This window comes from Peromyscus maniculatus, chromosome 3, assembly GCF_049852395.1.
Source record: "Peromyscus maniculatus bairdii isolate BWxNUB_F1_BW_parent chromosome 3, HU_Pman_BW_mat_3.1, whole genome shotgun sequence".
In the NCBI taxonomy this organism is placed as follows: Eukaryota; Metazoa; Chordata; class Mammalia; order Rodentia; family Cricetidae; genus Peromyscus; species Peromyscus maniculatus.
In genome coordinates this window covers 145,956,011-146,016,958 of record NC_134854.1, presented here as the reverse complement: position 1 = coordinate 146,016,958, position 60,948 = coordinate 145,956,011, and the positions used below count along the sequence as shown (strand labels likewise).

General features: G+C 41.7%; 2 protein-coding genes across 5 annotated transcripts; both read right to left on the bottom strand.

Moving 5' to 3' along the window:
* Positions 1-8,468: 8,468 nt before the first annotated feature.
* On the bottom strand, positions 8,469-26,519 carry LOC143266779 (C-type lectin domain family 4 member A-like). 2 transcript variants are annotated; one of them, XM_076567951.1, is made up of 7 exons: positions 25,467-26,519; positions 18,897-19,135; positions 17,170-17,286; positions 13,638-13,739; positions 11,214-11,365; positions 10,194-10,312; positions 8,469-9,008 (listed from the first exon to the last, which is right to left on the bottom strand). In XM_076567951.1, exons 2-7 carry the CDS (start codon positions 18,940-18,942, stop codon positions 8,861-8,863), a joined length of 684 nt encoding a protein of 227 aa, XP_076424066.1. In that variant the 5' UTR covers positions 18,943-19,135; positions 25,467-26,519; the 3' UTR covers positions 8,469-8,860. The 2 variants fall into 2 exon arrangements, with proteins under 2 accessions (XP_076424066.1, XP_076424067.1); XM_076567952.1 differs by lacking the exon at positions 25,467-26,519 and adding an exon at positions 19,136-19,843 and having other exon boundaries at positions 18,897-19,040.
* Positions 26,520-48,178: 21,659 nt separating this feature from the next.
* Positions 48,179-59,343, bottom strand: LOC102915542 (C-type lectin domain family 4 member A-like). 3 transcript variants are annotated; one of them, XM_076567944.1, is made up of 7 exons: positions 59,236-59,343; positions 58,534-58,772; positions 57,344-57,460; positions 53,941-54,042; positions 51,069-51,238; positions 50,059-50,171; positions 48,179-48,868 (listed from the first exon to the last, which is right to left on the bottom strand). In XM_076567944.1, exons 2-7 carry the CDS (start codon positions 58,613-58,615, stop codon positions 48,721-48,723), a joined length of 732 nt encoding a protein of 243 aa, XP_076424059.1. In that variant the 5' UTR covers positions 58,616-58,772; positions 59,236-59,343; the 3' UTR covers positions 48,179-48,720. The 3 variants fall into 3 exon arrangements, with proteins under 3 accessions (XP_076424059.1, XP_076424058.1, XP_076424060.1); XM_076567943.1 differs by lacking the exon at positions 59,236-59,343 and having other exon boundaries at positions 58,534-58,881; XM_076567945.1 differs by lacking the exon at positions 59,236-59,343 and having other exon boundaries at positions 48,180-48,868; positions 51,069-51,214; positions 58,534-58,880.
* Between the last annotated feature and the right edge of the window lie 1,605 nt (positions 59,344-60,948).

Below are 60,948 nucleotides of genomic sequence, written 5' to 3'. Positions count from 1 at the left end.
TCAGCTGCTGTTCCATTGCACAACAGAAGCCATCGGCCCTCTACCTGTTAAGCTGCCTTTGAAGAAAAGGGCACTGTACCTTTTCTGGATTGCGAAAGCCACTTCAGGGATGGGGCCATATTGTCCTGGCCTCAGAAGATGCCTTTTGATAAAGACATAACCACACTTGTTTTGGCAAGAATCAGTAGCCCTTTGTTTTGTGTCCTGTCTGTCCATTTTGTCCTGTTGATTTGAGGATACTTTGTTGTCCAGTGGCTAACTTTTGCCACAATGAAAGTTGACTCCGTATACAGTTTCTTCAATGCCCATATTTTCTGTGAAGTAGATTGGTACTGCCAGGAGCCGACATGTCTCAAAAAAGAAAAATTTTCTAAGTTATTAAAACATTTTAAATGGCATATTCTGTAGATCTCTGAAGGGTTTGAAAATGACCTGTCTAAAACATCTCTGCTCAATTTTTTAAAACATATCTAATATGACTACAAGTTCTATGGTAATGTCTAACTACTAACTTTCATTTCTTTATATCCTAATAGTTGATAATAATAACATTCAAGGATCAGAAATTTGCATTACATTGTTAAATGAATGGTATAAATACAATTAGAAATATACATATAGCATTTTCTAACAATATCAGTTTCAAATTTGTATACAATATAAAACAATTCAATCCAATGTAAAGTATTAGTAATTGTCTTTTTCTTTTCTTTCTTTCCTTCTTTTTTCTTTTTTTTAACAAGAACCTTAAATCTAATCTCCTTTGCTTAGCCTTTTTCTTAACCCTTGACAATAACTTGTAACCAACCCCCCTAAATACTGAAAATTATCCCAGACCCAAAACCCATTAAAAAGACCAAAAACCACCCGCCCCACACAACCTCTTTGGGAATGTGGGCATCGTATTCTTAAAATTGCTTCCTGCTGGGTATGGGCGAAGTTATCTTTATCCTGAAAGAAAAATTTTAGGTTAATTATCAAATTCTAGGAAAGGTAAATATATCCTTCATTATACAGCCTGTGTATAATGCCAAAGGAAAAAGGCCAATTACTTATAAATGCATACCCATCAGAATAACATCTGACTTCTCAATGGAGACTTTGAAAGCCATAAGAACCAGGACAGATGTAATACAGACACTAAGAGACCATGGATGTCAGCCTAGATTAATATACCTAGCAAAATTTTCAATCACCATAGATGGATTGAACAAGACATTCCAAGACAAAACCAGATTTAAACAATATCTATCCATAAATCCAGCCCTGCAGAAAGCAATAGAAGGAAAATTCAAACCTAAGGAAGTCAGATACACCCATGAAAACACAGGCAATAAATAACCCCAGAGCAGTAAAGCCCAAAACAGAAATGCACACACACTAACACCAAAAGATAACAGGAATTAACAGTCATTGGTCATTAATATCCCTTAATATCACTGGACTTAATCCACCTATAAAAAGACACAGGCTGACAGAATGAATATGAAAGCAGGACCCATCTTTCTGCTGCACACAAGAAACACCTCAACTTCAAAGACAGACACTACCTCAGAGTGAAAGACAGGGAAAAGTCTTTCCAATCAAATAGCAAACAATTAAGGCATGACAACATCCATTTTGACTAAACAGCCAAGTTCTGACACCATATTCTAGAGGACCATCTGCCCCTCACCATTGTGTGGGCTCACACTTCCCACTCAGCTGCCTCCAGCAGGTGGGAAGGCAAAGCTCAAGTCCCTTTGAAGCTGCTCCTCTGAGCTCTCTGCTTCCCACTGTCTTCATAACTCACTCATGGGCACTCTCCACTCACTGGGCCACTGAACACATCCTGACACAGCTCTGGTTAGCAGCTGTGGGAGGAGGCTGTCTCTCTCCTCATGCCTCTCTTCCCTTGATCCCTGCACTGCTCAGCACCAGCCTTGAGCCTTTCGGGTTCAAGCATTGTTGGGAACAGTTGGGAGAATTAATGGATCACAATATACCAGAGGGGAACTTAAACTAGTTGCTAATAATAGGATCATTTGAGTTCCTCCTGCAAATGTCTTCCAGCTCACACCCACATGCTCAGCCTCCAACTTTTCCAAACACTTCCCTTCTTGAAATCTCCTCTGGCTACTCCCATGTTCAGACACCTAACAAGCAAACAGCATCTGGTTGCTGCCTTGAGGACCAGCCTCCAGCAGCACAGGGCTTGAGGGGGAGCCTTCAGATCCAGGAGACCTGGACTTTTTATTTGCTAGAGATAAAACACACACACACACACACACACACACACACACACACACACACACACACACACACACACACACAGGATCTATCATCTCTCTCAGTTCTTCATTCCTTTTCTTACCTCTATCCATAAATGTCCCTTCTGTCTCTCTTGATGTCTTCATTCTGACTAACTTGATTTTTTCCCTTACAGCTTATATACCCCAGCAAAATCTTTCAGGCAATATAAAAATTACAATGTGGTTACATTCTATTATTCAAGTGAATGATTACAATAAATAAGGTAAAAACATGCTTTTCATCTCCCTTACATGATTAAACCAAGTCATCCCAAGAACCCACATGCATTCACCTCTAAGTAACTCGTTATAGATTAACAGAGTGTAAGCAATCAGGGTATTTTCTCAGCCAGTTCGTTTACTGGCAGGCTGCATTTTGCAGTTACAAAGAAAGGACCAATCATTTTATTATTTGTCTCAAAAGGTAATCTTAAAATAAATCTTAGAAGAATCACAAATCTAAATTTTTATATTTGAAAAACAGTCAATCATCTCAATTTTAAATCCTCAAGGTGCATTCAGCAACAGGTTTTTTGTTTTTTGTTTTATATCGGGAAACTGAGGGCAGAAATGGGCATAAGAAATTAATCACCATCTTTGATCACCAATCAATCCAATAAATGTAACCAATTATTACATCAGCTAGTAATAATTGGGCTAATTTGTTTTTGTTCCCAGAATTTAATGAGTCCGTCACTCAGCTATGCGCCTTTCTAAACTTTAGTTTCCTAGGGTTTTCTACCACAAAGCTATTCATAAAAACATCACAATCTAACCTTAAATTATTTTTTAAGGCTTTGTTTCAGCTATGATGCACTCTGAAACCTGTGAACACATCTCCCAACATTAATATTGGAAGAATTTAAGCTAGCTGGGCTTTTGGAACTCAATAGCTTTAATTAATTATTAACCTAAGCCACAGTCTATAAGGTTCCTCAATAGAAACTCATGTGTTCTAGCTGTGAGATATTTCCTTGTTCTGTTTTTTATACTCTGCAGCTTCTGCTTTATAAGAGGCACAGGCAACATTATATCCTTCCTTTACCTATGTTAATTTTCCCACTAAACTAACTTCTATCATAATCACTTACTATATTTAATAAAACTGCTCAATCATCAAAATCTTATTTAAACTAACACTATTATTATATAAAATAATTGCTTAGGAGGAAATGATCTCCATAATCATCCACAGGTAAAACTTAACTCTTTGAGGACAACTGTCCAGTAAAACGGCATATTACCAAGAGATGATCACACTGCATTAAGGGCAGTGGGGACTCCCCAGGCCCATTCTCACCATGCCAGATACCAGAGGAAGACGGCAGCAGCAAAGGTGGAAATGCACAGCAGTAGCAAGAGACGTTCTGGGGCTGAGGTTCTCAGGGCTATGCCTATCCCAGATTCACCCATCAGGGTTTTTTTTTCCTCGTGGGTCGGCTTCCCGAAACTTAAATGGCACCTGCTGCTCCTTTGACATGGCCACTGGCACATGTGCATACAGAACACACACACACACACACACACACACACACACACACACACACACGCACGCACACACACACACACACACACACACACACACTTAATTTGTGTTTTTCTTGTTTCTAGATTTTCTCTTACTCTTCTATCCAAACATCCTGAAAACCGAGAATTCACACTATTATCCCATTTTAATGTAATGCCATCATGGCTCTCAATTCTTACCCAAATTTCAGCATTTCTACCTACTTCTGTGAGTAGAAAATCTGTGATCATTATCTCTATGGAATGCTCTCAAGTGACAATCTCTTGGATGCTGCCCATCACCCTCCCACGTCTAAGCTGCCTGTCTCTCCAGGATGGGCTCCAGCCCTCAGGTCAAGCCTGTGTCCCCTGCACTGATGCCTTCCTCCCTTTAGCAGGACCAGACACCTTGCTGAAGTCCTCACACCATGGCTGAGGAAGGCCTCCTTCACAGGTCTTCTGTGCTGACTCCTGGTGCTAATCCCTGAGGACTCTCCCCTTACCCCTGAGGCTTTACACTCCACTAGGTCACCTCCATGTGCAGAAGCCCTCATCCCCCTGGAAGGTACTGAGTGGCCACACAGAGCTATCCCACCAGGTAGACCGCATCCTTACCTTGCCAGTCTCTGAAACCCATACCAGCTCTGTCTTCTGCACAGACACTCTCCTCAGCCTATTTGACCACTACACCCAATGCCAGGACATCCACAACCAGGCAAGGATGCTCTCCTTACTCTACTAGACACTAAGGTCCCACACTGATGTCTACAATAGAGACACTCTTTACCCATGCCTGGTCTACCCTTTGCAAGGAAGATCCTTTCAACCCTCTGTCTCTGAATCCAGTCCAGTATGGAGCAAAGACTATGAACAGGTGCCCTCCTCACTATGCCTGGTGCCCTCCTCCCCATGCATCGGTACCGTATTCACCATACACAGGTGCCCTACTCACGATACATGGGTGCAGTACTCACCATGAGAGGGCACATGTGCACTCCCCAAGCTGCACAGGCACCCTTCTCACTATGCCTGGGTGCCCTCCTCATCCTACACTGGGGTCCTCCTCACCGTTTATGGAAGTCTTCCCCGTCCTGTATGGGTGCCCTCCATACCATGCGTGAGTGCCCTCCACTACATGCACGGTTGCCCTGCTCACCATGCATAGGTGCCCTCCTCACTCTACACAGGTGCACTCCTCACTATAAACAGGTGCCCTCCTCACTCTACACAGGTGCACTCCTCACTATACACAGGTGCACTCCTCACTATACACAGGTGCCCTCCTCACTCTGCACAGGTGCACTCCTCACTATACACAGGTGCCCTCCTCACTCTACACAGGTGCACTCCTCACTATACACAGGTGCACTCCTCACTCTACACAAGTGCACTCCTCACTATACACAGGTGCCCTCCTCACTCTACACAGGTGCACTCCTCACTATACACAGGTGCCCTCCTCACTATACACAGGTGCACTCCTCACTATACACAGGTGCACTCCTCACTCTGCACAGGTGCACTCCTCACTATACACAGGTGCACTCCTCACTCTACACAGGTGCCCTCCTCATCCGTCCAAATTCCCAGTTCCTCAATCAGGATCCTTTCCTCACCTATTTGCAGGTCTGACCCCCCCACAGGAAGTGACCTAATGAGTTCATCCTCTCCTCGCCATGCTGGAGCACAGACTCCCTACAAGTGACCATTCCACAGCATAGCTGCCCTCCTCACCTCTCAGACTCTGACGTCTCACACCAGACTGCTCCATGGAGACTCTCCTGAATCCATACACTTTCTCACCAGCATGCTGACATTCCCCTCACTGCTTGGGCTCCAGTTCTGCTGTCATACCAGCCCTCAGAATGGTCACCCAGACCCTGGATAAGACCATTGCTGCCCCATAACTGACCCTTCCACAGACACCTGCCTTGCCCTCCCTACACCATTCTTTATTCAGTAAGTTACTAAGTAACTGAGGTGCTGCAAGGAAATAAACTGGATACGACAAAATATAAAGTCCTGTGTAATTATTAAACTATTGACTAATTCCATAGTGATAAAAATGCATACATACCACTTCACTCCACTCACAGATGCTCAGGGTTGCACCTTCTCACCAAAATATATTTCTAAAGTTATCATATCCCACATACACTAAAATAAGTCATACACACTATTTAAGTGACTTCCAACAACAAATATTTGGCATTTGTGCATGTCCTAAGATTCTGTCTACGGGTCACTGTAATTCTGTTAAGCTTCTTTCCACATTTATTATTTGGGTGCCAGGATCATAGAGTATAGCACCTTCTTGTAAACTGAATGTGTAGTAGACTCCCATATTCAGAGAATCAGATTCATTCTCATTTTATGGGCAAATCAAAGTCAGCTGGACACACCAGGCAATTGTGGATGAAAGCATGCTCTATAAAAAGGAGGTTGGATTGTTGAAACAGCCCTTCTATAGAGGAGTATGAAAGCACTGGGACCAGCATAGCATCTGCACCTAACCCTTTCCTGTTTGCTCAGGAGATGTTTTGTTTTGGATTTCAAAATGGACCATTAGTCCCATCAGTAAAAAGAGGTACTATTGCAACACAAGCAGGAAATATTAAAAATTGCTGGAGAGATGTCTCAGTGGTTAAGAACACTGGCTGCTCATCCAAAGTTCCTGAGTTCAATTCCCAGGAACCACAAAGTGGCTAACAGCCATCTCTTGTGGGATCTGATGGCCTGTTGTGGCAGGAAGTCATACATGTAGATAAAGCACTTCACATACATAAATAAAATTGTCAAACTTGTGCTTTACTTATCTCTGATATTGAAATAAATTAGTGTCATATGGGTTTGGTGTTGGGTGTCTGTCATGTACATCATGGGGTCTGTCAGGAAGCAGTGTGGGAGTGCCTGGGATGGTGATGGTGCACATTCTCCTGTTCACCTACATCTGCAGTCATATCATTTTACACTTGACCTTTCAAAGAAAGACTTTCTCTGAACTTCTAATCCAGTCATGGGAGGTGACCTCTTTAGTTCTTTGGAATTCCTGGAGCTATTGAGAAATCTATTTTATCATGGTAGGCCATGAATCCTTATGCTGCTCAGTTCTTTCATAGCTCATGCTAACAAGACGATTCATGGTGGGAGCTCACTATTTCAGAAACACTGATCATGAGATTAAAGTGTGAAGCCTTTGAGCCATGAGATGTTCACCCTGGCAGGAAAGTGATGCTGAAGACTGAGTTCACTCTCTTATCAACCAAACACTCACACCTATATAATGAACCCTGACAAATCTCTGAACATCAGAGCTCAGATGAGTGCCCCCTGGTTGGCTTGTTCTGTATACTGCCACTAATTAACATTCTGGGAAGGAGATGCATCCATGGGGTCCATGGAAGTTCCCCTTTATGGGTCCCTCCCTGACCTCACCTGATATGTCCCTCACTTTAGTTCTGCTTTGCACCTGTGTAGAGTGAGGACTGCACCTGTGAAGAGTGAGGAGTGCACGTGTATCTTTCTACATAAAAAACTATAATTCTATAGGGCAGAATCATTAGTTCAGTGTGTCATCCAAGCAGCTCATAAATTTAGAGTTATGGGATCCTGGGACTCTGCAGACAATTGACTTGAAGTAATGACATCCTTGGGACCTCCTGAACTTGAAGCTCAAGTCTGAAATGAGGACAGTCATGTGGAGGCATGGCCTGAATTTGTAGAATAATTTAATTAGTAAATCAAATATTTTTGGCTATGGATAACCAGTACAGCCATAAGAAACATTTTGGGGATGGCTGAGGAAATACAAGCAATATCACGTACCATATCAGAAAAGAGTTGTTAAATTTTCTAAGAGTTATAGTGGTATTGTTTTCTTGTGCACTGAATATTTCAGATGATATATAGTAAAATATTGCCTGAAATGTTATGTATCAAACTAACTCTCAGGGCCCTATCAAGTAGCATGTACATATATATGCACACACAAACTATAGATATAGATATAGATATATAGATATAGATATAGATAGTTATATAGATAGTTATATATATAGTTATCAAATTGTCAACAATTGATGATACCATCCAATAAACTGTAGTTTCAAAATACTCTTAGGAAGAAGTTGAAAGGGCCTCCAAAGTGTTAAGCAGCATGCAGGCTCCATGGGACATGTGGCTCTCCTCAATGTCCATCCACAGGACACAGGCTGTCCCTAATGTGGCAGCACAGGGTGGGACACCAAGAACAACAGGCGGTGCCAGTAGAAGGTTGGCTGTCATCTTCTTAGACTTGTTCTTAGGAAGGTCACCCAGTCCAGGATCAGCCACCATTAGAGGCCCACATCAGTCTCACGGCACCCACAGCACCTGACACACTAGCCATGGGGACCAAGTTCCTGAATGGTTCCTGGTAGTGCAGGTATTGGGGGACATGAGAAAATGCTGATGGAAGGGCACAAACTGCCAGAGAAAATGTGAATAAGCACTGAGGATCAAAGTGACAATAGGTAACAATGTCACCCTGTCTGTCCGAATTTTCTTAAGAAGATTTAAATGTTCTAACACCACACACACACAAAACAGACAACTATGTTAGGTAATAGAGGGTGTTGTTAACCTGATTGTGGTAGCCATTGTATAATACATTTCCATATCAAGTCAACAAAGTGCAATGTAAATATATATAATTTATTTTTCAATTATATATCATTAATATAAAGAGAGAGGACTAAGGAGAGAGAAGTTAGTGGAGGGTCCACAACATACAATTCTACCATCAAATAAGAATTTAGGAATCTAAGAATGGACAGAGAAGCTAGTGTGCTTCTACATATACACAAAGGGATCCTGTAGAGTCTTGAGTCTCTCGCACATGGGAAATCTCATTATATAAAGAGCTAAGGATGAATAAATAAGTATATGGGCACCAGCATTATCATATGGATAACTGTTGATGCCTGCCTAAATTTCTATGGTCATCTCTTCCACAAGAAGATCTTTGCAGGTATCTATGTAATGCTGGATAAAAATGCAATCCATGTTCACAGAAAAAGCTTGATTCATAAATATATTTTCTTCATCTGACAAACTGACTTCCGTACACAACTGCAAGAGATGTCATTCCAGCCCCAACTAGAAGAAGGATGATGTATTACAACACATTCTTCATTGTCATTCTTATTGTTGGGTTGTCCTGGGTGCCAGAACCTGAAAGGGAGAAAAGGGCATCAGGGTATTTCCCACAGTGATGCTGGGAAAGAGAACACAAGAGTAAGCAAGAAGAGGATGCGGTGGGAATTTGTGGAAATCAGATTCAGGTGTGTACAAATCAACCGTTTCCACCACCCATGTCTGACATGTCCTTGGAAAACAGGGCCACCTCAATCAATATTCTCTTAGCTTGTTACTTAACTGTTCTCCCAGAATACATCCCAGAGGCTGCTTTAGTCTACTTCATCCCTAGGTCTTGGTACCCAGGGACTCTCATTCCATGTGCTTCCTTACATGAAGAACAGGTCTCTCCTTATTCTTGTGTTTTAATACAGGGTTTTATTTCTTTAATTTTACAATAGTTATTTTAGAGACTGAAAAGATGTTTAAAATATCTAGATAATCTACTTATTTCTAATATCTAGGACAAGTAATTTAACATCCCCGATTCCTACTTTTCTTCTCTCAAGACTGAGAATGAGAATAACTTTACTACCTATATCTCACAACAGAAATAAGGATAGAATATGGGAACAAACTGTGACATTGGAGTTTTTAAATAATTATATTAATACAACACATAACAATATCAGAATGCGGGCTTTTGATTTATGAGAAATAATCAGTTATGATCTTGACATTAATTTTATTATAATGCTATAAAAAGCTGGGGAGATAACTCAGGAATTAAAATTGCTTGTGCTTTTGCAGGAAGCGTGCGAGTTCTGTTCCCAGCACACATACTGACACAGTAACACCACCTGTGACCTCAGCTCTGGAGAATCCAACAACCTCTCCTGGGCTCCATGGGCAACACATACACATGGCACACCCTCAAGAGAGACACAGATATACACACAAATAAAAATAATTTAAATCCTATTGTTAAATATAGATAGAGACTGAAAGCATAATGAAACCCACCATGGTGTAGCACCTTGGTTGGGTGCCCTGGATACTTATCATCCTACAATCTTCAAACCCAATTTCCTCATCTCTCCTGGAGTATCAGTGACATGTGTCTCACAGGACTCCTTGATGGGGAAATGGGGATAAAGTAACTCCATCCCCAGCACTCACACCAGGAGTGAGCTCTTTTAGTTTCATAACTAACAGCTGTAACAACCTAAAGTCTTCTCATGCTACAGGACCCAGGACTTCTCTAGGTAACTCTAGACTCACGTGGCACTTTCATTGTATGGTGTGTGATCAATCCATCGCCACTGTCGATGGCCTGGACCATGATCCGAAAGACCAATATAATAAACAACTTTAGGATCCAGGATCTTGGTGATGAAATCCTAAGAGGAAAAAGAGATAAAGCATTCAGCCTGGATGCAGTGATTCCTTTTCAATTTTAGAATTTTCATTAGATCTTTTAAAAGTTATTTTAACTGTACAAAATTATAGGTTCAATATGATGCACATATGGAAATATATAATAATCAAATCCTATTCATCTCTCCAGGTCCATCAACAGTTTTCAAATTATAGACTATTACTCATTAACTATACATTTTAGAGGTACACTGTGATATTTTACTGACTTTTTCCTGGTTGCACAGAGATGAGAAGACAAAGAAAGGATCAAGGAATAGAAGAGCCACCCCCACCCCCAGGAGTGCCATCTTCTCTGGCTGACCAGGACACAAAGTCATCACTCAGAGGCCTGATTTCCATGACATTGGAAACAATCTCTGTCCATGATCATAATGAATTCTCATCTCAGACTCACTCCCCTCTTCTTCCCCAACACCATTCTTAAAAGTTGTGCATGAGAGAATTTAGCAGTTTAAATCATTCTCCATTCACAACCTCAGATATTTCATTTCTGATGGCTGGCTGTGACTCTCCTGATTTGATCCCCTTTCCCTAGTCAGCTCTGCTCCCTCCTTTGTTAGGCAGTGGGTACTACAGGAAGCATTAGAGTGCTGAAATCACAGACTGCTCTTTCAAGCAGAAACATTTCATTCTTTCCTCCACCTCAGAGGTTGCATTTCTGTTGCCATGGTTCCTTGTGGGTTGTTCAGCTTCACTGAAGCCTGGGCAAGGTGTAGAATGCCAAGGCTGAAGCATCCTTTCTGGCTTCCTAATGGAAAACCTTCTGCCACATCAGCAACACCCAAGTCAACAAAACTCCCTCCTAATAAAAAGAGGCAGACAGCAGGCCAGGCCCAGGTCCCACTATCTCCCAGGATGCACCTGCTCTTCCTGGTTGTGGATCACCATCAGATGAGCACCCATGCTGGAGCACTTCTCCTCACTCTCACTCCAAGATGCTGAGTCATTCGAAGTGAAGTAGCAGTGGAATCTAAATGGCTTCCAGTCCTTTGGGCAACAGCTCCAGACTTTGTCTTTGGGGGAAGAAGGAAATGTAAGTGCAATGTCAAAGAGTCATTTTAAAAGCTGTTTGATGTGGAGACAATAAAAACCTGGGGTTCCAGGCTTCTTCAGATACAAGGATCCCCTACTCCCAGGGAGATGCCTGGCAACCCAAGCCTAAATCTATGAATACCAATTTCATGGCCCCATTGTCCTACTGGGGTGCTGTCAGGAAAACAGAGTGTAAGGATACTCAGACCCTGAGGACATAATGCCAAACAATCTGGGTCTTCAAAGAATAGAACTCATCATATCAAGAACCAGAAAGCTTTCATATTACATAAATATACACATATTTATACATGAAAACAATAGATCCCATTAACCAAGGCACCAAAATTTCAGAGTTAGCAGACAGATATTTTTAATTAGTGATGATGATAGTGGTAATCAATATATTATAACAAGCAAGATAACAAAACTATAGGTTTATCTAAAAAATTTAAAATGCCCATGATTGATGTTACAAGAAGAAAACAAAAACATTTTGAAACATGTTTTAAAAATATGTAAATCATAAACAAAAAAAGATGTAAAGAGATGAATGAAATTTTTTATCTGAAAATATATTTGAAGTATTCCAGGGTGTTAATTGTATCCTGAAAGCAACAGAAATATCAGAGAACCCTCAAGGGCAGAAAAACGAAAATGAAACAGAAAAATAAAGTCTCACGTTAAAACCCTAAATGTGTACAGATGAATGAAGTCCCCGTTGAAATTCCAAGACCTTTCATGAGATAGATGAACAAAACAATCTCTAAAATCATATAGAAGTACAAAAAAACGCTGGATAGCCAGAGCAATCCTGAAGGAAAAAGAATGATGTTGGAGGTATCACCAGACCTGACTTCAGGCTACACTATAGAGCATGGTCCCACAACAAAAGGAGACACATTAATCAATAAACACAAAAGAGAACCACAAACATGAACACACACAGCTACAGCCACAGGACTTTTCACTAGAAATACATATCTGAGGAAGTTAAGCTCTTCAACAAACTGTGCTGTGAAAACTAGGTACCGATGTGCAGAAGAATGAAGCTAGATCCATAGCCATTCTGTGTAAAAATTGACTTCAAAATAGACTCTAAATAGATTAAACACCTTACTGTGAGGCCTGGGACCCTGAAATTGTTACAGGAAAAAAATAACGACACAGATCAAGATGTAGGAATAAGCAAAGACTCCCTGAATGGAATTGCAGGCTTCTTCACAGCAAAGGATCCAGTGAGTGAAGAGAGAGAGATCTGCTGAGAAAGGCAGGAACCCCAGACAAGCTCAAATGGTCTAGGAAAACACATGTTTCCTAAAAGGTCTGTTGACAAAGACAGTAGACAAATTGCCTATTTAGGGCCAAACGGTGTATTCCAAAGACATCTCAGTTACAGATATCAAAGACAGTCGAGAATATTTGCTTACTCAGGGCCAAAGTGATGGATAGCGTTAAGTACTTCCCTTTCTTTCCTAAATCTAAGTAATACATGTTCATCAGTCCACCTTCCAGTTAGTTTACTAGAAAAACAAATTTTCTATTCAAATCTTCAGTAAATTACACTTTGTAGACACTGTAACTGAGAATGCAACAAGATCATCTCTCTCTCTCTCTCTCTCTCTCTCTCTCTCTCTCTCTCTCTCTCTCTCACACACACACACACACACACACACACACACACACACACACACACACTTGTGAAAACACTTCAGGGACTTCAGAAATGCCTAAGTGGTTAAGAGTGTGTACTGCTCTCACAGAGGACTGGAGTTCAGTTCCCAGTACCCAGAGCCTGTGACTCACAACCACATCTAACTCCAGCTCCAGGGATCTGACCCCCTCCTCTGCCTCTGCAGGCACTGCACTCACATACACCAACCCACACACAGGCACATGAATGTATACATATATTAATTAAAAATGAAATCTTAAACACACACTACTGAGCATGACTCCGTGGAGACACTCACATTCACGCCATTAGATTTCCTTTATTTTTTCTGGAGCTCCTTTCTGTTTCTATTAAAATTCTGCTCAGCCTAGTATTGCTTCTCCTCCTTGAAATTCTTCTTTGTTGACACTAGGGGGCACACATCCCAATTATGTCTGATTGGAGACTTATAAAAATGACTCCACAGGCATCTGGTACAGAGTGTGTGGTATGAAGTCATGTATCCATAGTGCTCATTGCTGACGGAGCTACCTGAGAATCGTGTTGGAAATGCTGATTTTAGGCACATTAAGTTTTACCTTTTGAGAGTGAATGCTGTTTTGTACACTCCAGGTCAGTGTAATTCAGTTCTTTCGTAATTGCTTTTTCATCAGGAAGCTGAGTATGTTGTTTAAACAAAGCTGTAAAACAGAATAAAACAATTCATTTTTCTGGTAGTGCTAAGAATTTTTTTTTTACTTTTCCTTCTTACATTCTTTGTAGAAACAAAACCTTTAAATGTCCAGTTACCTGAGTCATTAGAGGCTGTGTGGAACAGATTCCCCATTACTGCAGAGTGTGGAGGCTGTGGCCCTAACACTTGGGTATTAGAATGAGGAAGAATGGAAGTTTCAGGTCATCCTTAACTATACAAGTTACTATACTTGGTTGGTTGTTGTAGATAGCTAGTTAGTTTATTTTAGTTGGCTGGTTAGTTAACTTAGTTGGTAACTTAGTTATTGGATAGCTGATTGGTTAGTTAGTTAGATAGATAGATAGATAGATAGATAGATAGATAGATAGATAGATAGATAGATAGATAGATAGATAGATAGATACATAGATACATAGATACATAGATACATAGATACATAGTTATTTAGTTAGTTCATAGCTAGCATGGGCTACATGAGACCTTACCAAAAAGAGAGATCTTTTTTAATCACTCACAGCCAGTATTACCCTGCTCCTAGTAATTTATGACCACCCATATTTTAAGGAAGAGCTGGAAAGACAGGACAGATCCATGACCCTGGGGTCTCTTCAGCATTTCATGAAGGACACACTGAAGACTACATCTTAGGTGATAAGTTCTATTAAGTATGTGAGCACCCCAGGAATAGTGAGGGAGAAATGAGCTAATCCAGAACAGTTCCAGGTTACCTGAGCACAAAAGTTATAAAAGCGGGATACTGATCAAAAGAACTTTGTTTTCCTCCTCTTCTTTTCTGTATCTCCCTCCACCCCAGATAGCTCTGACTTCTCGGGGTCCACACATTTTCAAGGAGATCCTAACTTAAAAATAACTCACCATTCCACTAGAAATTTAACTTTCTTTCTTCTCTTCCTCATCTCCCACTTGTTCCTGGAGTCACTAGATTCCAGCTTTCACTTCTGCTAATTTACCAAACAATCCTGAACTAGATGTCAATGGCCCCTCATGACCACTGATCAGTCATCTTCCTGTGGGACTTCTCACATTACCCTGCCCACTTCTCTTCCTCCTTATTGTTGGGAGACAGTGACTCCCTCTGGTTTTGCCTGGTCCTGTTTGCTGCTGTTTCCTGTGCTCTTTCCTACCTGTTTCCTTCTACACCCACCTCTCTTAAAATGGAATATTGCATCCAGTTCTTTCTGTATCTCTTTCCCTCCAAAATCCTCTTCCTTAGTGGTATTCATTGTCCTGGATTGTTGAGGTGGGGGTGGGGAGTAGAAGTGGTTGTTTTGTTTTTTAATCTGTTTTTCTTATCTGCTATAAGCAAAGGTCTTCTAAAATGTACACCTCTTTCCTAAAACATGTTAATATGAATCACTAAAGTGTGCATCTGAGATTTAGGTGAACATAAACAAAACTTAAATCAGTGTATTCCAACTCAAACCTTCTACTCATCTTCTTCCTCTTCAAATAACTTCATGATTGCTGACTTTATGAAATCAGAATATTAAAGTCATATCTCACTCCTGTGTCCCCTAATTCTCAGCTATCAATAATTGACCAAAACATCACATCCTTTTGGTCCAACTTCTCTCCTCTCCTGAGCATCACTCACATGATCCTTGGATCAAATCCCTAGTGCTGCTCAAATGGATTCTGAATTAGTGTCCTAATTTTTCCTTCCCTTCATTTTCACACTCTGTAAGAGCAAACTTCTCTAAGTCAGTTTTAATTTGATCATGTCCTGCTTCACATTCTTCAGCGAATCTCCATGACTGTTGCACAATGCAAAACTGGACACACTTCTCAGACTTCCCTGTATGAATATCCATTTAGACAATACCTTTGCAGCCCCCTTCTCAAGAGACTGGTCTATGTCTACTTCACCTCATCTGAGCTGCTTGAGTTCTTTGGCCACTAAAATACACAAAGGCAAATGTGTGTGCGCTTCATGTTGGGCTTGACTCATGCAACCATCCTTCCTGAAAGTCTGAAGTTGCCATGGGAAGTTGGGTTGTCTGTTACTGATGTATGACTCCATGAGAATGAAGAAGTTCACCTAGGACCATGGGAATCTCCCAAGAGAGACCACTCTCAGCCAAGCCACCAAGAAATAATTAAATAAATAGTTCAATTAAGATACTAAGTTTTAAGTTGGTTAGTGGTTGAGTAACAGTTACTAAATAAAATAACATTAACAGTGGATGCCTGTGTAATATGGTATGCACTGTTTTGTGATCTGAGTCCAGTTTTGTCTGCCCCTACAGTTTCAAGCTTAGTTCTCCATTTTTGGAGCCCATGTAGGTTTCCTAGCAGCTTTACCCAGCAGGTCTGCATAAAGTGGATGATTGGATCACAGGCCTGAATACCAGGTATCTGAGATGATCTGCACTTGGCTGTGCTGGGGGAGGTCTTTTGCTCCACCCATTGGCATTCGTTTAAAACCGTAGGGCAGCGACAGTCAGGGCCCAATCGATTAGGATCCAGGTCCACAAGAAGATATTCTGTATTGTCTATCTTTTTCTCTCCCCTCTATCCTTCTATCTAATATTTTCTGCTGCTTCTACTCAAGAGTACTCTGGGGAAATGTGGGAGTGTGATGGCCCCCACACTCCATGTAGCACTATACATGACAGTAATGTGTACTTATATTTGCCCATGTTTTCCATGCCCCCACATGTCTAGGACATTGCTGGCACACACAGGTCTAGGTGTCATCTGCTCCAAGCTTTTCTTAGCCCCCTGTGCTTACTTCTTACTCCTCACCTGCACAGCATTTCCCATGCAATTTTTTAAGCACTGCTTCACTTGACTGTTCTCTCTACATTTTCTGAGACTGGGGACTGTAGCTATTTCTGAACACTCTACATGCTGCACAATATATAGTAAATAGATATTACTAATTATTGCATGAATGAATAAAACATCTACATAAAAATATAGTTTATGATTTTTAGTTTTTGAAAAATTTGAAGACCAATCTATAAAGAATTCCACTACTTTCTAAATTAGCTTTCAGGTCTCATACAATCTGGAACAAAAAATAAATGATTAGAAGGAACTCGACTGGAGCACTGTCCCTGGAATAGCTCTGTCCATGTCTTCTAATCCCTCTTCTCATTCTAAAATATAGATGCTTATGCATCCAAATGCTGCTGATAAGGAAATCCAGGTTTGTCCTCGTTACTGGGTCCTAACACAGATGCCCCAGAATTTCACTCTGTGATACCAACAAACAAATGCATGCTTCTCCAGTGAGATTGAATGACTTTTACAGAAGAGTTATTCTGAAACAGCGGGACATTCCCAGTGTCATCCATCTCTCCAGAGAGTGTCTGTCTCAGGTTTCTGGATCACCATCTGTCTAATGAATCCCTTTCCTTCTCTGTGTTTACTTCTCCCAGGGACATACTTACTGATCAGAGCAACTGAGAATGAGATTTTCAATAGCAGTAAAAGTATTATGAATGAGGTGAGGAGCAACTTGGAGAATCTGTGACAACTTTCATGACTCATGGTCTTCTTTTGAGGAGCTGAAAGACAAACCAAATTCATGTCTTGAGCTCTGTTCCTATTTCCTCTTCTTTCTCCTATTCTACTCTTTTTGTGCATGATAATCACTAATAACATGATGTTTGAAATAATAGGAAAATGCAAACAGGAAATATCAGTTTAATTATGGAAACATTACAATTTGTACAAAATCACTCATTCCTGAGTGACTGAGAATGACTGTTGTCAGTATTTTGGTATGTATCTTTCCAAGAAGTTTACAGCTTTGACATATAAATATATATTTTCCACCATTGGAACATCATAAACACTAATTTGTGACCATCATTTTCTTTGACATTATATAACCACTTTTTTAGTTTATGATTTTTTTGTTTTGTTTTTGAGACAGTGTCTTGGTATGTACCCCAGGCAGACTTTGAATGCATTATGTAGTCCAAGCTGACCTCAAACTCACAACAACCCCACTGCCTCTAACTCCTGAGTTTTGTGACAACAGGCTTGTGCCAGCACATCTGAACAAACATTATTCTATATTATCATGTCTTCTTTATCAGTTTTATTATGGTTGAATAGTATTTATTATGTACTTTTAAAGACTTCCAGCTTGCTTGCAACTTCAAATATGCAATAGTCAAAAAGTCACATTGCATGATACAGTCACCACGTTTTTAGTCACCACTTCTAAAAGAGTTACAATACTTCACAACCATGGGTGAGGTCCTGGGTTTTGTCCCATCACGGGAGGAAGAAAGTGAAGAAGATACTCAACAACAGGATGCCAACAGACTATGATGACATGTCAATAGATGGAGGGGGAAATCAGTATGCCATGGTTTAACTTTGAAACAATTTGTTACACATATTTATGTGTGTTTATATGTAGAAAGAATACAATAATAATATGTATGATGGGATTTTCTCTAGATGGTAAAAGACTACACCTTCCTTCTCCATTGTACAATCCAACAAACTTTCACATCTGTTTGCAGGTAACACACTTGTTTGAGACTCCAGTGACCCAGAGGCATGGCCAGTGGCTAACATCATCTTTGTCCTTTATATCATCACTCACTAGTGTTGCCAGAGTCTTCCTGCCTTGCCCACAGTCAGGACAAATCCTTGTCACCCGCCAGTCCCACAGCTGCTCAGACCCAACCAAGCAAACACAGAGACTTATATTGCATACAAACTGTATGGCCGTGGCAGGCTTCTTGCTAACTGTGCTTATATCTTAAAGTAACCCGTTTCTAGAAATCTACACCTTGCCACGTGGCTCGTGGCTTACCAGCATCTTCACATGCTTCTTGTGCTGGCGGCATCTGGCAGGCAGTCCTTCTGCCTTCCTGTCCTGTTATTTCTCCTCTCTGTTAGTCCCGCCTATCCTTCCTGCCTAGCCACAGCCGATCAGGTTTTATTTATTGATCAATCAGAACAACTTGACATACAGACCATCCCCCAGCACAGCCAAGTGCAGACCATCTCAAACACCTGCACTCAGGCCCATGGTCCTAATCATCCTCTATATGGACCTGCTGGGTAACGCCACAAAGAACCCAAGAAGGGCTCCCACAGGACATACAGATCATCCCACAGCACACTAGGAACATCATAAAAAATGCTTTCTTACCTGGAGGAGAGTCTGCATCCATGTCTGAGGAATCAAGTTTATTCATGAGGTTCTTGTTGATGAAAATGTTTTCTGAAAACGTGTTGAGAAGAAATCTTCCCCTGCCCTCAGAAGATGTGTGTCATACCTTCTTTAAAATAGGTCCTGAACAAGAACAAATTATCGCAATACCAGGTAGAGATGAGAGGAAATAACAGGAAGCTGCCCTGAGTGTGCACCATGAGGTGCAGTCCGCTGACCTGCAAAGGAAGAATCACAGGTGGAGAGTGCACCCAGGATCATTATACAATCAGAGAAATACAAAGAATGCAATGGGGGAGAGTAGAATACAGGAAGGAATGGAAAAGAGGAACCAGACCATTAGAGAAGTCAAACTTCTCACAGAGTTGAGATTCTGACACTCAGTCTGAGATGACCTCTACAATAATGCCTCCATTTGCGTCTTGTGTTGTGATTCCTACTCCTGCCTGGTCCCTGTAGAGCTGCCTCCTGATCTCTGTGAGGCTTTAACACCACACTCAAGTTGCCCCCATGGACCGAAGAGTTCTTCAACCCAAAGGTACCTAGTATACACCCAAGACTGTCCCACCTCATGGAGACAGTGTCTTCGCCCTCCTCAGTCTGTGGAACCCACACCATCTCTATCTGAGGCATGGATACTCCCCTTAACCTGCCTGCACTCTGACACCCAGTTCTTCCACACCCCATCAAGGATTTCCTCGCTCTCTTGAAAGTCACTGAGTTCCCACCTTGTGCTTTCCACTCCCACATTCTGTACCTTGCCTGGTCCATGAAATCAATGCCTGGTTTACCCTCTGTGGGGAAGATTCCCTCACTCTGTGGAGTCTCCGGACCCCAAACTCACTTGGAGCTAACACTGTGCACTAGGACCCACCCTCACCTCCTCAAGTGCTGAGGTGTCACACCAGGCTGACCTTGAGGACCCCTGCTCACTCACTCATTCAGGGTTCCGACTTCCCACAAGAAGGGGCCTCAAGCATTAATGCCTTCTCACCCTGCTTCAGCTCAGAGGTTCTGCACCTCCCCACTCTCAGACACAGCTGACCTTGTCACCTCTCAGGCTCTGAAGTCTCACATCAGGCTGCTGCTTGTAGACTCACTCCCCATTCAAGACACATTTCCCCTCACTGCTCAGGCTCCAATTCTGCTGTCAAGCCAGCCCTCTGCACAGACAGATCATAGTTCCACACACACCACTCTACCATGGAGGCCTACCCTGCCTTGTCCTGTATAATACTTTACTCAAAATTATATTATTTAATAAGGAAAATGAAAAATAGTGTTTCTAAAGTATAAAAGAGAACAAGAGAATTAGTCATTCTCTATATGTGGTTCAAGGACCCAACTATTCATGCATACATATCCTCTCAAATGTAACCACTTATCCCAGGAGATCTATCATTCAAACTCAGTTTACAAAATTGAGTTCTAAAGTTACCTCTCTCTCCCTTGGGGAAAAAAAAACCACAATGTGCATGACCTATACTTTCTCATCAACAATTTCAGGGCCTAACTTGCTTACAACACCAAACACTTATTTCTCAATCACATTTTATTTGTGCTTAGGGTTTTCCTAAGGCTAATTCTGTTTGGATCCTCAATGCATTTCCTCATTCTGGAGCCAAGAAAACAGAGTAATTTAGCATGAAATATACTCTTCTATTCTAATGTGGTGTTCAGGGCTAGTGATATGGCTCAGCAGGTATAGGTGTTTGCTACCATCCCTGACCACCCAAGTTCAATCCCTGAATATGGTAAGAGAAAACCATCCCCTACATGTTGTCCTAACGTCCATGTCCATCTACACACACACACACACACACACACACACACACACACACACACACACAGAGAGAGAGAGAGAGAGAGAGAGAGACAGAGACAGAGACAGAGACAGAGAGAGACAGAGAGAGACAGAGAGAGAGATAATGGAGAGAGAGAGAGAGAGAGAGAGAGAGAGAGAGAGAGAGAGAGAGAGATAATGTAGTGGATATTAAAAAGTCACACTTATAATACTGGTCAATGGCCATCACTTGCACAAACCTATAAATGAGGCAGAAAGACAGACAACCGCCAATGTAGGTCCCACAGGAAAATGTGTCAAGAGCATCAAAGTTTAATCCTTCCACAGAGAATTATGCAAACATACTATATAGTTGTGCAAACTACTTCCAGTCACCTTACATTATCTAGCTAAAGGATGCTAACAGCATCCTCAAAAATGTGGTGTAAACAGCAAAACAAACAATTAGCAAGATGGAGAGATAGCTTACAGGATAGGCAAAAAAAAAAAAAAAAAAAAAAAAAAAAAAAAAAAAAACTTTCCCAACAGAACTCATGAACTGAGTAGAGAATTCTCAAAGCAATAAATACCGATGGCCAATTGATACCTAAAAATGTGTTCAAAATAATTAGCCATAAAGGAAATAAAAATTTAAACAATTTTGGGACTCTGTTTTGTACCAGTCAAAATGAAGTGTAGACATAAGAATCCCTGAAAGAATATTGGGCATATACCCTAAGGATGATCAATCATCTCACAAGGACAATTGTTCAACTATGTTCATAGCAGTGTTATTTGTAAGCGCCTGAACCTGGAAACAGTGTTGAGACTGTGTTTCTCCCATGATAGGATTTGGTATGACTTGGGCTTGTGCATTCTTTAACAACCACTGTGAGTCCTATATTCAGATGAACTGTTCTGTCCAAAAGATACTGTTTCCTTAGAGTCATCCATCACATTTGGCTCTTAAACTTTCTGTTCTTCTTCCACAATGTTCCCTGAGCTCTATATGGAAAGGAGTTGTGGTATATATGTCTATAGGTAGAAGTTTTCCTGTGTCCATCACAGTCGGCAGCCGCTCAGACCCAAGTAAACACACAGAGGCTTATATTAATTAAAACTGCTCAGCCATTAGCTCAGACCTACCACTGACTAACTCTTAGATTTAAACTCAGCCCATTTCTGTTAATCTATATGTTATCCTATGTTCCATGGCTTTACCTGTGTGCAATTACATGCTGTTCCCTGGATGGCAGGCTGGCGTCTCCTAACTCAGCCTTCCTCTTCCCAGAATTCTCTTTGTCTACTTATCTCGCCTATACTTCCTACCTGGCTACTGGCCAATCAGCGTTTTATTAAACCAGTGTACAAAAGCATTAAACCACAGCATTCCTCCTTTCTATTTAATTAAAAAGGAAAGTTCTAACTTTAACATAGTAAAATTATATATAACAGTTATCAAGCAAGAATTATAGTTACAATATCTAGTTTATTTATATTTGGCAAATTCAAAGAAAATATTCTACTTATCCTATATTTGTGAGTCTAAGGTTTCATATCTAACTTATCTTTTATCATAACTAAGGAAAATTATAACTATATAGTCCTCAACTATATCAAAAAACTCAGATAATATTACCTAATAAAGGGGAAGGGATAGGTATAGGATATTAAGGTAGATTATTGTATATACTAGTAAACTAATTTAGTAAAATATCAACCTTAGATAAATTGCACTGTTATGGATTCTTGTATATTGATAGAAATGTAAACTATTTTTATATTCTTATTCCAGATAATTTGTATATTGATACAAATACAGAACTGTATTTGTTGTAATGTATATAAATTTCTACCCATATTTGAAATGTTTTGTATATTGACAGAAATGTAAAATTATATTTGTTATACTGTATGTATGTTATACCTCTGCTTAGGATATTTGGTATATTGATATATATTTAGGATTATTGTCATATTGCATATTGTACTATACATTTCCAACTCTGCTTTAGCTATTTTGTGTATTATCACAATTTTGATGTCATTGTCCTTTTACTGTACATTTGCTTACAGACTGTTTACCCTGTTTACGTGAGGCCTTAGTCCTTAGGTTATCTAGGCAGGTAAGACTTACAGATTTATAGTTACCTATGTTTGTCATCTCTATAGTTACATTAGTTAGGTTCTCCAGACTTACGGAAACATATGTCAGATGGATAGATAGTCTTCAAACACTTCATAGACCTAGAGAATATAGCATTTAAATGTTTTGATAACTTGGAATTCTGTTGACAAAAGACACGATTGCTCCTGGCAGTACTGATATGATCCAGAGAAAATGTTGGGCTTCTCAGACATTTCCATTTGGAAGTTTGTCTTCACCTTGGCACAAAATGGCCTACTTGGCAACAACCTGGCCTTGCCTCAACTGCTGACAGTAAAATGGTCTGACAGGTACTCTAGGCCTATAGCCAATTTGAATGCACCAGTTATGCTGAGAAACTTTAGGTGACCATCCAGGCTGCCAGCTGTCTCTGTCTACTCTCACAAGACTCCCAAAAGTTGCTTGCATCCTTCTCCCATTTCTCAGATGCTATATTCCTTCTCAGGTCTTTGATGGAATTGAAGACTAACAGTTATAGTTACAATCTTCTTGTATCTTAGCTAGAACATATTAAATATTAGATTTAGGTTCTTTAGGATAGGACAACTTTTAGAATGATCTTTGTAACGTGCCATTTACCTATGCTCCAGACTTCTCTGGATTTTAGTATGTGTCTCTTGTTTCATAATGTTTGTGTTGGTTGTAGTTCCATCTTGTCTAGGTCATTATCCCTTATTCCTTATGGACAATATTTGATAATCATTCCTATTGTGTATAGTTTTTTATTAGGTTAGAACTTTGTTATTTAGACAAAAGGGGGGGATGTAGCGGGTACCTGTTCCTGCTTTGACCTGGAAGTACTATCCCCATTGAGGCTTCTAGTAACTATAACCCCTACCTATGACCTGCCACTGAGGCAAGGCCAAGATAGAAGCCCTTAAGACTTGAGATCTGGATGTGCCAGCTGTCTTGGTTCTGTGTGATCCTGAATCCTGGATGGTAGACCAAGCAAAGTTCCGCTGAGAACACTGCTGGACTTCACTTCACATCTTGTGGATCCCATAACCTATCCATTTACTTGTTGTAAGTTACCCTAAAATAAACCTCCCTTTTAACTACATTGAGTTGCCTTAATAAATCCCCCATTATATGTGCCAATTAGGGGGAAGCATTCTGCTTATTCACTGTAGCTTAGCCAGTGGTGGGTCTCTGTATTAATCAGAGAGTTATTGGTTGCTGTCAAGATGTTGTAGCCACTATTGCACCAGTGGGTAGGTCTTGCCAGGTCAAATCATGCTTGTAGCTCCCAGCGTTTAGACCTGGATAAGATTGATGATTACTTTTCTTCTCCAGGGGCATGGACAGCACCTTCCAGCATTATGATAGCTAGACAATAGGGATGAAGTTTCTATGTCAATGACAATATTTTTTTTATTTTTTTTTAATTTTTTTATGTCCCATGACATAATAATCCATGAATAATCTGGAGCATTATTCACAAAGGCTAAATTATAGAACAAACAGTCGTCCAACAGCAGAGAAATGGATAAACAAAGTGTGTACAATGGAATTTTTCAGCCATAGAGAAGTCAAAGTTATGACATGTGCAGGCAAATGTATGCTAGTAGGGATAAGTACTAAACCAATCTCACCATGAAATACAGTATATGTTTCTCCTTTGTGATCCTTAGATTTTAGACAGATCCATAAACTCTGGTTTCAAACAGAACATAAAAATAGAAGTAAAATTTTCTAGAGGAAAGAGGGATTGATGGGAAGCACCAGGAAGAGAAAGGGCAAAGTCAGGGAGTATGTGGGAAATGTGCTCAGCGTGTATTCTGTAGGTACATGAAAATGCCCTATTCAATTATACCACATCAAAGAGTAACACAGTGAAACATTTCAAAAACAATAAAGTAAATTAAAACTAAGAAAAGCATTCTGTAGAACAGTCAAGAATGATGGCAATAACCTATGATGTTTGGGAGTCTACCGGACCTACAACTAAAAAGAAGTAATACATTCCTGCCACTGGAGTTTTAATTACCAATCCTGTCTAGTAGGGACATTGTTTCCCTATTATAGGATGACTCCATTTTAACACTTGTGTGTGTGTGTGTGTGTGTGTGTGTGTGTGTGTGTGTGTGTGTGTGTGTGTGCATAGCTATATTTTAGAAATCCTCTATGGTAATATGTTTCAATATGACTTTTTGAAAAGGTCTTTAGTATTAGTTATCCATCCTATATTACTTCACTTACACTATCCTCCTCTCCCTGAACCCAATAAAACCCTTCCTGTTTCATCATTCCCCCTTTTTTAGTAATAGAAGAAATTATTTTTATTGAGAATATGTTTTTCATACAATATATTTCTAATACAGTATCCAATCCGCCAATACCTACCACATCATTCCCATTTACACACCCAAATCATTATTCTCTTTTAACCTTCTATAACACTACATTCTATTGCTCCTTCTTTGAAAGCCCCTCCTCCTGGCCCCTTGGAAATTTCCTCACCTCTATGGGTTTAAAAACAAAACACATATCAGAAGATTCAAAGCTAACATCCACAGCTAAGAAAAAAATGTGCAACATTTGTTTTTCTGGGTCTGGATTACCTCATTCAGAATGACTATTCCCACCTTCGTTCACTTACCTGAAAATTTCATAACTTCATCTTTCTGAACAGCTGAATAATATTCCATTACATACATACACATTTCATTATCCACTCATCATCTGATGGACATCTAGGTTTTTCCTTCTGGCTATTGTGAGCAGAGCATCAATGAACATGGATGAGCATGCATCTCTAGATTAGGAGACGGAGTCCTTTGGGTAAATGCCCAGAGAGGCACAGCTTGATCGTGTGGTAGACATTATTTTTAGCTTTCTGAGGAACTCCACACTGATATTACAGTCATTACACCAGTTTGCACTCCTGCTGGCAATGAATAAGTTGTTCCCCTTTCCCACATCCAGCTCAGCATTTGTTGCTGCTGGGTTTCGTTGTTGTTGTTTAGTTTTGTTTTGCCTTAATCATTCTGACTTGGGTGAGATGAAAATCTCAAAGAATTTTTAAATTGTGTGGCTGAAAATTTTTTCTTAATTGTTTTTATTGAATTGTTAATTTCCTTCCTTTTGAGGGAGTACTTTCCTGTTTCTAAAGCTCTTTGTATATTCTATATAGTAACTCTATCAGATGTACAGCTAGTAGAGATTTTTTTTTTCTCATTCCAAGGACAGCCTTTGCTGTTCAGAAGCCTTTAGTTTAATGAGGTCCCATTTATTAAATGTTGGTCTTAATTTCTGGACCATTAGAGTTCTGTTCACAAAGTCTTTTCCTGTGCATTGAAGTCAAGCCTATCCCCTATTTTCTGCCCCATCAGATTCAGGGTCTGAAATATTATGTGAAGGTTCTTGATCCATTTGTTTTTGAATAAGTCTGATCAAACATTCCTTAGAACTCTAGTAACAGAAAAGGAAAGCTGGCCCAGCCCCTCCCACAGATTTTTTTCCAGAGAAGTAGGTTCTGGAGCTCAGACACTCAACAGTGCCACTGTCCTAGTCTTCCCTTGGAGGCTTGTCCTTTCCCCTGGGTTTGTTCTAGCAAGTGTCAGGGCTAAAACAGGACATCATCTGCAGTTTATCCAAAGTTCCAAATATTTCAGCCAGGTGTAGCAGCACACACACACACACACACACACACACACACACACACACACACACCCTGGAGATAGCAATGGAGGGGAGGCATGGGCTCCATGTGACAGGAGGCTGGGCTCCGGGGATGGGCTCAGGTGATCAGAATCCTCCTGGCTCCTGGCCCTTTGCCTCCAAAAGCTCAAACAGCTCCTCTCTGGTCCACAGAGAAACTTCCCTGCCCTGGCATTGTGGGAATTGTCTGGGAAAGGCTGGATTAAAAGGGTTCCCATTTGCCCCATTAAATTACAAACCACAGGTCTCTCCTCTCCTGACACCTCTGCTCCACTTCTGAACCAAAATGACACTTGTTTCTTATTACTTGGGCAACACCTAATCTCAGCACTCAAGACCAGAGCAGGATGATCATGATATTAAGGGGTGTTTGGTACATTAGAAATGGTTCAACTTTGTAGAAATAGAAGGTGATTGGATGTGCTTTGCATAATCTTATTTTGAAATACGATGTCTGATAGTTTTATCCTTTTCTAAATAACATTTTTATTTACTCTTTGATATATTAATACAGTCTATTATGATCATATTCTTTCCCGTATTCAACTTCTGGATCTTCCCCAAACACCCTACCCACCCAACTTCATGTTTATTTTCTCTCATTGAAAGAACAAAAAACATGGAGTCCATTTGTGTTTGTCGACTGCTCCTGAGCATGGGGCCTGCCCTGGAGTATGGTTGATATACCTGGTGACACTCCACCAGGGAAAGCTAGTTTTCCCCCTTCCAGAAGCTATCAATTGGGAAGACCATCTCTGTTAGGGTGGGACTCTGTGCCCAACTCCCCTCCTCCATACTGGGATTTGGTCTGGCTTGAGCTTGTGCAGGTCTTCTGTATGCTGTCACAGTCTCTGTGAGCTCATGTGTGTATCTGCCCTTCTTAATGGAATGATTTAAAACCTGAGGACCTAATTAAAATATACACACCTCTTATTTATTATACTTTGGGAAAGTCATTTAATTTCTTGGTATTCTCAGTTGCCCATCTTAAAATTTGGGACTACAGTACCATGGCAATACAATTGTATAAGAGAAGAGAGATTTCCTGCTGGGATATACCACATGAGAATGAGAAACCACAACACAGAATCACTCAGGCCACATACAGAAATGCAACATCTTAAAACAAGAAAATAAGAGTTGTAGCATTCAAACCTATTCAACCCAGTACACAAATTATAAAGTAGGAACTCAAAGGGGGAAGGAAAGACATGTGAATAAGAGGAGAAGAGAAACCATGCTGTGAAAGAACTCTGTCCTAAGACACTCTGCAGCAAGCATAAGTTCATGCACTTCTGTATACAAACATGGTTTCTGGTAAACCAGACAATGTGAGCAAACACTTGAGGCCCGCAAAACATCCATTTTGACTAAACAGCCAAGTTCTGATACCACATTCTAGAGGACCATTGGCCCCTCACCATTGTGTGGGCTCCCACTTCCCACTCAGCTGCCTCCAGCAGAGGGAAGGCAAAGCTCACATCCTGGTCCTTCTGAAGCTGCTCCTCTGAGCTTTCTGCTTCCCACTGTCTTCATAACTCACTCATGGGCTCTCTCCACTCACTGGGCCACTGGCCACATCCTGACACAGCTCTGGTTAGCAGCTGTGGGAGGAGGCTGTCTCTCTCCTCATGCCTCTCTTCCCTTGATCCCTGCGCTGCTCAGCACCAGCCTTGAGTCTTTTGGGTTCACAGCACTGTTGGCAACAGTTGGGAGAACTAATGGATCATGATATACCAGAAGGGAACTTAAACTAGTTACTAAAAATGGGATCATTTGAGTTCCTCCTGCAAATGTCTTCCAGCTCACACCCACATGCTCAGCCTCCAACTCTTCCAAACACTGCCCTTCTTGAAATCTCCTCTGGCTACTCCCATGTTCAGACACATAACAAGCAAACAGCACATGTTTTGCTGCCTTGAGGTCCAGCCTCCAGCAGCACAGGGCTTGAGGGGAAGCCTACAGAAGCAGGAGACCTGGACTTTTTATCTGCTAGATTGGAAACACACACACACACACACACACACACACACACACACACACACACACACACACACACACACAGGATCTTTCTATCATCTCTCTCAGGTCTTCATTTCTCTCCTTAGCTCTATCCATAAATGTCCCTTGTGTCTCTCTTGATGTCTTCATTCTGACTAACTTGATTTCCTCCCTTACAGCTTATATACCCCAGCAACATCTTTCAAGTATTATAAAGTGGTGGAGGGTGGAGTCAGCATGCAGATGTAGCTCATGGACACAAAGGCAGGATAGCCCTGGTCCATCAGAATTTCTGTCTTTTCTCTGTCCACAGTTCTGTAATATTTTTGTCTTGTGGTTGGATTCCTTTTATTTTAATTATTTTAAAAAAAAGTGTGGTGGCAAGCTGTTCACCCCTGTGATCTCCAGCAAGACGTTCCTGCTCCGAGGAAGGCAGCGTTAGGCCGGCCTGCCTGGCCATCAGTGGCATGCATGCCTGGGACACTCATAAGAGTTCTTTGGATCATAGCTGAATTTTCAATGTTTAATCGACATGGATCGGATCTTTGCATGGTCTTCTTGTGACTGTTAGCACTGTTTTGTAATTTTTTCCCCTTTTAAACTTTCATTGCACCTTAAGCCCCTCTGCGTTATGATTTTACTGATGAGCAGAGACCTGTAGATACTGCCACCGTTTATGTATTATTTTGAAGGTGAGAGACCGACAAGCACAACAGTCCTTTTCATCTGTTGGAAACTTGAGCTCGTGTCTGTACACGCAAGGTGCTGCTCAGAGGGGACCCCCTTGGGATGCCAGACACTGGGGTCCTGAGCTGCTGCAGCCTGAGGATGCTGGTCTCCTGGAGGATGCTCATTACAGATAATCAAAGTTGGGATTTGGTCTGATTAGAGCAGTGACAGAAAGCCTGTGTTCCAAAGGCAGTTGTGTGGCTGTAAGTGTTCAGTGTATTTATTTTGAGAGTAAGGACCTGTGATTGTGAGCAGATAGTTCCGTATCTATGTGTCGTGGTGAAGCCCATCCAGCTTCTCGGCATCTTTGTCCAGTTAGCTCTTCACTCTCTGTGTACTGTCTCTGTTTTCTGTGTAAACTCAGCCTCTGCAACCAGCTCTGACCGCAGAGCCCTTGGCCTTCAAGTGTTCCACTACTACAGAGGCCAAGGCAGCTTCCAACAGCACCTGCTGCCTGCCTGGCTGGTTCCCTGACCCTGAACAGCCCTCACAGTGACTTTCTGTGGTTAGCCAGAGGCCTTTGCTCAGGTCCCCTTTTGTTCCTCTTCCCAGCTGGGCCCTGTGGTCCACATCACTGTCTAACTGCCTTAGATTGCTTAGCATTTGTGCAGAGGTTGAGCATGACTGAAATCAGTGCCGAAGGCAGTTAGGTCCTTGTCTAGAGAAACTGTGATCATTTCTGCCTTCTGCCTCTGTCTGTCCCTGTCCAGGACTGCTCCTGTCCTGAGATGCTGACTGACTGGAGAGCCAGTAGGCCAGCACAGGCACAGCTGAAAGCATTTCTCCTCCATTTCTTCTGACTTAATTTACCAGTAGGGTGGAACACTGGAGGACCTGATCCTTAGACTTTGCAATTCTACCCATTCATAGGTGTCAATCCCGAGCACAGAGAGAGTCTGTCAAGGAGAAACACTGAATTCACCATTGTCTTTAATTCACCATGTGGACAGTGCACTCTTGAGTTTCTCATTCTGCTTCGCCAGGGTGAGGTTCCTGCCAGGGCACTGCTGTGTGCAAACTCTTTCTGTATGACAGACAGGGACTTCTTGGCATCTTCAGCACTGATGGATGGGACAGCACAGGGAGCCATTGTCCCCTCCCCCATCACTCTCCTGCTCCAAGGCCAGTCATTAATAAACCAAAGGAGCGTGTGATGGTCCTGCAGTTGCCTCGGACCTCTTCTCAGCACAGTGAGACACTGTACACAGGGCACCGGCCTGGTGCCCTGGAAGGTTCCAGTGAAGTCAAGAAAATGTACAGAGTAACTAATCTTGTACATGACCGTTTTTATGGAGGCTTAAGGATGCTGGCAAGGAAGCAGGAAGGCAATCTTCCCATCCCTACAAGAGATTATAAACCTTGGGAACTCGTTTGTTCCTTCATAATAACTCATCTCATTTTTAAATTGGAGCTAATAGGATTTTGTACCCAGAATTTACTATATTGTTAATACTTTTCTGAAATACAGGGTAACCACTAGTACGCAGGAGGAACAGCAGTTTGAACCACGTGGATTCTGGTAGCAATGTGTGCTGGGTGCAGCCTTTCCAGTGAGTCTGGGAAGCTTTGTCCATTAGCTTCCCTGTGGTTAAATAGAGCTGTTGGTGCAGAGCAGCTTGCCTTGATCTGTTCAGTGACTTCTGCTCGTCACCGGAAGAGAAGACAGACATATTTTTATAATATAAGCATACTTTTTTTGTACATTGTGTTCATTCTTGAACAAACTGAGCTCACTGTTGGCTTGTAGTTATTAAAAAGAAAGTATTGATTTTGATTCAATAAATGTGTTCCTTTAGTCCTGAAAAAAATTATAATGTGGTTACATTCTAATTTTCAAGTGAATGATTACAATGAATACAGGTAGAAACATGTCTCCCATTTCCCTTTTGTGCTTAAACAAAGTCATCCCAAGAACCCACATGCATTCACCTCTAAGTAACTTGTTATAGATTAACAGAGTGTAAGCAATCGGGGTGTTTTTCTCAGTCAGTTCTTTTGCTGGCAGGCTGCATTTGGCAGTTACAAAGAAAGGACTAATCATTTTATTACTTATCTCAAGAGGGAATCTTAAAAGAAATCTTAGAAGAATCACAAATCTAAACTTTTATATTTGAAAAACAATCAGTCATCTCTACTTTAAATCTCAGGGGGCATACCCATTCAGCAACAGGTTTATGGTTTTTTGTTTTATATCAGGAACCTGAGGGCAGAATGGGCACAAGGAATTAATCATCACCTTTGGTAACCAAGCAATCCTAGCAAGAAAGGCACAGCAGCTGGTAATACTTGGGCTGCTTTGTTCTTGTTCCCTGACTTTAACGAATCCCTCACTCAATTATGTGTCTTTCTGAACTTTAGATTGGTTTCCTAGGGTTATCCTCCTCAAAGCTACTCATAAAAACATCTCAATCTAACTGTAAGTTACTTTTCAAAGCTTTGTTTCAGCTATGATGCACTCTGAAATTTATGAACACATCTCCCAACATTAAGATTAGAAGAATTTAAGCTAGCCGGGCTTTTGGGACTCAATTGTTTTTCTTTTCTTTCTTTTTTTAAGACATTTTATTTTTATTTATTTATTTTTATTTTTATTTTTTTTTTTTTTTTTTGGTTTTTCGAGACAGGATTTCTCTGTGTAGCTTTGCGCCTTTCCTGGGACTCACTTTGTAGCCCAGGCTGGCCTCGAACTCACAGACATCCACCTGGCTCTGCCTCCCGAATGCTGGGATTAAAGGTGTGCGCCACCCCCCCCCCAATTGTTTTTCTTAATCACTAACCTAAGCCACAGTCTATATGGCTCCTCAGTAGAAACTCATGTGTTCTAGCTGTATGACACTTCCTTGTTTTGTTTTTTATCCTCTGCAGCCTCTGCTTTATCAGAGGCAGGGGCAACATTTTATCCCACCTTTACCTATGTTAATTTTTCCACTAAACTAACCTCTATCATAACTCCTTACTATATTTGTTAAAAACCGCTCAATCATCAAAATCTTATTTAAACTAACATTATTATCGTATAAAATCATTGCTTAGGAGGAAATCATCTTCATAATAATCCACAGGTAAAACTTGACTCTCTGAGTAAAACTGTCCAGTAGAACGGGATATTACCAAGAGATGATCATACTGCATTAAGGGCAGTGGGGATCTCCGTACACTCATTCTCACCATGCCAGATACCAGAGGAAGACGGCAGCAGCAAAGATGGAAATGCACAGCAGTAGCAAGAGACGTTCTGGGGCTGAGGTTCTCAAGGCTATGCCTATCCCAGATTCACCCATGAGCGTTGTGATTCCTGGTGAGTCGGCTTCCTGGACCTTAACTGTCACCTGCTGGTCCTCTGACATGGCCACTGGCACACGTTCATGCAGAACACACACACACACACACACACACACACACACACACACACACACACACACACACAGTTCATGTTTCTAGGTTTTCTCTTACTTTTGTTTCCAAACATCCTGAAAACCGAGGATTCACACTATTACCCCATTTTAATGTAATGCCACCACGGGTCTCATTTCTTTCCCAAATTTCAGCATTTCTACCTACTTCTGTGAGTGAAAAATCTGTGTTCATTATCTCTATGAAAAGCTCTCAAGTGAAAATCTCTTGGATGCTGCCCATCACACTCCCACGTCCTTCACAAATCTGCCTGTCTCTCCAGGATGGGCTCCAGCCCTCAGGTCAAGCCTGTGTCCCCTGAACTGATGCCTTCCTCCCTTTAGCTGGAAGTTCAGGACCAGACCTTGAAGTTCTCACATCAAGAGAGAGGAAGCCTCTTCACCAGGCTTGTGCTCTGACTCCTGGTGTTAATCCCTGAGGAGTCTCCACTTACCCCCTGAGGCTTTAGCACTCCACCAATGCCACCTCCATGTGCAGAAGCTCTCATACCCCCGAAAGGTACTGAGTGGCCACACAGAGCTATCCCACCAGGTACACAGCATCCTTACCTTGCCAGTCTCTGAAACCCATACCAGCTCTGCCTTCTGCACAGACGCTCTCCTTGGACTATTTGACCACTGCACCCAATGCCAGGACATCCACAACCAGGCAAGGATGCTCTCCTTACCCTACTAAACACTAAGGTCCCATGTTGAAGTACACCACAGAGACACTCTTTACCCATGCCTGGTCTGCCCTCTGCAAGGAAGATCCTTTCAAACTCTATATCTCTGAATTCAACCCAGTATGGAGCCAAAATTATGCACGTGTGCCTTTTCACCACAAATACTTTCCACACCCTGAATGGGTATCCTCCTCATCCTGCATGGGTACTCTCCTCATTCTACATTGGTGAACTCTTCACCATAAACAGGTGAACTCCTCACCATGGTAGCGCACCTGTGCCCTCCTCACTCGGCACAGGGGCCCTACTTACCATGCACAGGTGTATGGTGATATTTTATTTGTACTGAAATGTGATTTTATTTGTGTATTAACAAATAAAGTTGCCTGCGGATCAGAGCTAAAAGCAAGCCATTTAGCAGAAGAATGGCAGTGGTGGCATATGCCCTTAATCCGATCACATGGCAGGCAGAGTCTCTGTGTGTTCAAGGACACAGCCAAGCAGGAACCTTTAATCTCAGCAGGAACCATAGAGACTGGAGTTCTGTATAGACAGGCAGTGATGAAGAAATCATGTGGTTGGTTATAGAGCCAATGAGAAGGTAGAACAGAAAGGCAATAAAAAGACAAGTCACACAGGAGAAGGTCTCTCTCTCTGAGGAGAAGGATGGCAGTGACTGGTAAGCTAAAGGCAAATGGCTAGTGCTCTGATCTCCTGGGCTTTTAACTCAGTATTTGGCTCTGTGGTTCTCATTTAAGGCCATTTAGAATTTCGTCTACACATGTGCCCTCCTCACTAAGCACAGGTGCCCCACCACACACCTTTCCAAATGCCCAGTTCCTCCATCACGACCCTCATCTCACTATTTGTAGTTCTGACTCCCCACAGGAAGTGACCTAATGAGTTCATACTTTCCTCACCATGCTGGAGCACAGACTCCCTACAAGTGACCATTCCATAGCATAGCTGCCCTTCTCACCTCTCAGACTCTGATGTCTCACACCAGACTGCTGCTTGGAGACTCTCTCCTGAATCCAGACACTTTCTCACCAGCATGCTGACATTCCCCTCACTGCTTGGGCTCCAGTTCTGCTGTTAAGCCAGCTCTCAGCAAGGTCACCCAGACCCTGGACCAGACCATTGCTGCCCCACACCTGACCCTTCCACAGACACCTGCCTTGCCCTCCCTACACCATTCTTTATTTAGTAAGTTACTAAGTAACTGAGGTGCTACAAGGAAAGAAACCAGATAAGACAGAATTAAAGTCCTCTATAATCATTGAACCTATTGAGTATTTCTATGGTGATAAATATGCCTAAACACCACTTCCCTCCAATCACTGATGCTCAGGGGTTTTCCCCTCTCAGCAAAATATATTACTAAAGTTATCATATCTCAATACACTAAAGTACATCATACATACTATTTAAGTGGCTTGCAACAACAGATTTCTCATTTGTGTATGTCCTAAGGGTCTATGGGTCACTGAAATGCTGTTCACCTTCTTTACACATTTATTATTTGGGAGCCAGGATCAAGAGAATTATAGCTTCTAGTAAGTAGACTGTGTAGTAGCCTCCCATATTTAGACAATCAGATTCATTCTTATTCTATGGGCCAGTGAATATGACCAGATCAAACCAGCCAATTGGGGTTCAAAGTATACTCTATATAAAGGAAGATTGGTCAAAGGCATTGAAACAGTCCTTTAAAAGAGGGGTATGAAAGCACTGGGACCAGCATAGCATCTACACCTAGCCCCTTTCCTGTTGACTCTGGAGATGTCTTGATATTGAGTTTCAAAATGAAACATTAGTCCCATCATCAGAAAAACGGTACCATTGCAACACAACTATGAACTACTTGTGAGATGGTTCAGTGGTTAAGAGCACTGGCTGCTCTTCCAAAGGTCCTGAGTTCAATTCCCAGCAACCACAGGGTGGCTCACAACTATCTATAGTGGGATCTGATGCCCTCTTCAGGCATGAACTCATACATGCAGATAGAGCACTTATATGTATCTCATACTTATCTCTGATATTGACGTAAACTAGTGTCACATGGGTTGAGTGTTGGGTGTCTGTCATGTACAACATGGGGTCTGTCAGGAAGCAGTGGAGGAGTGCCTGGCATGGTGATGGTGCACATTCTCCTGTTCACCCACATCTGCAGTCATATCATTTTACACCTGACCTGTCCAAGAAAGACTTTCTCTGGACTTCGAACCAGGTCATGAGAGGTGACCTCTCTAAGTCTTTGGAATCCCTAGAGCTATTAGGAAATCTATTTTACCATGCTAGGCCATGAAGCCTTATGCTGTTCTGCTCTTTCATAGTTCATGTTAACAAGATGATTCATGTTGGGAGATCATCATTTCAGAAACACTGACCATGTGATTAAAGTGTTAAGCCTTTGAGTCATGAGAACTCACCCTGGAAGGGAAGTGATACTGAAGACTGAGTTCACTCTATCAAAAACTCACACCTATACAATGAACCCTGGTAAATCTCTGAACATCAGAGCTCAGATGAGTGCCCCCTGGTTAGCCTATTCTGTATACTGCCACTCATTAACATTCTGGGAAGGAGATGCATCCATAGGGTCCATGGAAGTTCCCTTCATGGGACCCTCTGACTTCACCTGATATGTCCCTTACTTCAGTTCTGCTTTGTACCTGTCTACATTTAAAAAAAACTATAATTCTAATAGAGCAGAATCATTAGTTCAATGTGTCATCCTTGTAGCTCATAAATCTGCAGATGTAATGGGATCCTGGAACTCTGCAGACAGATAATGGCATCATGCAGAACTCCTGAACTTGAAGTCTGAGTCTGAAATGAGGAAAGTATTTGGAGGCATGGCCTGAACTTGTAGAAAATTTAATTAGCAAATAAAATATTTTTGACTATGGCTTACCAGAACAGTCATAAGAAACATTTTGGAGATGGCTGAGGAAATACAAGGAATATAATATACCATATCAGAAAAGAGTTGTTAAATTTTCTAAGAGTTATAGTGGTATTGTTTTCATGTGCACTGACAATTTCAGATATATATTAAAATATTGCCTGAAGTGTTATGTATCAACTTAACTCTCAAGTGCCCTATCAAGTAACATGCATATATATGCAAACACAAATATATATCTATATCAAGTTATCAAAATGTCAACAATTGATGATACCATCCAATTAACTTTTGTTTCAAAATACTTTTAGGAAGAAGTTGAAAGGACTTCCAAAATGTTAAGCACCATGCAGGCTTCCATGGAACACGTGGTTCTCCTCAATGTCATCCACAGTACACAGGCTGTCCCTAATGCGGCAGGCACAGGGTGGGACACCAAGAACAGCAGGCGGCGCCAGTAGAAGGCTGGCTGTCATCTTCTTAGACTTGCTATTGAGGAAGGTCACCCAGCCAGGATCAGCCACCATCAGAGGCCCACATCAGCCTCACGGCACCCACAGCACCTGACACACTAGCCATGGGGACCAAGATCCTGAATGGTTCCTGGTAGTGCAGGTATTGGGGGACATGAGAAAATGCTGATGGAAGGGCACAACTGCCAGAGAAAGTGTGAGTAAGCACTGAGGATCAAAGTGACAATAGGTAACACTGTCACCCTGTCTGTCTGAAATTGCTTAAGAAGATCTTACATGTTCTACACCACACACACACACACACACACACACGCACACACACACACACACACACACACACACAAAAAAAAAAAAAAAAAAAAAAAAAAACAGACAACAATGTTAGGTAATAGAGGGTGTTGCTAAGCTGATGGTGGTAGCCTTTGTCCAATACAATCCATACAAACTCAAGACAGTGTAATGTAAAGAAAATGGCTTATTTGTCAATTATACATCGTTAATCTAAAGACAGAAGAATAAGGAGAGAGAAATTGGTAGAGGGTCCACACCATACAATTCTATCATCAAATAAGACTTTAGGAATCTAAGAATGGACAGAGAAGCTGTTGTGCTTCTACATATACACAAAGGGATCCTGTAGAGTCTCCAGTCTCTGGTATATGGGAGATTCTCATTATATAAAGAGCTAAGAATGAATAAATAAGTACATATGTCAACCAGTACTATCATATGGATAACTGTTGGCTGCCTACCTAAATTTCTATGGCCATCTCTTCCACAATAAGATCTTTGCAGGTATCTGTGTAATTCTGGATAAAAATGCATTCCATGTTTATGGAAATAGTTTGATTCAGAAATATATTTTCTTGATCTGACAAACTGAATTCTCTTTACCACTGCAAGGGATATCATTCCAGCCCCAACCAGAAGATAGATGACGAATTTCAATACATTCTTCATTGTCCTTGTCGATGTTGGGCTCACCCCGGTGCCAGAACCTGGAAGGGAGGAAAGAGCATCAGGGTGTTTCCCAAAATAATACTGGGAAAGAGAATATGAAAATAAGCAAGAAGAGGATGCGGTGGGAATTTGTGGAAAGCAGATTCAGGTGTGTACAAAACAACTGTTCTCTACCACCCATGTCTGACGTGTCCCTGAAAACAGGGCCACTGCACTCAATATTCTCTTAGCTTGTTACTCAACTGCTCTCCCAGAACACATCCCAGCGGCTACTTCATTCTACTTCATCCCTAGGTCTTGGTACCCAGGGATTATCATTCCATGTGCTTACTTGATGAAAAGTCCCTCCTTATTCTTGTGTTTTATGAAGTTTTTTTCATATTACAATAGTTTTATTTTAGAGACTGAAAAGATGTTTAAAATATCTATATAATCTACTTATTTCTAATGTCTAGGACAATTAATTTAACATCCTAGATTTCTACTTTACTTATTTGAAGACTGAGAACAAGAACAACATCACTACCTGTATCTCACAACAAAAATCAGGATAGAATATGGGAACATACTATGATATTGGAGTTTTTAAATAATTATATAAATACAACACATAACAATATCAGAATGCAGGCTTTTGATTTATGAGAAATAATCACTTATGACCTTTACATTAATTTTTATTATAATGCTATAAATGAGAGCTGGAGAGAGGAATCAGAAGTTAAAAGTGCTTGTGCTTTTGCAGAAAATGGGAGAGTTCTGTTCCCAATACACATATTGGCACAGTCACACCAACTGTGACCACAGCTCTGGAGATTCCAACAACCTTTCATAAGTTCCATGGGCACCCACATACATATGGCACATCCTCAAGGGAGACACAGATATACACACAAATAAAAATAAATTAAATCCTATTGTTAAATATAGAGAGAAACTGAAAGCATGATGAAACCCACCATGGTGTACCACCTTGTTTGGTTGCCCTGGGTACTTATCAGGCTATATTCTTCAAACTCAATTTCCTCATGTCTTCTGGAGTATCAGTAACATGTGTCTCACAGGACTCCTTGATGAGGAAATGGGGATAAAGTAACTCCATCCCCCCCACTCACACCAGGAGTGAGCTGTTTTAGTTTCATAACCAACAACTCGAACACCCTAAAGTCTTCTCATGCTACAGGACACAGGACTCCTCTAGGCAACTCTGGACTCACGTGGCACTTTCATTGTATGGTGTCTGATCAACCCAGCGCCACTGTCGATGACCTGGATCCAAAAGGCCAATATAATAAACAGCTTTACAATCCAGGATCTTGGTGATGAAATCCCAAGAGAAAGAAAGATACAGCATTCAGCCTGGATGGAGTGATTCTTTTTATGTTACAGAATTTTTATAAAATCTTTCAAAAGTTATTTTAACTATACAAAATTATAGATCCAATATGATGCACATATGGAAATATAATCAAATCCTATTCATCTCTGTAGGTCCTTCAACAGTTTTCAAAATATAGACTAATACTCACTCACTATACATTTTAGACCTACACTGTGATATTTTGACTGACTTTTTTCTGGTCACAATGAGATGAGAAGACAAAGAAAGGATCAAGGAATAGAAGAGCCACCCCCACCCCCAGGAGTGCCATCTTCTCTGGCTGACCAGGACACAAAGTCATCATTCAGAGGCCTGATTTCCATGACACTGGAAACAATCTCTGTCCATGATCATAATGAATTCTCATCTCAGACTCACTCCCCTCTTTTCTTCCCCAACACCATTCTTGAAAGTTGAGCATGAGAGAATTTAGCTGATTAAATCACCCTCCATTCATATTCTCAGGTATTTCATTTCTTTTTTTTATGTTTGCTATTTTTTTTTATTTTACAATACTATTCAGTTCTACATAATAGCCACAGATTCCCTTGTTCTCTCCCTTCCTGCCCCCTCCCCTTCCCCCCAGCCCACCCCCCATTCCCACCTCCTGCAGATCAAGGTCTCCCCCGAGGACTGGGATCGACCTTGAGGACTGGGATCAACCTGATAGACTTAGTCCAGGCAGGTCCAGTCACCTCCTCCCAGATTGAGCCAAGTGTACATCCATGGCTAGGCCCCTGATGGAGCGCTAGGAGTCTAATTAATGAGAAAGAGGAGGGTTTATATGAGCGAGAATTGTTGAAACCAAGGTTGGATAAAGCACAGGGACAAATAACCAAATGAATGGAAACACATGAACTATGAACCAAAGGCTGAGGGGCCCCCAGCTGCATCAGGCCCTCTGAATAGGTGAGACAGTTGATTGGCTTGATCTGTTTGGGAGGCATCTAGGCAGTGGTACCAGGTCCTGGGCTCGTTGCATGAGTTAGCTGTTTGAAACCAGGTATTTCATTTCTGATGGTTGGCTGTGACTCTTCTGATTTGATCCCCTTTCCCTAGTCAGCTCTGCTCCCTCCTCTATTAGGCAATGGGTACTACAGGAAGCATTAGAGTGCTGAAATCACAAACTGCTCTTTCAAGCAGAAACATTTCATCTTTCCCTCCACCCTCAGATGTTCCATTTCTGTTGCCATGGTTCCTTGTGGGTTGTTCAGCTTCACTGAAGCAGGGACAAGGGGTAGAATGCCAAGGATGAAGCAACCTTTCCAGCTTCCTGATGGAAAGGCTTCTGCCACATCAGCAACACCCATGTCAACAAAACTCCCTCTTAGTAAAAAGAGGCAGACAGCAGGCCAGGCCCAGGCCCCACTCTCTCCCAGGATGTACCTGCTCTTCCTGGCTGTGGATCACCATCAGATGAACACCCATGCTGGAGCACTTCTCCTCACTCTCGCTCCAAGACGCTGGGCCAGTCGCAGTAAAGTAGCAGTGGGAACTGAATGGCTTCCAATCCTTTGGGCAACAGCTCCAGACTTTGCCTTTGGGGGAAAAAAATGTAAGTGAATATCATAGAGTTATTTTAAAAGCTGCTTGATGTGGAGACGACATGGTACCTGGGAGTCCCCACTTTGTCTGTTACCTTAAGGGCCCCTCTAAGTCAGGTGCCAAGCAACACCAGTCTATTTCTCTTGACACTAGTGTCAGGGCTCATTTGTCCTACTTTGTCCTACTTTGTCTCTTTGACACTAATGTCAGGGGTGCTGTCAGGAAAACAGAGTGTAAAAACACTCAGACGCTGAGGACATAATGTCAAACAGTCTGTTCTCCAAAGAATAAAACTCATCATACCAAGAACCAGAAAGTTGTCATATTACATAAATATATACAAATTAATGCATGAACACAATAGATGCCATTAACCAACGCAGAATAATTTCAGTAGTAGCAAACAGATACTTTTAATTAGTGATGATCAAAGTGGTAGTCAATATATTACAACAAGCAATATAACAAAATTATAGGTTTATCTAAAAACTTTAAAATGCCCATGATAGATGTTACAAGAAGAAAACAAAAACATTCTTGAAACAAGTTTTAATTTTGTAAATCATCAACAAAGAAAGATGTAAAGAGCTGAATGGAAATTTTTATCCAAAAAAATATATATGAAGTATTCCAGGGAGTTAATAGAGACACTCTTTACCTATGTCTGCACTGCCCTCTGCAAGGAAGCTCCTTTCAATCTTCTGTGTCTCTGAATTCAAGCCAGTATGGAGCAAAGACTATGGACAGGTTGTGCTCCTCACTATGGCGGGTGCCCTCCTCACCCTGGATAGGTACCTTCTTCATAATGCACAATGGGTGCAGTATTCACAATGAGTGGCCACCTGAGTGCTCCACACACTGAACAGGTGCCCTCCTCACTCTGCACAGGTGCCCTCCTCTGTGGTGGTATTGTGTTCCCCAAAGTATTGTGTACCTTAATAAACTTATCTGGGGTCAGAGAACAGAAAAGCTACTAGGTAGGCAGTGATAGCACACGCCTTTAATCCTAGCATTCCAGAGGCAGAAATGCATCTGGGATCTCTGTGAGTTCAAGGCCACATTGGAAACAGCCTGGCATGGTGACTCACGCCTTTAATCCTAGGGAGTGATGGTAGAAAGCAGAAAGGTATATAAGGCATGAGGACCAGAAACTAGAGGCATTTGGCTGGTTAAGCATTCAAGCTTTCGAGTAGTAATTCAGCTGAGACCCATTCCGGATGAGGACTCAGAGGCCTCCAGTCTGAGGAGACAAGACCAATTGAGGATCCGGTGAGGTGAGATAGCTATGGCTTGCTCTGTCTCTCTGACCTTCCAGTATTCACCCCAATAACTAGCCTCAGGTTTGATTTTATTAATAAGAATTTTTAAGATTCCTGCTACACACATCACTCTACACAGGTGCCCTCCTCACTATACACAGGTGCCCTCCTCAACCTACACAGGTGCACTCCTCAGTCTACACAGGTGCACTCCTCAGTCTACACAGGTGCACTCCTCACTCTACACAGGTGCACTCCTCACTCTACACAGGTGCACTCCTCACTATACACAGGTGCCCTCCTCAACCTACACAGGTGTCCTCCTCACTATACACAGGAGCACTCCTCACTATACACAGGTGCACTCCTCACTATACACAGGTGCACTCCTCACTATACACAGGTGCACTCCTCACTATACCAGGTGCACTCCTCACTATACACAGGTGCCCTCCTCACTATACACAGGTGCCCTCCTCACTATACACAGGTGCCCTCCTCACTATACACAGGTGCACTCCTCACTATACACAGGTGCACTCCTCACTATACACAGGTGCACTCCTCACTATACACAGGTGCACTCCTCACTATACACAGGTGCACTCCTCACTATACACAGGTGCACTCCTCACTATACACAGGTGCCCTCCTCACTATACACAGGTGCCCTCCTCACTATACACAGGTGTCCTCCTCACTATACACAGGTGCACTCCTCATTATACACAGGTGCACTCCTCACTCTACACAGGTGCACTCCTCACTATACACAGGTGCCCTCCTCACTATACACAGGTGCCCTCCTCACTATACACAGGTGTCCTCCTCACTATACACAGGTGTCCTCCTCACTATACACAGGTGCACTCCTCATTATACACAGGTGCACTCCTCACTATACACAGGTGCACTCCTCAGTCTACACAGGTGCCCTCCTCACTATACACAGGTGCACTCCTCACTATACACAGGTGCACTCCTCACTATACACAGGTGCACTCCTCACTCTACACAGGTGCACTCCTCACTCTACACAGGTGCACTCCTCACTATACACAGGTGCACTACTCACTCTACACAGGTGCATTCCTCACTCTACACAGGTGCCCTCCTTACTATACACAGGTGCACTCCTCAATCTACACAGGTGCACTCCTCACTATACACAGGTGCTCTCCTCACCATACACAGGTGCCCTCCTCACTATGCACAGGTGATCTCCTCACTCTGCACAGGTGCACTCCTCACTAAACACAGGTGCACTCCTCACTCTACACAGGTACACTGCTCACCTCTCTAAAATTTCAGCTCCTCCATCAGGACCCTCTCCCTCCTGTTTGCAGGTCTGACTCACCACAGGAAGTGACCTAATGAGTTGATGCTCTCCTCGCCATGCTGGAGCACAGACTCCCTACAAGTGACCATTCCATAGCATAGCTGCCCTTCTCACCTCTCAGGCTCTGAGGTCTCACAGCAGACTGCTGCTTGAGACTCTCTCCTGAATACTGACACTTTCTCACCAGCATGCTGACATTCCCCTCACTGCTTGGGCTCCAGTTCTGCTGTCAGGCTGGACCTCAGCATGGTCACCCAGACTCTGGACCAGACCATTGCTGCCCCACAGCTGACCCTTCCACAGACACCTGCCTTGCCCTCCCTACACCATTCTTCATTCAGCAACTTACTAAGTAACTGAGGTGCTGCAAGAAAAAAATCAACCAGATATGAAAGAACATAAAATCCTGTGTTGTTATTAAACTAATGACTATTTCCATAGTGATAGAACATAAAGTCCTGTGTAATTATTAAACTAATGACTATTTCCATAGTGATAAATATACCTACACACCACTTCACCCCAGCCACAAATGCTCAGGGTTTTGCCCTCTCAGCAAAATATATTTCTAAAGTTATCATATCTCATGTATACTAAAATAAGTCATACACACTATATAAGTGACTTCCAACAACAAATATTTGTCATTTGTGCATGTCTAGCTACGGGACACTGTAATTTTGTTCAGCTTCTTTCCACATTTATTATTTGGGAGCCAGGATCATAGAGAATGGCACCTTCTTGTAAATTGAATGTGTAGTAGCCTCCCGTATTTAGAGAATCAGATTCATTCTCATTCTATGGCCAGTGAAAGTCACCTGGACAAACCAGCCAATTGAGGTTGAAAGCATACTCTGTATAAAGGAAGTCGGATCAAAGACGTTGAACCAGCCCTTCTACAGAGGAGTTTGGAAGCACTGGAACCAGCCTAGCACCTACACCTAACCCCTTTCCTGTTTGCTCAGGAGATGTTTTGTTTTGGGTTTCAAAATGGACCATTAGTCCTGTCAGTAGAAAAGAGGTACCATTGCAACACAAGCATGAAATATTCAAAATTGCTGGAGAGATGTCTCAGTGGTTAAGAACACTGGCTGCTCATCCAAAGGTCCTGAGTTCAATTCCCAGCAACCACATGGTGTCTCACAGCCATCTCTAGTGGGATCTGATGCCCTGTTGTGGCAGGAAGTCATACATGCAGATAGAGCACTTCACATATATAAATAAAATACTCAAACTTGTGATTTACTTATCTCTGATATTGAACGAAATTAGTGTCATATGGGTTTAGTGTTGGGTGTCTGTCATGTACACCATGGGGTCTGTCGGAAAGCAGTGTGTTTATGCCTGGGACAGTGATGGTGCACATTCTCCTGTTCACCTACGTCTGCAGTCATATCATTTACACCTGACCTGTCAAAGAAAGACTTTCTCTGGACTTCTAACCAGGTATTGGGAGGTGACCTGTGGTGATATTGTGTTCCCCAAAATATTGTGCACCCTAATAAACTTACCTGGGGACAGAGACAGAACAGCCACAATATTAAACATTGAAGATAGGCAGTGGTAGCACACGCCTTTAATCCTAGCATTCCAGAGTCAGAAATCCCTCTGTTCAAGGATACAGCCAAACATGACTCATGCCTTTAATCCCAGAAAGCCAGCCTTTAATCCCAGGGAGTGAGGCAGAAAGAGAAAGATATATGAGGCATGAGGACCAGAATCTAGAGGCATTTGGCTGGTTAAGCATTTGGCTAGTTAAGCATTTGGCTGGTTAAGCATTTGGCTGGTTAAGCTTTCAGGCTTCTAGCAGCAGTTCAGCTGAGAACCATTGGGATATGAAGACACAGAGGCTTCCAGTCTGAGGAAACAAGATCAGCTGAAAAACTGGACAGGTGAGGTTAGCTGTGGTGAAGGGTTCACAACACGCCCCCACGGTCGCATATACCAGGCGGACACTTCCGCCTAGCCAATTCCAGGTCAGGATAGGCATTTCCGGGTCAGAGCGTCTCTCGTAACCAGGATCCGTGACGTTACATGGCCACGTAAGCACGCAACGTGACCATGTGATCTACGCACACGCGTGTGTAGTGACGTGACCTGGCCACGCCCCCAGCCGGTTTTAAAGCGGAGCGCCATATTCCTGGCTTTCTCTCCCCTTCTTCTTCTCCAAGCACGTGTCTCTTCCACAGGCCTGAGCACTCTCTGTTCCTTTATCTCAAATAAACTCTTATAAGCGGATTCTGTCGTGTTTCGTGACACTTCCTTGCAGGGTAAAAACACAACACAGCTAAATAACTAACATGTGGCTTGTTTTGTTTCTCTGACCTTCCAGTTCACACCAATACCTGGCACAGGTTTGATTTTATTAATAAGAACTTTTAAGATTCATGCTACAGTGACCTCTCTAATTCTTTGGAATTCCTGGAACTATTGGGAAATCTATTTTACCATGGTAGGCCATGAAGCTTTATGCTGCTCAGTTCTTTCATAGTTCATGCTAACAAGATGATTCATGGTGGGAGCTCACCATTTCAGAAACACTGACCATGTGATCAAATTGTGAAGCCTTTGAGCCATGAGATGCTCACCCTGGCAGGAAAGTGATGCTGAAGACTGAGTTCACTCTCTTATCAATCAAACACTCACACCTATATAATGGACCCTGGTAAATCTCTGAACATCAGAGCTCAGATGAGTGCCCCCTGGTTGGCCTATTGTATATACTGCCACTCATTAACATTCTGGGAAGGAAATGCATCCATGGGGATCAATGGAAGTTCCCTTTATGGGACCCTCTGACCTCACCTGATATGTCCCTCACTTTAGTTCTGCTTAGTATCTTTCTTTCTACATTAAAAAACAAACAAACAAACAAACAAAAAACTATAGGTGCGGTGGCGGCCGAAGCGGGCTCAGCCTGGCAAGCGCCTTCCACCCAGGGCAGCCAGGATGCTAGGAAAGTTAGCACTGATGGAACGGGGGAGGCATGCCCAGGGGCTGTCGGCCAAGCCCGCCCCTGCCAAGGTGGAAGGCGGCCACGGGAAAGGATAAATCATCAGACAAAAACGTGCAAACAAAAGTGAAGAGGGGAGTAAAGGGCAAACAGGCGAAGGTGACTGACCAGCAAACCACAGATGTGCCTGCAGAAAACGGAGAGGCTGAAAACCAGAGTCCAGCCTCTGAAGTCGAAGAGAAGAAGCCAAGTCCGACTAACCATCCATCATGTCTGTCAGTGTCCCCGACTCCCTTCTTGTACAATCCAGAGGAATATTTTTATCAACTATTTTGTAACTGCGAGTTTTTTAGTAGCCCTAGAAACGTTTTTAAAAGGCGGGAGGAAATCCCACCTCATCCCATTTTTTAAGTGTAATTGATTTTTTAAGAGGTTAAATCACATGCTGGTTGTTTATTTTTTTATTTTTTATTTTTTTGGTACAACCAGAAAATAGCAGGATACTGAATCAGGAGAGGCTGTGACTGTCTCAGGGGTCACCATAACATTCCCTAGATGGGGATAGTTTTATTTCCTACAACACAAAGCATACTAAATGGTAATTTGAAGTCTTGGTCGTGCATTTGTGTCTGGAATATTTTCAGTTATTTCTGGTCTCGTGTTTCTGGTAGAACTGTATCCTAAAAAACCACTCCTCAGTTCTTGCCCTGTCAGAACTGTCTCTGGTCATGGCAGTCCATTTTCCTAACAATTGTGATAATGTGCTATGAAAGAAGAATAAAATTTTGAATATGTACTGGATGTGGCATAAAATTGTGAGTCGGTGGAATTAAGGATTGTGAGCATTTGATTGTTATGTGAGGTCTTAGGGAAAACTTACGAAGTTTAGGATGGAACATCACTGGAGTAAGTTCAAAGAGAAACAACACATGGCTCTTTTGGGTACATGAACACGATGTCTGACTCTTAGAGTTTGGGTCCATGTTTTAAGAATGGAAATATCTCTGTACTCAACCAATAAAGTCTCAGTTGTGAAAGTGAAAAAAAAACTGTAATTGTAATAGAACAGAATCATTAGTTCAGTATGTCATCCTAGCAGCTCATAAATCCCCAGTTATCATGGGATCCTGGGACTCTGCAGACAGTTGACTTGAAGTAATGGCATCCTTGGGAACTCCTGAACTTGAAGCTAGAGTCTGAAATGAGGACAGTCTCGTGGAGGCATGGCCTGAACTTGTAGAATAATTTAATTAGTAAATGAAATGTTTGCAGCTATGGATAACCAGAACAGCCATAAGAAACATTTTGGGGATGGCTGAGGAAATACAAGCAATATCACGTACCATATCAGAAAAGAGTTGTTAAATTTTCTAAGAATAATAGTGGTATTGTTTTCTTGTGCACTGACAATATCAGATGATATATACTAAAATATTGCCTGAAGTGTTATGTATCAAACTAACTCTCAAGAGCCCTAACAAGTAACTTATGCATACACAAATATATACATATATATAACATTTTCAAAATGTCAACAATTAATGATACAATCCAGTTAACTTCTATTTCAAAATACTCTTAGGAAGAAGTTGAAAGGGCTTCCAAAATGTTAAACAACATGCAGTCTTCCATGGGACATGTGGCTCTCCTCAATGTCCATCCACAGGGCAGAGGCTGTCCCTAATGCGGCAGGCACAAGGTGGGACACCAAGAACAACAGGCAGTACTAGTAGAAGGTTGGCTATCATCTTCTTAGACTTGCTCTTGAGGAAGGTCACCCAGCCCAGGATCAGCCACCATTAGAGGCCCACATCAGCCTCACAGCACCCATAGCACCTGACACACTAGCCATGGGGACCAAGTTTCTGAATGGGTCCTGGTAGTGCAGGTATTGGAGACATGAGAAAATGCTGATGGAAGGGCACAACTGCTAGAGAAAATGTGAGTAACACTGAGGATCAAAGTGACAATAGGTAACAATGTCTCCCTGTCTGTCTGAATTTGCTTAGGACCTTAAATGTTCTAACACCACACACATACACACACACACACACACACACACACACACACACACACACACACACACCAGGCAACAATGTTAGGTAATAGAGGGTGTTGTTAAATTGATTGTGGTAGACATTGCAAAATATATTTCCATATCAAGTCAAGACAGTGTAATGTAAATATACATGATTTATTTATAAATTATACATCACTAATCTAAAGAGAGAGGAATAAGGAGAGAGAAATGGGTTGAGGGTCCACACCATACAATTCTATCATCAAATAAGACTTTAGGAATCTAAGAATGGACAGAGCAGCTGTTGCGCTTCTACATATACACAAAGGGATCCTGTAGAGTCTCCAGTTTCTGGTATATGGGAAATTCTCATTATATAAAGAGCTAAGGATGAATAAATAAGTACATATGGGGACCAGTATTACCATATGGATAACTGTTGGTTGTCTACCTAAATTTCTATGGTCATCTCTTCCACAAGAAGATCTTTGCAGTATCTGTGTAATGCTGGATAAAAATGCAATCCTTGTCCATGGAAAAGCTTGATTCATAAATATATTTTCTTCATCTGACAAACTGACTTCCGGATAGAACTGCAAGAGATGTCATTCCAGCCCCAACTAGAAGATAGATGACGAATTTCAACACATTCTTCATTATTTTTCTTATTGTTGGGCTCACCTGGGTGCCAGAACCTGGAAGGGAGGAAAGAGCATCAGGGTGTTTCCCACAGTGATGCTGGGAAAGAGAAAACAAGAGTAAGCAAGAAGAGGATGCGGTGGGAATTTGTGGAAAGCAGATTCAAGAGTGTACAAATCAACCGTTCTCCACTACCCATGTCTGACATGTCCCTGAAAACAGGGCTACAGCATTCAATATTCTCTTAGATTGTTACTTAACTGTTCTCCCAGAACACATCCCAGGGGCTACTTTATTCTACTTCATCCCTAGGTCTTGGTACCCAGGGACTGTCATTCCATGTAGTTACTTACATGACGAAAAGTCTCTCCTTATTCTTGTGTTTTAGTACAGGGTTATTTTTTTTTCATTTTCCAATAGGCTTATTTTAGAGACTGAAAAGATGTTTAAAATATCTAGATAGTCTACTTATTTTTAATATCTAGGACAAGTACTTTACCTCCTTGATTCCTACTTTTCTTCTCTGAAGACTGAGAATGAGAATAACATTACTAAATATATCTCAACAGAAATCAGGATAGAATATTGGAACATACTAAGATATTAGAGTTTTTAAATAATTATATAAATACAACACATAACAATATCAGAATGGGGGCTTTTGATTTATGAGAAATAATCAGTTATGATCTTGACGTTGATTTTTATTATAAGGCTATAAATGAGAGCTGGGGAGATGACTCAGAAATTAAAAGTGCTTGTGATTTTGCAGAAAGTGTGCTAGTTCTGTTCCCAGCACACAGATTGGCACAGTCACACCACCTGTGACCTCAGTTCTGGGAAATCCAACACCCTCTCCTGAGCTCCATGAGCACCCACATACACAGGGCACACACTCACAGAGAGACCTAATATACACACAAATAAAAATAAATCAAGTACTATTGTTAAATATAGAGAGAGACTGAAAGCATAATAAAACCCACCATGGTGTAGCACCTTGGTTGGGTGCCCGGGGTATTTATCATGCTATATTCTTCAAACTCAGTTTCCTCATCTGTCCTGAGAATATCAATGACATGTGTCTCACAGGACTCCTTGATGAGGAAATGGGGATAAAAGTAACTCCATCACCGGGACTCACACCAGGAGTGAGCTGTTTTAGTTTCATAACCAACAACTGGCACACCGTAAAGTCTTCTCGTGCTACAGGATCCAGGACTCCTCTAGGAAACTCTAGACTCACATGGAACTTTCATTGTATGGTGTCTGATCAACCCATCGCCACTGTCGGTGACCTGCATCCGAAAGGCCAATATAATAATCAGCTTTAGGATTCAGGATCTTGGTGATGAAATCCTAAGAGGAAAGAAAGATAAAGCATTCAGCCTGGATGGAATGCTACTTTTTCAATTATAGAATTTTTATAACATCTTTTAAAAGTTATTTTAACCATACAAAATTATAGTTCCAATATGATGCACCTATGGAAATATATAATAATCAAATCCTATTCATCTCTCTAAGTCCTTTAACAGTTTTCAAATTATAAACTAATCGTCATTAACTATCATATTAGAGGCACACTGTGATACTTTGACTTTTTCTGGTCATAATGAGATGAGAAGACAAAGAAAGGATCAAGGAATAGAAGAGCCACCCCTACTCCCAGGAGTGCCATCCTCTCTGGTTGACCAGGACACAAAGTCATCACTCATGGGCCTGTTTCCATGACACTGGAAACAATCTCTGTTCATGATCATAATGAATTCTCATCTCAGACTCACTCCCCTCTTTTCTTCCCCAACACCATTCTTGAAAGTTGTGCATGAGAGAATTGAGCAGATTTAAGCATTCTCCATTCATAACCTCAGATATTTCATTTCTGATGGTTGGCTGTGACTCTCCTGATTTGATCCCCTTTCCCTAGTCAGCTCTGCGCCCTCCTCTGTTAGGCAGTGGGTACTACAGGAAGCATTAGAGTGCTGAAATCACAAACTGATCTTTCAAGCAGAAACATTTCATCCTTCCCTCCACCTCAGAGGTTGCATTTCTGTTGCCATGGTTCCTTGTGGGTTGTTCAGCTTCACTGAAGCAGGGACAAGGTGTATAATGCCAAGGCTGAAGCAACCTTTCCAGCTTCCTGATGGAAAGCCTTCTGCCACATCAGCAACACCCATGTCAACAAAACTCCCTCTTAGTAAAAAGAGGCAGACAGCAGGCCAGGCCCAGGTCCCACTCTCTCCCAGAATGCACCTGCTCTTCCTGGCTGTGGATCACCATCAGATGAGCACCCATGCTGGAGCACTTCTCTTCACTCTCGCTCCAAGATGCTGAGCCAGTGGAAATGAAGTAGCAGTGGGAACTAAATGGCTTCCAATGCTTTGGGCAACAGCTCCAGACTTTGTTTTGGGGAGAAGAAGAAACTGTAAGTGAAATGTCATAGAGTCATTTTAAAACCTGCTTGATGTGGAGATCACATGGAAGCTGGGGCTCCAGACTTCTCCAGATACAACCCTCTCTGTCAGGTGCCAAGAAACATCAGTCTATTTCTGTTGACACTAATGTCAGGGCCCCTTTATCCTACTGGGGTGCTGTCAGGAAAACAGAGTATAAGGACACTCAGACGCTGAGGACATAATGCCAAACAGTCTGGGTCTCCAAAGAATAGAACTCATCATACCAAGAACCAGAAAGTTCTCATATTACATAAATATATACATATTTATACATGAAAACAATAGATGCCATTAACCAAGGCAGCAAAATTTCAGACTAAGCAGACAGATATTTTTAATTAGTGATGATAAAAGTGGTAGTCAATATATTACAACAAGCAAGATAACAAAACTATAGGTTTATCTAAAACCTTTATAATGCCCATGATTGCTGTGGGATGTTCTGTATGTCCTGTGGGAGCCCTTCTTGGGTTCTTTGTGGCGTTACCCAGCAGGTCCGCATAGAGGATGATTAGGACCATGGGCCTGAGTGCAGGTGTCTGAGATGGTCTGCACTTGGCTGTGCTGGGGGATGGTCTGTATGTCAAGTTGTTCTGATTAATCAATAAATAAAACCTGATCGGCTGTGGCTAGGCAGGAAGGATAGGCGGGACTAACAGAGAGGAGAAATAAAAGGACAGGAAGGCAGAAGGACTGACTGCCAGATGCCGCCAGCCACCCGCCACGACAAGCAGCATGTGGCAAGGTATAGATTTGTAGAAATGTGTTACTTTGAGATATAGGAACGGTTGGCAGGAGGCCTGCCACGGCCATACAGTTTGTAAGCAATATAAGTCTCTGTGTTTGCTTGGTTGGGTCTGAGCGGCTGTGGGACTGGCGGGTGACAGAGATTTGTCCTGACTGTGGGCAAGGCAGGAAAACTCTAGCTACACATGATAGATATTACAAGAAGAAAACAAAAACATTCTAGAAACAAGGTTTTTAAATATGTAAATCATCAACAAAGAAAGATGTAAAAAAAGCTGAATGGAAACTTTTATCTGAAAAATATATTTGAAGTGTTCCAGGGTGTTAATTGCATCCTGAAGGCAACAGAGATAGCAGTTAACCCTCAAGGGCAGAAAAACTATAATGAAACAGAAAAATAAAGTCTCATGTTAAAACCCTAAATATCTATAGATGCATGAAGTCCCCATAGAAATTCCAAGATTCTCCATCAGATAAATGAACAAAGCAATCTCAAAAATCATATGGAAGTGAAAAAAACCCTGGATAGCCAGAGCAACCCTGAAGGAAAAAGAATGATGTTGGAGGTATCACCAGACCTGACTTCAGGCTACACTATAGAGCATGGTACCACAACAAAAGTACACACATTGATCAATGAACACAAAAGACAACCACAAACATGAACCCAACCAGCTACAGCGACCAAACTTTTCACTAGAAATACATATCGGAGGAAAATAGGCTCTTCAACAAACTGTGCTGAGAAAACTAGGTACCGATGTGCAGAAGAATGAAGCTAGATCCATAGCCATTCTGTGTAAAAATTGACTTCAAAACAGACTCTAAATGGATTAAACACCTTACTGTGAGGCCTGTAACCCTGAAATTGTTACAGAAAAAAATAAAGACAAGAGATCAAGATGTAGGCATAGGCAAAGACTCCCTGAATGGCTTCTTTATAGCAAAGGATCCAGTGAGTGAAGAGAGAGAGATCTGCTGAGAAAGGCAGGAACCCCAGACAAGCTCAAATGGTCTAGGAAAACAAGTGTTTCTCAAAAGGTCTGTTGTCAAAAACAGTAAACAAACTACCTATTTAGAGCCAGAAGGTGTATTCCAAAGATATCTCAGTCACAGATGTCAAAGACAGTTGAGAATCTTTGCTTACTCGGGTCAAAGTGATGGATAGCGTTAAGCAGTTCCCTCTCCAAAACCTAAGCAATACGTGTTCTTCTGTCCATCTTCCAGCTTAGTTTACTAGAAAAACAAATTCTCTATTCAAATCTTGAGTAAATTACACTTTGTAGATACTGTAACTGAGAATGCAACAAGATCATCACAAACAAACACACACACACACACACACACACACACACACACAAACACACACACACTTATGAAAACACTTGAGGGACTACAGAAATGCCTCAGTGGTTAAGAGTGTGTACTGCTCTCACAGAGGACTGGAGTTCAGTTCGCAGGACCCAGAATCTGTGACTCACAACCATATCTAACTCCAGCTCCAGGAACTGACCCCCTCTTCTTCCTCTGCAGGCACTGCACTCACATACACAAACCCACCAGAAGGCACGTGCATACATATGTATATTAATTAAAAATAAAATCTTACACACCATTGAGCATGACTCCCTAGAGACACTCACATTCACGCCATTATATTTGCTTTATTCTTTCTGGAGCTCCTTTCTGTTTCTAATAATTTGCTCAGCTCAGTATTGCCTCTCCCTCCCTGAAAGTTTGCTTTATCAACACTAGGGGGGCACACATCCCAATTATGCCTGACTGGAGACCTCTAAAAACGACTACACAGGCAGCTGGTACTGAGTGTGTGGTATGAAGTCGTGTCTCCACACTGTTCATTGCTGATGGAGCTATCTGAGAATCATGTTGGAAATGCTGATTTTTGGCACATTAAGTTTTACCTTTCAAGAGTGGATGCTGTTTTGTACACTCCAAGTCAGTGTAATTCAGTTCTTTTGTAATTGCTTTTTCATCAAGAAGCTGAGAATGTTTTTTAAACAAAGCTGTAAAACAGAATAAAAACAATTCATTTTCCTGGTAGTGCTAAGAATTTTTTTTAACTTTTACCATCTTACATTCTTTGTAGAAATGAAACCTATAAATGCCCAGTTACCTGAATCATTAGAGCCTGCCTGGGAAAGATTTGCAATCACCACAGAGTGTGGAGGCTGTGGCCCTAACACTTGGGAATTAGAATGAGGAAGAATGGAAGTTTCAGGTACCTTAACTATACAAGTTAGTATAGCTGGTTCGTTGGTTTAGCTAGCTAGTTAATTTAGTTTAGTTTGCTGGTTGCTTAACTTAGTTGGTAACTTGGTTTTTGGTTACTTAGTTAGTTAGTTAGTTGGTTAGATAGTTAGTAGTTCGTAGCTAGCCTGGACTACATGAGACCTTACCACAAAGAGAGATATTTTTCCAATCCCTCACAGCCAGTATTACCCTGCTCCTAGTGATTTATGACCATAGCTATCTTCAGGAAGAACTGGAAAGGCAGGACAGAACCATGATCCTGGGGACTTTTCAGCAATTAATGGAGGTTACAATAAAGACTACATCTTAGATGATAAGTTCTATTCAGTATATGCACCACCAGAAAAGTGAGAGAGAAACGATCTAATCAGAGCAGTTCTATGGATTATAAAAGCCCCACACTGATCACAAGGACTTTGTTTTCGTCTTCTTTTCTGTATCTCCCTCCCCCCAGCTAGCTCTGACTTCCCAGTGTCCCCACACTTTCACGGAGTTCCTAAATTAAAACTAACTCACTTTCCTCAAGAAATTGAATTTTCTTTCTTCTCTTCTTTATCTCCCACTTGTACCTGGAGTCACTAGATTCTGGCTTTCCCTTCTGCTCATTTACCAAACATTCCTGAACTAGATGTCAATGGCCCCTCATGACCACTGATCAGTAATCTTCCTGTAGGACTTCTCACATTATCCTGCCCACTTCTCTTCCTCCTTAACTGTTGGGAGACAGTGACTCCCTCCAGTTTTGCCTGGTCCTGTTTGCTGCTGTTTCCTGTGCTCTTTCCTACCTGTTTCCTTCTACACCCACCTCTTTTAAAACAGAACATTACAACCAGTTTATTATGTAGCTCTCTTTCTCCTCCAAATTCCTCTTCTTAAGTAATATTCATGGTCCTGGGTTGTTGGGGTGGGGATAGAAGTGGTTGTTTTGTTTTTTAATCTATTTTGTTATCTGCTGCCTATAAGCAAAGGTCTTCTAAAATGTACACCTCTTTCCTAAATCATGTTAATATGCATCAACTAAACTTTGCATCTGAGATTTAGGTGAATATAAACAAAACTTAAATCATCATATTCCAACTCAAACCTGCTACTCATCTACTTCCTCTTCAAATAACTTCATAATTGCTGACTTTATGAAATCAGAATATTAAAGTCATATCTCACTCCTGTGTCCCCTAATTCTCAGCTATCAGTATTGACTGAATCATCACATCCTTTGTCCAACTTCGCTCCTCTCCTGTGCATCACTCACATGATCCTTGGATCAAATCCCTAGTGCTGCTCAAACGGATTCTGAATTAGTGTCCTAATTTCTCCTTCCCTTCGTTTTCACACTCTGTAAGAGCAAACTTCTCTAAGTCAGTTTTAATTTTATCATGGCCTGCTTCACATTCTTCAGTGAATCTCCGTGACTGTGACACGTTGCAAAACTGGACACACTACTCAACCTTCCCTATATAAATATCCATTTAGACTATGCCTTGGCAGTTCCCTACTCAAGAGACTGCTCTATGACTACTTCACCTCATCTGAGCTGCCGTTAAGAGATCTTTGGCTTCTAAAATACACAAAGGCAAATGTGTGTATGCTCCATGTTGGGCTTGGCTTACTGCGACCATCCTTCCTGAAAGTCTGAAGTTGCCATGGTAAGCTGGGTTGTCTGTTACTGATGTATGACTCCATGAGAATGAGGAAGTTCACCTAGGACCATCGGAATCTCCCAAGAGAGACTAGTCTCGGCTAAGCCACCAAGAAAGAATTAAATAAATAGTTCAATTAACATACTAAGTTTTAAGTTGGTTAAGGTTGAGCAACAGCTACTAAATAAAATGACATTAAGAGTGGATGCCCGTGTAATATGGTATGCACTGTTTTGTGATCTGAGTCCAGTTTTGTCTGCCCCTACAGTTTCATGCTTAGTTCTCCATTGTTGGAGCCCATGTAGGTTTCCTAGCAGCTTTACCCAGCAGGTCTGCATAAAGAGGATGATTGGATCACAGGCCTAAGTACCAGGTGTCTGAGATGGTCTCCACTTGTCTGTGCTGTGAGAGGTCTTTTGCTCAACCCATTGACATTCCTTTAAAAACCCTAGGGCAAGATAGTCAGGGCCCGATGGATTAGGATCCAGGCCCCCTTGAGGATATCCTATATTTTCTATTTTTTCTCTCCCCTCTAACCTTCTATCTAATATTTTCTGCTACATCTACTCAAGAGTACTCTGGGGAAATGTGGGAGTGTGATGGCCCCCACACTCCATGTAGCACTATACATGACAGTAATGTGTACTTATATTTGCCCATATTTCCCACGACCCACATGTCTAGGACATTGCTGGCACACACAGGTCTAGGTGTCATCTGCTCCAAGCTTTTCTTAGCCCCCTGTGCTTACATCTTACTTCTCACCTGCAGAGCATTTCCCATGCAATTTTTAAGCACTGGTTCACTTGACTGTTCTCCAAATTTCCTGAGACTGGGGACTGTAGCTATTTCTGGACTCTCTGACATGCTGCCCATTATATATATAGTAAACGGATATTACTAATTATTGCATGAATGAATAAAACATCTACATAAAAATATAATTTATGCTTTTTAGTTTTTGATAAATTTGAAGGCCAATATATAAAGAATTCCACTACTTTCTAAATTAGCTTTCATGTCTCATACAATCTGGAAGAAAAAATAAATGATTAGAAGGAACTTGACTGGAGCACTGTTCCTGGAATAGCTCTGTGCATGTCTTCTAATCCCTCTTCTCATTCTAAAAAACAGATGTCTATGTGTCCAAATGCTGCTGATGAGGAAATACAGGTTTGTTCTCAATAGTGGATCCTAACACAGATGCCCCAGGATTTCCCTCTGTGACACCAACAAACAAATGCATGCTTCTCCAGTGAGATTGAATGACTTTTACAGAAGAGTTATTCTGAAACAGAGAGAAATTCCCAATGTCATCCATCCCTCCAGAGAGTGTCTGTCTCAGGTTTCTGGGTCACTCATCTTCTGAGTCACTTTCCTTCTCTGTGTTTAATTCTCCCAGCAGCATACTTACTGAGCAGAGCAACTGAGAATAAGATTTTCAATAGTAGTAAAAGTATTATGAATGAGGTGAGGAGCAACTTGGAGAATCTGTGACAACTTTCATGACTCATGGTCTTCTTTTGAGGAGCTGAAAGACAAACCAAATTCATGTCTTCAGCTCTGTTCCTATTTCCTCTTCTCTCTCCTATTCTACTTTTTTGTGCATAATAAACACTAGTAACATGATGTTCAAAATAATAGGAAAATGCAAACAGGAAATATCCGGTTTATTATAGAAACATAACCATATGTACAAAATCACTCTTTGCTGACACTCAAAATGATTGTTGTCAGTATTTTGGGATGTATCTTTCGAACAATTTTAAAGCTTTTACATATAATTATATATTTTCCACAATTGGAACATCATAAACACTGATTTATGACCATCATTTTCTTTTACATTATACCATGATTTTTTTTTTAGTTTATGATTTTTTTGTTAAGTTTTTGAGACAGTGTCTTGGTATGTACTGCAGGCAGACTGAACGCATTATGTAGTCCAAGCTGGCCTCAAACTCACAGTAACCCCCCTGCCTCTAACTCCTGAGTTTTGTGACTACAGTCTTGTGCCAGCACATCTGGATCAACATTATTCTATATCATCTCTTCTTTATCAGTTTTATTATGATTGCATAGTATTTTATTATATACTCTTAAAGTCTTCCAGCTTGCTTCCAACTTCAAATATGCAATAATCAAGAAGTCATATTTTGTGATAAAGTCACCACGTTTTCAGTCACCACTTCTAAAAGAGTTACAATACTTCCCAACCATGGGTGAGGTCCTGGGTTCTGTCCCTGTCACAGGAGGGAGAGAGTAAAAGAAGCTACTCAAACCTGAATGCCAACAGACTATGACATGTCACCGGATAGAGGGGGAAATCAGTATGCCATAGTTTAACTTTGAAACAATTTGTTAAGCATATTTATGTTTGTTTATATGTAGAAAAGATACAATAAAGTGGGTGGTGGGATTTTCTCTAGACGGTAAAAGACAACACCTTGTCTTCTCCATTGTAAAATCCCACAACTTTTCATATCTGTCTACAGGCAACACACTTGGTGAGACTCAAGTGACCCAGAGGCATGGCAAGCAACTAAGACCAACTTTGTCCTTTACATCATTCACTACGAGCAGGAAAAAAAAATGCTTTCTTACCTGGAAGAAAGTCTACATCCATGTCTGAGGAATCAAGTTTATTTTTGAGGTTCTTGTTAATATAAATGCTTTCTGAAAACATTTGAAAAGAAATCTTCTTCCTGCTCTCAGAAGATGTGTGTCATCCCTTCTTTAAAATAGGTCCTAAACAAGAAACAAACTATCCCAATATCAGCTGGGATGAGAGGAAATAACAGACAGCTGCCCTGAGCCTGCAGCGTGACGTCCAGTCCCGTGACCTGCAAAGGGAACGTTGCAGGTGGATTTGCACCCAGGATATTTATACAATCATAGAAACACCAAGAACTCAATGGGGGAGAGAAGAAAATAGGAAGGAATGGAAAAGAGGAACCAGGCCATTAGAGAAGTCAAACTCCTCACAAAGTTGAGATTCTGACCCTCGGTCTGAGCTGACCTCTACAATAAAGCCTCCATTTCTGTCTTGTGCTGTGATTCCTACTCCTGCCTGGTCCCTGTAGAGCTCCTTCTTGGCCTACCTGAGGCTTTAACAGCACATTCAAGGCACCCCATGGACAGAAGCATTCTTAAACACAAAGACACCTAGTATACACCCTAGACTGTCCCACCTCATGGGGACAGTGTCTTCACCCTGCTCATTCTCTGGAACTTATGTCAGCACTATCTTACCACATGGATACCCCCCTTAACCTGCCTGTGCTCTGACACCCAGTTCTTCCTCACCCCAGCAAGGACTTCCTCGTTCTCTTGAAAGTCACTGAGTTCCCACCTTGTGTTTTTCACTCCCACACTCTGTACCTTGCCTGGTTCCTGGAATCCATGCCTGGTTTATCCTCTGTGAGGAACTTCCCCTCAGTCTGCTGAGTCTCCTGACCCCAACTTGACTTGGAGCTAACACTGCACTGGGGCCCAACCTCAACTCCTTCAAGTGCTGAGGTGTCACACCAGGCTGGCCTTGAGGACCCTCTGCTCACTCACTCATTTAGCGTTCTGACTTCCCACAAGAAGGGGCCTCAAGCATGGATGCCTTCTCCCCCTGCTTCAGCTCAGAGGCTCTGTACCTGCCCACTCTCAGACACATCTCACCTTGTCACCTCTCAGGCTCTGAAGTCTCACATCAGGCTGCTGCTTCTAGACTCACTCCCCATTCAAGACACATTTCCTCTCACTGCTCAGGCTCCAATTCTGCTGTCAAGCCAGCCCTCCGCACAGAGAGATCATTTCCTCCCCATACCCAACCCTACCATGGAGGCCTATCCCAGTTTGTCCTGTATAATACTTGCTCAAATTTGCATTATTTAATAAGGAATGGGAAAATAGTATTTTTAAAGGATAGGAGCAGAACAAGAGAATTAGTAGTTCTCCATATGTGGTTCAGGGACCCAGTGATTCATTCACAGACACCCTCCCAACTGTAACCATTTATTATTATTTATTACTTCAGAGTCTCTATCATTGAAATTCCTTATAAAAATTTGAGTTCTAAAGTTACCTCATTCTCCCTAGGAAACAAATCACATTGTACATGAACTATACTGTATCATCAACCATCCCAGTACCTAACAGGCTTACAACATCAAACACTTTTTTCTCAATCACATTTTGTTTGTTCTTAGGGTCTGCTTACATGCTTTCATATGTTTCCTCTTTTTGGTGCCAAGACCACAGCATAGTTGAGCATGCAATGTACTCCACTATTTTAATATTGGGGTCAGGGCTAGGAATATGGCTCAGCAGGTATAGGTGTTTTCTACCAAGCCTGACCAAGTTTAATCCCTGAACATGATAACAGAGAACCATCTCCTACAGGTTGTCCTAACTTCCATGTCCATCTACACACACACACACACACACACACACACACACACACACACACATAATGTAGTGGTCATTAAAAAGTCACTCATAATACTGGCCAATGGCCGTCACTTGCACAAACCTATAAATAGGTAGAAAGACAGACAATGGACAATGTGGGTCCCACAGGAAAATGTGTCAAGAGCATCAAAGTTTAATCCTTCCACAGAGAATTATGCAAACACATTTGATCAATTGTGCAAGCCACTTCCAATCACTTTACATTATCTAGCTAAAGGATTGCTAACAGCATCCTCAAAAATGTGGTGTAAACAGCAAAAGAAACAATTATCCCAATGGAGAGACAGCTTACAGGACAGAGGGAAAAAATCTTTCCCAACAGGACTCATGAACTGAACAAAGAGTTCTCAAAGGATGAAATACAGATGGCCAATAGATACACAAAAATATGTTCAAGTGGGGCGGTGGTGGCACATGCCTTTAATCCCGGTACTCTGAAGGCAGAGGCAGAGGCAGGCAGATCTCTGTGAGTTCGAGGCCAGCCTAGGAAACAGAGTGAGTTCCAGGAAAGGTGCAAAGCTACACAAAGACACCATGTCTCGATAAAACAAACAACAA

Coding starts and splice junctions, on each gene's coding strand:
- LOC143266779 (XM_076567951.1), bottom strand. CDS start 18,942: ATGAATAAACTTGATTCCTCAGACATGGATGCAGACTCTCCTCCAG. Junction 13,740..17,169: donor ATTCTCAGTTGCTCTGATCA/GTAAGTATGTCC, acceptor TCTGTTTTACAG/CTTTGTTTAAACAACATACT. Junction 9,009..10,193: donor CCATACAATGAAAGTGCCAC/GTGAGTCTAGAG, acceptor TCTCCCTTTCAG/GTTCTGGCACCCAGGACAAC.
- LOC102915542 (XM_076567944.1), bottom strand. CDS start 58,615: ATGTTTTCAGAAAGCATTTATATTAACAAGAACCTCAAAAATAAACTT. Junction 57,461..58,533: donor GGATGTAGACTTTCTTCCAG/GTAAGAAAGCAT, acceptor TTTGTCTTTCAG/CTCCTCAAAAGAAGACCATG. Junction 51,239..53,940: donor ACAGCATCCACTCTTGAAAG/GTAAAACTTAAT, acceptor TTTCACTTACAG/TTTCTTCTTCTCCCCAAAAC.